The sequence below is a fragment of the Mercenaria mercenaria genome, chromosome 15 (genome assembly GCF_021730395.1).
Source record: "Mercenaria mercenaria strain notata chromosome 15, MADL_Memer_1, whole genome shotgun sequence".
Taxonomy (NCBI): domain Eukaryota; kingdom Metazoa; phylum Mollusca; class Bivalvia; order Venerida; family Veneridae; genus Mercenaria; species Mercenaria mercenaria.
The window spans coordinates 42,294,314-42,355,261 of NC_069375.1; the positions used below are offsets into that span (position 1 = coordinate 42,294,314).

General features: G+C 35.1%; 4 protein-coding genes and 1 long non-coding RNA gene across 5 annotated transcripts; 4 read left to right on the top strand and 1 right to left on the bottom strand.

Moving 5' to 3' along the window:
• The first annotated feature begins 13,362 nt into the window (after nt 1-13,362).
• Nucleotides 13,363-23,293, top strand: LOC123552138 (uncharacterized). The gene is made up of 2 exons (XM_045341559.2): nt 13,363-14,687; nt 16,799-23,293. Exons 1-2 carry the CDS (start codon nt 13,428-13,430, stop codon nt 18,467-18,469), a joined length of 2,931 nt encoding a protein of 976 aa, XP_045197494.2. The 5' UTR covers nt 13,363-13,427; the 3' UTR covers nt 18,470-23,293.
• Nucleotides 23,294-34,084: 10,791 nt separating this feature from the next.
• On the top strand, nt 34,085-35,648 carry LOC123561300 (uncharacterized). Its single transcript, XM_045353573.2, has 3 exons — nt 34,085-34,240; nt 34,772-34,941; nt 35,219-35,648. The coding sequence occupies exons 1-3, from the start codon at nt 34,190-34,192 to the stop codon at nt 35,526-35,528; spliced, it is 531 nt and encodes a 176-aa protein (XP_045209508.2). The 5' UTR covers nt 34,085-34,189; the 3' UTR covers nt 35,529-35,648.
• A 1,567-nt stretch (nt 35,649-37,215) lies between these two features.
• LOC128549050 (uncharacterized) lies at nt 37,216-46,776 on the bottom strand. The gene is made up of 3 exons (XR_008367447.1): nt 46,662-46,776; nt 46,072-46,432; nt 37,216-37,561 (listed from the first exon to the last, which is right to left on the bottom strand). It is a non-coding gene; the product is annotated as an uncharacterized LOC128549050 (long non-coding RNA).
• On the top strand, nt 43,455-46,500 carry LOC128549049 (uncharacterized). The gene is made up of 2 exons (XM_053525098.1): nt 43,455-43,640; nt 46,078-46,500. The coding sequence occupies exons 1-2, from the start codon at nt 43,459-43,461 to the stop codon at nt 46,361-46,363; spliced, it is 468 nt and encodes a 155-aa protein (XP_053381073.1). The 5' UTR covers nt 43,455-43,458; the 3' UTR covers nt 46,364-46,500.
• Nucleotides 46,777-55,704: 8,928 nt separating the features above from the next.
• Nucleotides 55,705-59,901, top strand: LOC123553333 (uncharacterized). The gene is made up of 2 exons (XM_053525099.1): nt 55,705-56,457; nt 57,889-59,901. Exons 1-2 carry the CDS (start codon nt 56,099-56,101, stop codon nt 59,255-59,257), a joined length of 1,728 nt encoding a protein of 575 aa, XP_053381074.1. The 5' UTR covers nt 55,705-56,098; the 3' UTR covers nt 59,258-59,901.
• The last annotated feature ends 1,047 nt before the right edge of the window (nt 59,902-60,948 follow it).

Here is a 60,948-nt window from a genome sequence, read left to right on the forward strand (position 1 = left end):
GTACTGGAGGGGTACTCCCCCCATTTAAAGGGGTCAATGGTTCTTCCCCCTGGGGAATTTTGAAATATAAGTATAAATTGTTCGCCTCTGGGGCGTTTTGGGTCTACATTTTGAGAAAATATTATTTCCAAAATAGTTTGGTGCAACTTTGATGAGTATAAGTCACTAGTAAGCCAACAAAGGTGGGGTGAGGGGTGGAGGAATCGGCTCGGGCAACAATCCAGGCCTGTTACACAACAGGATGTTCAACTACGCGACACGAAGACTGTGTTTTGTACCAGCTGTAGAAAACGAAGGTTTTCTATTAATCAGCCATGGGTTCTATTTCTTTGTTTGGAGTGACTATCAAGCTTCAATGGCGGAGAAAGATCCTATGTGGCCCTCTGTACATTCTTTCAGGTAAAGCGGGAATTTTGATATTATTTTACTTTTAGTCTCTTAAAATTGTTTGGTTTAGTCTCATTCCACTCATTATCCTTTTTTTCCGCCTACCCACACATAACCCCTCCCCCCCCCCCCCCCCCCCACACACACACACTTCAAATATTTATATTTTCTATTAATTGTCTTGGTGCTGTGTGCTTGCGTCTTAGATTTCTGTGTCGTTATTCACCCCGTTCCCCACCTATACCAAACCCCCACAAACATACAACACTATTACCAAATCGTATTTAGTTAGAAGAAACCTCAGAATATTTCTGTCCTAAAATACTGGCCCTATTACAAAATAATTTCACAAAAATTTTTCTTGCGTGACTGTTCAAGAAAGGTGTGGAACTCAGGTGAGGGATCTAGGGCCAACAAGGCCCGCTTGTTGCTATAGGTAACAGCACTTATCATTAAGATAATTATTTGTATTACATAAACCTACTAATTTTTCTTCCCTCAAAAAAGTAAATATACACAAGGAATTGATAGTCATAGTGTCAAATAGGAATTGCGACATTTAGCGTTCGTGTTGCGACATATAACGGTGGGCAAATTTTTGCGACATTTAACGTTAAAGGTGCGACATTTAGCGGCAGACGATTTTGCGACATTTAGCAGTGGTTGCGACATTTAACATCAACCTTGCGACATTTAACGGTGGTTGCGACATTTAGCGGCGTTGCGACATTTAACGTTGCCACAAAGCCGTCTTTTTGGCATAAAAACAAGAACAAAAATCCAACAGGAAAAGACACATCAAAGAACGTAGACGTAAAGCTAACATTCTTTATAATGCATTATGGTTGTGATACTGTCACAATACGTTTGCAAGACATGAAAACTGGAAGGATATGTTGTTCTATCATGCAAAGAAATACCAAAATGAGGTCAGAGAATATATTTTCTTAAGCAATAAAACGTATTAAATGCAACCCTGTAAGAGATGTTCACGTATGTTTCAAATAACATTGTATCAAACAGGTTGTAAACAGGCATTTATAGCATACACTGACATTGCTAATCCTGTCAACTGGAAATGGTCAGAAAACTGGTACTTGGCTTTGATTATGTAATACACTTCATAATTAAACTGCTATAAATTGGAGGAAACTCATCAATGTAACTACAAGAATACATACAAAGGCAGATATAAATGTATCAAGCCGATCCTGTATACTTAGACATTTTGAAGACATGTGCTGGGGAATGAAATACTGGCAAACCTTTTAAAGTTTTAGTTAAATATTTAAAGGATTGTTACGTCTTAAACTAAAAGTTGTTTGTTTAGGGTAACCTGATCGTAACTTTTCTTTCAACTTCTGTAAGTTCACGAAAAATGCTTGGGGAATTACTCTAAACAAGCAATTATTCTAGGACTTATAACTGCGCTACTGAGAGGTATTCCTAACACTGTGCTGGAAAAAGACGGCCTGCAATAGTCATTTTACTCATGCTGAATGAGCTCCATCGGCTATACCGGGATGCAAAGTATACTCAACTCCGGCCCACATGTACAATGTTCTGAATGATCATTTCTTTATCAGATACGATATCATTATTTAGGCCGATTTGAAACCTAAGACAGAAAATACACTATTACATTATTTGTCAAAAGGCTCAACATGCAAGATAACTGTAGCTCAGTATATTTTAAGGTGACAGTGTTTATAAACTAATCGATTATTCTTTACCTTAACAAAGTTTATATCCAACTCTATTTGGCATCACTTTCTTTATTTCTGTATCATAATTTCATCTTGAACAAGTTTTTATACGTAACTGTTTGCGTTCTTGGGGCGTCTGCAGTGAATTACTGCAAATGTTTATAGTTATAACTTATAAGCTCTGTGGAGGGGTTCAGTGAAACAGACCGTCTAGTGGTAAAGGTGTTGTCTGATCAATAGGAAGGTCGTTGGTTCAAGCCGTAAAAAGGTTAATCTATCATACAATACAAGTGCTCTTTTCAAGAAAGCGGAATTTAGACTGATTCTAAAACTTGAAATCTTAATCAAATTCAACTAAATTAGTATCATTGAATATAGAATAAATTAGCAATAATAAATACGACAATGTATTTAGTTCACATTCCATTTTCTTTTGTTGTAAGGAAAGCATTAGGATGATCGTATGCTTTAGCTTGACGTCAATAATTGTCTTGAAAAAACATATAAATAAATTATATTTTGCATAATAGGTTATACATGACTGCATTTAAATTAGATATTGAAAAACAAGAAAACACACAAAATAGCCCCTTCTTTAGCTGCTCTTTTGAATGCTTAATAATATTATTCATAGAAAAATCGAACTATCGGTACCCCATGTACAGTATAAGTACTGTCAAATCGATTATTTGAATTACTAATTGAGTATGCACGTACAAATGTATCTTGTTTTATTAAGTACCCTTAATGAACCTCAATATGTAAAGAATGTTTAGATAATATTTTGATATAATTAAATAATAAAATTAGTTATGTTAAACCTAACCTTTACCCCCACCCCCACCCACCCCCTTCCCCCTCCCTCATCTAAGGCCTCATCAATGTCATTTGTCAGTGTCCTTTATATCAGATGTGTATAAAATGTAACTAAATAAATATTATGTTAATAATAGTTACTTATTTAGGTTATTAATTAATCTTTTGGGCATTGCTTTCAAAAATATATGAATAAAACAATAAGATATAGGTCCCTTTTTGGGGCCTCATTTTAAGCTAATTGGGATTAGCGAACTGCGTGTCCCCTCTTTTTTTTTGGTTCAGCATACTTTAAAATAGTTGCATACAAAGTTTGGAGTTTTCTTCACAAAAGGAAACATCTTTTTCTTATAACCTACTCACTGCTCTCATTTTTTGATCATATGAAAAAGTATAATTGTTAATATCAACACATTTGATGTAGCTTTATTAATTAACTGTTACGGAGCTCTAAAAGTTTCGCATAATTTGCTCAACATTACGATATAATAAAACACGCAAACTCACCCTCTGTTTATCCGTTGATAGATACACTTGCGCAAAATTAACTTAAGTATGTAATTTATAAATACTATGTAAACTGATCCTATAAAAACATTGCAACGTAATATCGTTGTAATGATATGTTTTGGTTGCCGGTGTAATGAAGTATTTCGACCCCCATAGAATAATGACCCCCCGGTCATTATTCTATAGAAAAAGTGAGTACTATGACTCCCCCACGTGAAGTAAACTGAACCTCACGAAGAATATTGACTCCCATAAAAAAACGACCCCCGGTCATTTGGTCAAATCTAGTGATAACTCATGTATCTAAGACCTAATTGCTGCATTTTATGCCCCCACTCGGGGGAGAGGGACATATAGATTTGCCCTTGTCAGTCCGTCCTTCCGTTTGACCATTAGCCCCAGATACCATCAGAAATCAGAGCATTCCGCAACGGGAAAAGGGATTCTATTTTTAGACGCTGTATCTTGGTGTATACATTTTTTTAGGAAAATAACAATTCACAATACGTTCACAAAACACACCAGTGTCAATAATCCCTGCAAACTTCGGTATGAAGTAATTCTTCAGAAGAAAACTGCACAAAAAATTGCTAGCATAGAACTTAGTATTAATAGAAGTTGCAATATTTAGCAGTGGCAGTAAAGTACGGTAGCGGCAACAATAGAAAGTAGTAGTAGTAGTAGTAGTAGTAGTAGAAGTGGCAGTGGCAGTGGCAGTTGCAGTAGCAGCAGCAGCAGCAGCAGAGGAATAAGTGACAGCAACAACAGCAGCAGGAGAAGAAGAGGTAGATGTACAAGACGTATTAGTGGAAGCAGGTATAGTAGTATTAGTAGTAGCAGTTGTAGTGGTAGTAGTAGAAGTAGTAGTAGTAGTAGTAGAAGAAGAAGAAGTACATGTAGTAATAGCAATAGAAGTACCGGCACCAGTAGTAGTAGTACAATCAAAATGTTAACTATTGGCAATGGAGGGTATTAGAGTTGTAGATCTAGTAAAATTGTCCGTTAGGTTTGGTGGGGATCACTTTTTAATAAATATTATCGTCGAAAGTCTTTTTTAGGAGCCGGTGTTTTACACGGAAAGAGTAACTTTTTTAAATAGAATATTGTCCGGGAATCGATATTGTATGAGAGTTCGAATGTAGTAATTTCGGCAGTGAGTATTTTACATGGAAGGAGTCACTTTTTCTATAGAATAATAACCGGGGTCGTTCTTCTATGAGATTCGAAGGGAGTCATCTTTAGGGAGTCAGTATTTTACTTGGAGGGGTCAGTTTTTCTATAGAATAATGACCGGGGGTCGTTATTCTATAGAGTTTTCAAAGGGAGTCAGTTTTTTATAAGGGGAGTCAATATTTTACAGGAAAGGAGTCACATTTTCTATAGAATAATGACCGGGGGTCGTTATTCTATAGAGTTTTCAAAGGGAGTCAGTTTTTTATAAGGGGAGTCAATATTTTACAGGAAAGGAGTCACATTTTCTATAGAATAATGACCGGGGGGTCGTTATTCTATGGGGGTCGAAATACTTCATTACACCGGCATTGAATTACTTATTAGTAACGTGTGTATACTTTACAGTGTTATCCAAGACGATACACGGCCGCATTTGTGAATGCACACTAGTCTTTAAGCTACGAAACGTGCATGCACTCTGCACATACGATCGTTTATTTATAGAGAAATGTAGTTTTTAAAGTTTTACTTAGTACATATTTTACAGAACACATAATTTATACCATAATTATATTAATCATAATCTAGGAAACTTAGACAAAAATAAGACTAAAATGGAGGGGCCAAAAAGTGTGTGCCGTTTTACGGGAGATCACTCCGTATCAGAGTGACAGGATCAAACTCATACGCAGGGGATTTAGGTTTATGGCGTTTTACATGGTATTTCCACAGGGACTTTATACTGTCTAACAATATAGCTCAGAGCACCTGCACACCCCTTAAGAAAAAAGGGATAAGAAAATACTATATATTCCATTATGTATTCATTCGGATTCCTGTGGAATTTTCCATCCACCAATCAAAATTAACAGTTTTAATCAGCATTTAATTGACCTTCACCCAAGATATAAACAGGAAAGAAAGATGAAATTAATACCGGTAAAATGAATAAAATCTGTTCGAAGCCGAGTCCGCACACCGAGTACAACATGTCCTCAATGAAAAAGTACAAGTAACCCGTGATGACCCGTGATGGCAATTGGCACTTTCCGTTCGATGAAGTATTTTCGTATGCTATTTCGTCATCCTTCGGGCATAATAAAACACCGAGTTTCATCATAACCGGAGACTAAAGATATCGCCAAGGTAATTGAAGAAAATGCCGGTTGTCATAACGAGTCCATTATTTTGATATAACGTTATTATTAACACGACCAGCTAATACCCTACATATTTGTAGAGTAAAATCTATCTTGGGTTATTCTACGTTTCATTTGAATACGCCTCTGATTCTCGTCTAACGTTTTTTTGCAGTAAATCGTAATAAGTATCTAAATAAGGTTTATCGTAAGATAACCCTAGTTTGTCGTTCTTATGCGTAAAAATAAATCACTCAGGCCTTTGTCCTACGTGATATACTAGTATTTATACGCATATGAACTCCAAACTGGGGTTATTCTACGATAAGACTAATTTTGATACTTATTATTTTTTAACTAACCTGAAGCCAAGTTCCACGATAGATCGCTATGGTAAAAGTACATTTTCGAGCTCGAGTTCCCGTGGATAAAGGTTGGCATTTAAAATCTGTGAAGAGCTGCCGAGGCTCAATCTGTTTATCTTTTGAGATACAGACGATCATCAACAGACTGTACACAAAGTTTACAGCGTCAATAATGGTAAGGCGAGCGTAGCGAGCCGAAGAACAAAGAATGGACATTCAAGGGTATTTTGATGTTATGAAAAATGCAACCTTTGTTGAGAAAGGGAGGGAGTGGGGTGCGATCGCACCCGTCGCACCCCACACACATGACTTCGCTCTTGACTTAAGCTATGATGCTTTATATAAAAGTTTGTATAAATTAATTATAACAGATCAGTGAACAGAAGGGTAGAACTTTTTTTTCTTTCACACAAACCAGGGTTTTTGCGCTGAAATCAATTAGGCATATGTTTCGATGTCCTCCACATCTGATATACGTGAAGAAGTTATCAGATACTTGTGGATGTAAAGTCAATAAAAGTATAGAATCCAGGAGACTCTGTTTTGTACAAATGAAAGACTGTCAGGTTAATGGCATAAGACCGACAAAACTTTGTGCAGTGCAAACTATATGGGGTGTTCCATGAGAAAAACTATAATTATTAGTGACAAAAAATTCAAAATTGAGATAACAAAATATTCTTAATCATGTTGAAGAACATTCTTTTATCTTTCAAATCTGAAAATTTGAAGAGATTATCTTTACTATTTCAAGAGCTACAATGCTTTTAAGTAAGTTACTGTAGTACTGTAGGCATTTTAAGACCTTACATTATGAACGCCATGAAAGCAGTATGACGTCTGTGTGCATGACGTGTATTTTTCAAGGCATTAATTGAACAAATTATGTATCACTTACTAAACATGATACATATGAATATTTAGGAATAGTGTAAAGTGATGTTACTGTCAAATAACAAAGCCGTATATTGTTGGTTCCATCATGGACCTACTTTGAAGATACAGCTATTGATTTCACAAGGTTACTGTCACGTAACGTCATGAGTTTCTGCTGTAATTATTCATTATTTTGTCACTATTTAACAATTAAGTATCAAATCAGAGACAGGTTTACGTAATTGGCCATAATTGTGTATAAACAAACACATTTAGTTGTTGTTAATGTTGTTAGAAACCATGTTCCGTTTCCTGATTAGATTCTTATTACATACTACACACTTACTCGATCGCATGATACCAGAAGATTTGTTATCTTCTTATAGGCATCGTCATCTAAAGTAATTTGAACGATGATATAAGAATGACGTTCATGATTATATTCAAATACGATAATAAAAAGGCATAACAAAATTATGAGGATAATATTCGCCAAACACGACGACTTTGAACAAAAAATAATGAAAGAAAAAGTTTTTATTAAAAGCTCCAATTGGAAGTTTTTCCAGTTGTTTTTTTAGATTGGAAAAATCCAATCGGATCTTTTTCCAATCGGAAATTCTTCCGGGCGGATTATTTTCCATTAAAAAATGTTGGAAAAAAATCCCACTGGATTGTTAAAAAATTCTCAGGGGACTGCTATTTGATACAAATTACGTTCTTACATACAAAATATACAATAACTAATTGGTCTTTGCACACTTTGAAAAAATTATGTTTTCCGCCCGGAAAAAATCCAACAGGCCTAAATATGGGGAAATAGTCCGATTGGACTGTCAAAAATTGCAAACGGACGCTATATATTCCGAAAATTTTTAATCATTCTTATTTGTACATAAGGAAATTAGAAACAATGCAAAACTATATCATGTATTGCTCCTTGGCCCCTGAACTACCATCCAAGCTAAAACAGAAGTTTCTAAGTCACTTAGAAATAGTAGTGAAGTTTGCCAAAATCCTGGTTTTGCAAAGATATCCTGGTGGCTGTTTATACATCTCTATATTTTCATGATGCACGGGTGCTTTGGAATTTCTGTTGCCATGACAACAATAATAACATTTATATGAAAGATATGGTAGAATTTGATTTGCCTTAGATATCTGAATTACAATATACTAGTTTATATTTTCTGCAACAACAATGAAAAGCGACGATTTTCTACTGTTTTAAACCAATAGAACATGAAATCTGGGTATAATATTATGCACTTATGGACTGGCATTCCAACCTTAGGCGATAGTTTTGATATTGACTGGCAAGCCATTCTAAACGTGTTTAAAAACATGACATCAGAAATCCATTTTATGCCCCCCACACATCCCTGGTCAAAGGTCAACATGGCCTTTTTCCTGTCCGGTCTGTCACTCAACCATCCATCAAGTGAATTTGATATTACTTAGCACATATGTTCCCCACAATTAGGCAATTTGTCATTTGCAACACCCAGAACCCTAGCTCAAAGGTAAATGTCACACTCAGAGGTCTAGCGTCATAAGTGTTTGATCCTGTCCGCTTCATAACTGTCGTTGCTGAAATGATTCTAATATTGCTTGGCACAAATGTATCCCATAACGAGACGACGCCACATGCATAACACCCGAACCCCAAGCCCAAAGGTCAGGGTCACACTCAGAGGACAAAGGAAATAGTGTTTTTTGTTTCCTGTCTGGTCCATAAACCTGTCATTGTTGCAGTGATTTTTAAATAACTTGGCACAAGTGTATCCAATAATAAGATGACTTGCCATACGCAACACCCAGATCCCTAGGTCAAAGATCAAGGTCACACGTAGTGAGTTTTGACACAAATGTTCACAATAATGAGACGATGTGCAACACCAAAACCTACAAGTCAAAGATCAAGGTTACACTTTGAGGCCAAAGTTCAATACTTCTTTCCTGTGAAGTCCGTAACTCTGCCATCCATCAAGTGATTTTAATATTTTTGATACAAATGTTTTCCAGAATAAGACAACTTGTCGTGCACAACCCTAAGGCCCCTAGTTCAGGGATTAAGGTCACACACTGGGGTCAAAGGTCAATAGAATTTTTGCCTATCAGGTCAATAACATAAAGATTATAAAAAAATAACGAAACATGAAGTGCAATATTACATATCAGCTACTACTCCCATTCCAATGAAGCAGTATGGGGGCATGAACATTTGTCAAAAGTTGTTTTTTGTTCTGATTTATCTTTTAGTTTTTTTCAAGTAGCACAAGCTGAACCTGTAATTTTGTTAAAAACCTTCGTAATAAACATTTCTGATTAGTTATCTTCCTAAGTTCAGAAATAAATAAATCTAAAAATCTAAAGAAACTAAAGTTAATTATTTAAGTATTTCAAATGGTATAATTATTTATAACAGTATTGTTTTTATGTTCGTATACAACAATATGTCTTGTAGTTATTTGTGTCACTCAACTAAACTGGGCTTGGTAACTTGAAATAAGTTATTTTAGAGTAAAACTTACCACAAAACTTTAGCCAGACTTTGCAATTATTATAATCATCGTTGTGAGTATATGATAGCCCGGAGGCGGTGTCGGGTTTTCCTTTATATGTGGCTATGTAGAAAACTTCTGATAGTCGAATCGGGTTAAAAGAAAAGTTATTGAAACTGTTATCTCGTGATTTCTAGAAAAGATCTCATTATTACTGTGGGGAAGGATCTCATGATAATTATCTCGTAGTAGCAAGAAAAGATCTCGAAATAAAGAGAAACATCTCATAAACACGAGAAAAGGTATAGTAATTTACAGATAAGCGTTTCATTACCTCCAGAAAAGATCTTTTTAATTACACAATTACACGAACCAGTCGACCTAGAACATGTAAACTTAATTGGTACACTGGGTTTGGTCAGTCAAAGACCCATGTCAACCTTGGGGTCAGAAATATGTCGAAAGGTTAATGCCAGGGGAGCTAGAATTTAGAAACGGTTTCCTATTAACAATTTGAGAACAATTTGGCCTAAAATCTGCATAAAAACCCGGGAGTCAATAGTCAAAGTTTACTATAGGAAGTTTGAAGGTTGCAGGTCAATAAGTTATTGATTAGAATTTGTTTTTCAAATTTAGGCCCGTAACCTTGACCATAGATCTATTGATTCCAGATTCATTACGGGTCGTCTACTGACCACAACCAATATGCCTTTATAGTTTACAGGTCCTTGGTTTTTAACATTCAGGCTTCTTTGACCTTGACTTTTTTACCTACAGGCTTTAACTCAATAGGGCTTTTCAACTTACCAAAAGAAGACCTATGTGTCTATGAAGTTCTGAGGATTCAGGTTCTCCAGCTCTTGATGAAAAATAATTTTCTAAGTTTATTTTTCTGTGACCTTTACCACTGACCTACTGGCCTCAATATCAACAAGAGTGACTCGCTTTACAAAGGACAATAAGCTTAAGACCTTTAAATATTTATTTATATATTAAAATTATTCTCCATTTATTGATGAATTTGATCGGAAATCGTTTCCAGTCCCAAGTCGATAATGATATTTCTACTGCCCAAGCCCATGCAATGTTTCAATAACGTTTGGTAGTTCTAGATCAAATAGTTCACAACAAAACGGTTAATAATCGGAACTGAACCGCTCTTTTCTCGTAATTTTTATAATCACGAGACCTTTCCTCTTAATAACGAGATGTTTTCTTGTAACTATAATATGTTTTATCGTAAACACGAAATGCTTTCTCGTAATAAGAGATATTTTCTCGTTATAATATCTAATGATGATCTGTTTATTATGAGATCTTTTCTCATTATTTCATAATCTTTTCTCGCTATTACGAAATAATATCTTAATAATAGCATATTTTTTAAAATTATTTCGTGATCTTTTCTCGTAATGCGTGAAACGCGTTTAAAACGTTTAAAAATCGACGTTTTCAAGAAAAAAAAAATTAACAAAATATCATACATTATATGCATGTATATATAATTGTATAATAATAATAATTATAAGTTTATGCATATGTAACACAGTGTAATACAGCTAAGATTATTAGATTTGCACTGAGAAATATTCATTCTTTCTTAAGCGGAATAATACAGCGATCCTGAAGTATGCAGAAGAACTCGTACGTATTTTTTATACAAATTTTACAACATGCTAGTATTGAGATCCCAATTTAACCTGCCGGATTTTACAAAGTAGTATGTAAAAATTAAAACATTTCACTATAGAATGCAGTTATATCTGAAAAGACAGTAGAATCACACTTTGTTTAAACCATTAAAAACATAACCGTAAAAGAAGTTTTGTTTGTTTTGCAAGAAAGAAAAAACCTCACTCGTGAACAGCAGATTTTCCATTTTACGTATGGCTATGTTACTCGCAGAAATATTTTATCTGGTATTCACTCGGCGGAAAATACCATGAAAGGTAAAAATATCATCTGTATTAGTTAAAGAACACAATTAACTGTTAATGATAAAATATGACCCGCAACATGAGAAAATCAACATAGTGCACTTGCGACTAGCATGGGTCAAGACCAGCCTGCGCATTTCACAAACAGTTTCTCTAATTGCAATAGGCTTTGAATGCGAACAGCATGTATCCTAACCAGACTGCGCGGATGCGCAGGCTTGTCTGGATCTATGCTGGTCGCAAATGCACTGTGTAGGTTTTCTCATGGTGTGGCGCAATTATTATCATTTAAATGATCAGCTTCAAACAAATATCACACGCACGGTGACTGAATCATTAAATTCCTTCGGCATTAGACATATAGGAACTGTATCAAAAGTCACAGACACACGAGATACATTCGACATTTCACTTTATTAATTGGCAGTTGCTATTAGCAAATTAAACGGTAGATCGACATTTACAGACATTTTGTTATATAAAAAAAACCTTCGTAGCGAATAAAACAGTGAGCTCCACATACACAGACATTTTGACATTATCAAAAATATCCACATTTCTAGCCTGGCTAGTATTTCGCCATAATTTCCTTAGCGTTATCAAAGATGCCACAGAAGAACAATCACTTTCCTGAACACACAGGAGTTTTCATTCCAACTGAAATATATCTTGACCTCTTTTTGTGGTTAATCAGATTTTGATCAATAAATGGATTTGTTACAAACTTTAAAAGCTAATCATTTACACTCATGTGTGTTTACTGAGTTATCAATAAATATTAGATTTTCACTGTAAGTATTAAAATTTGATTTTCCTAATCCTAGATAGCTTTATTTTAGCATAAGCATATATGCACTATTGTATCAAATTTGTCAAAGAGTTGCATTGATAAGTATATATTTTGCCAAAATTCATTAGAAATATAGTTTGTAGAATTACTATTACCTCCCTTTGCCTATCTCGGCTGCGCAAAAGTGATAAAAAATGCATTTCAAGTATCGATCTAACTCTCTACAATGGGTCTTTATGTGTCATAAAATGTTCCTCAAATGTGGGAAAAGCAACATAGTGCATTTGCGGCCAGCAAGGATCCAGGCCAGCCTGTGCATCCGCGCAGTCTGATCTGGATCCATGCTGTTAGCTTTCAAAGCCTATTGCAATTAGAGAAACCATTAGCGTACAGCATGGATCCTGACTAGACTGCGCGGTCGCGCTGGCCAGTCTGGATCCATGCTGGTCGCAGTTTTCTCATGGTGCTGCTTTATGCTTTATTGTCGATTCCTCCTGTTTGGTTAGAGAATGTTCCTTTGAAAAAATAAAAAAAAAATGTTGAGTCTTGAGCCATTGAATATTATTGTGACTTTCAGGATAAGAAAGTTACAGTGATCTCAGCTATCACTGCGGCCTATATTATACACCTATTGAAAGGTTTGCCGATAGCCAAATTAGAAATAAATCTGATAAAATTTCTTCAACTTTTTACATTTAGGGCAGCAAAATTTTGTGTAGAACTATACATCGGTCAATAGCACAAATTATGGACTTAAAGTAAAAATGACTTAGCGAATATCACAGAATATTGCGTATTGTATATGCTGAATCATTTGTTAGCCTAGAATATAATAAAAGCTGGTCTGCACTAATCATTTGTCGCCAGCAACATTTTGGACATTAGCACTGGGTATGATTCATATTTACACTAATCGTCATGAGGTTAATATGATATTATGGCAAAAATATCAAATGTTATATGAACTTTCTAAACAAATAATCTCCTTTAGTTTATTCAATTAGCGATATACAGAGAATTGCAAATTGGTAGAATGACATTTAGGCATGCAAAAGTAACCTTTGTCGGAATTATTTTTGCGCAGTATCTGTATATATAAATAATTTGTAATTTACTTGTTCTGCTTATATTTCGTCCGAAACATTGCCTATTCGTAAGATAATATAAAATTAGGAAATTACATGCGAGTATGTATCATAAATGACTATGTGAACTAAACGAAAAATGATCAGGATTAAAATTTTTATTTTAGGTATTTTCATCATTTTTCAAAGCTGTAACAATGCAAATGAAATTCATGGTAGTCAAACAGACCCTGCCATTACAGAAGAATACACTACAGAAGAATACACTATGTCTACGCCATTGGACTCAGATTTTGTCAATAACACTTACGTGGATTACAATTCTACAGAAGAATACACTGTTTCAACACCGATGGGTAATGACAATAACGACGATTACGAAACCTTGAATGCTTACCAAGATGATTTGGAAAACTTAACACCAGACGATGTTGAAGTGTATTTATATCGAAATGATACTTTGGAGTTTTTGTCCACATTCCAGCCTGGTCATCAGCGTGATGTGATCAGAAATCAGTTGAAGTACTGCCCTTTCAACAGATTATGTGGATTTTCATTTAACTTGCCGAATTCCTGGATGACTTGTTGCCAGGCTTGTAGCTGCACTTTTCCGACATGTGTCAAGGACAAAACTTGTTGCCCTGATATATTATTCCGTCATGCCAATGGATTCAGTGACACCTTCGTTACCGAAGAATTACCAAAACTTCTTGAAGGACAAAAAGTACAGAAGGACTGCATTTATCTTTATTTGACAAAGTCCTTTCTCACTTACAAAAAAAGCGCATACGGTTACGCCACCTGCCCCATTGGTACAGAGTCGGAACTTCACATAAACTGCACACGGTCATATAACGCCGATGTTGTATCAGAATTAGTAGAGGCGGTACCCGTCATAAGTAGAGAGACCAATGAATTGTACAGAAATATGTATTGCGCGTTTTGTAATGGTTTATCTATGTACGACTTTGAAAGATTAGATGCAAAACTAATGTGCAGGGTAGCAACTTACTTTACTACTGATACAGACATCTTAAACGCAGTTTTCGTTGAGGGGAAATGCGATATTGAGTTCTCGACGGAGCATAAACTAAATAGTTGTTTCACATCAGTGTCAGGCTGTAGTGTAACTGGCACATTTGAAGAAACTGTATGTTCTACGTACAGGTCAGCTATCTATATTGACGAGCAGCTTTTCCAAAACATTTTCTGCAGTATCTGTAATGGTGTTTTACCAAGATCCTTAACCTGTCCACTTGGAAGCATGCAAGGAGCACGCAATTTTGCATTTTCTGGATTGCTGAAGCTTGATAAAGTCGATGCTGTTCTTGATATTAGAAGTAGTAATAACAGAGATATGGATAAATGCTCAGAAGATCAGCTATATGACAAGATACTGGTAAGTCGCAAATATTTTTTTATTATTGCGTGTAGTATTTAGCTGTCATGTTCAGTCCACATATTTATTGAAAATTCCTTTATCTTCCGACAAAGTATATTAAAATTTGTGGGTTTAAATGCTTCTGAAAAATAATCAATTCGTTCTTTTGGATTTATCTGTATTAATCTCTTATTTGTATTGTGTTTTCAACGTCAGAAACTTTGAACAATGCGCTCATTCAGGCGGTATATAACGCTTTATGAAATATTAGTCGCTAAAACATTCTTGTATTGCGGCAATTCGCGACGCGTCGGTGTTTAATATTGGATTATCGTTTAGGCATACAGACACTAAATAGAAAAATGGCGCGAAAAAAATGGTAGCATAATGGCGGATTCAAATAGTCCTAGTAGAGCTATTTTCCTTTTTTACTTTATATTATTTTTGCTGAAATCACATGAGAAATCTATGCTTGACATGTAGGTAGTATTTTCATAATGAAATAATAATATTACAGAATTTGTCGTGGATACTTGGATTATGCACCACCACTTCAATGTGGGGTCTCATTTTTAACTGATTTTGCAGTTTGTGTGTTTGACTGAAAATATATTTCTTGCATCAAACATGACCCCCACTTTTCTTTTTTGAAAATGTAAGTTACATGCATTAAAATGGGTCCTGTTGTGTGCTGCAGCCGCCATTGGAAATGTGTCCATTTTATATAGAATAAAGAAGTACTGCTATTTAGTGTGTGCAAACAATGATAAAAACCAAAGCTTTCGAATAACAAGGAGGCTTTATCCCTTGCTTTCTGTATGAAAATAATGCAAGTGCAATGACAAGCTGAGAACCAGCTTTTGTAATATAAACCCAAAGAGACTTTTTCTAAATGAAAGTTGTTTCCATTTTGTGTTACTGCTCGATAGTTTACCTCCCTAATCCGAATCCCTATAATCTGAAACCCCCTCTAAACTGAACGAATTATTTGGTCCCGATTTTTTCTTAATCTTTCCCTATTACAAAAAAACCTTGTAATCAGAATCCTCTCTACTCAGAAAACCGAACAAACTTTTGAGATTTGTATTATCTAATTACATTAAAATCTACCCTTCTAATCCGAACCTTAGTCAATGTTGCTGATGTAAATCTTGCTTGCTTTTGACATTTTTGAGACTATTTACAATTTTAACTATTAATCGTTATAGAGGTGTCACAATAATCAGCCCTCAACATTGACAATCATACGTCATGTCAGATTTTTAGTTTGTAGATGTATGCAATTAGCATATGTCAGGTGTTCAAGTTGCATGTACATGCAGTTTGTTCGAACAGAAACTTGTAAGAATACATATATGTGCAACAGATCCATATTAATTTGTTTGTCCTGTATCACAGATTTTTAAACATTTTTATAATTTAAAATAGGAAAATGATTTACTGAAATTGAAACTAAATGGGATCGTTACTATAGCCGGATAAGTAAAATATTCTCCTTTTAGCTACCTTCTGGGAATGTAGGAGTGGTGAAAAAGAAGTTTATAGGTGATGTTGAGAAGTTAAATTTAACATGAATATCACACTAAACCAATATACATGTTGCTTAATAATAGTTTAATTATGTATTATTAGTCTATTCACAAATAGATGAATATTCACATCATGTGTAACAAACAGCATAATTTTCGCTCTAAAATAGAAACCTTTCTAATCCGAAAACCCCTCTGATCAGAACTTTTATTCTGGTTCGAGCATGTTCGGATTAGAGAGATTCCAATGTACCAGTATTATGTACATCACAGATCTTTCAGTCTCTATTATGTTTAGCATAAAACGTGCCATTGACTATCTTTTACAAAAGGTAATCTTGTTATATTTAGAATGTTTGTCATGTTTGGAAAGGTCTTGAAAAGGTAAAACAAAACTAAGGATAATGCTAATGACTACAAAAAGATATATGTGCAGCGACTGAGGACTATATCCTTCAATCAAGGAGGAAAATAATAAAAACGAAACAACCTTAGAGCTGATACTATTTGTTTTCGTTCATGCATTTGTATCGAAGTTTTTGTGTATAATTTCGTACATTTTTTTGGATTCTTTTGTATTCTTCCGTGTTTTTCTTTCAGGATTCATGCAAAGACTTGGTGTGTTCAGCAATTTCTGTACTTAACTCTGGAAAGTGTGTCGACTTGTTTACAAACCTGGAAAAGATCACTTACACTGTATTTCTTCGCTTAAAACCAGTCAACCCACTGTCCATCAAAAACGCGTATATCGTCGCTGGTCACGTTATTGCCCACATGGAAGAGTTTCTGGATGGAAGTGAATTGTGCGGCATGCAGATTATATACAAACCTAATGTGTCTTTAAGTAAAACTGATCTTTCTTTTGTTGAAAGTTCAAATTTACTTTATTTCGATGCAAGAGTGTGGTTTCATATATTCAAACGTCATGATCCAAATCAGATCGTAGCAAAACTAATGCGTCTTCATGACTCAAATCAAACATTCAGGATAAATAACAGCACTGGACCTGTCACATTTAAATTTCAAGTCAAGGACGACAGTCCTGAAAGATTTGATCAAATATCTTTTCTGTCGCAGTCAAATGATGAAAGCAACGATTCAGAGATTTCTTCGGAAGACTATGAATTCGTACTATTACCAAATCTTATTGCTTACAATTATGAAGGCATCTGTGCTATTCGAAAACAAGATTTTAATATTATTGAGATCACAACCTGTCCAAAAATAGAGTTATCTGCATCTGACCTACCTTGGAAGGAAGAAGAGAAAGGTATTACTTTTCCAATTGGACACTATGTACTTAAAAGTAATGAATATTATTTCATTGACGAGGACCACATAATGGTGTGTGCAGACACTTACAAACATTACTTGACCCAGATACCACAAGAAGAAAGCGATACGTCTCTCTCAGTAGAATCTATAATATCTATTGCATGTTCAACGGTATCTATTCTAGCTCTTTCTTTTACCTTTTTCGTATATTGCTTCTTTTCTAAACTTAGAGGGACAATACCGGGCAAAAACAACATGTCATTGGTATTTACATTATTACTCGCACAGACCTTATACTTAACTGGAAGCTTCAGTAATTTCAAACGGAATTCAACTGAATGTCTTCTCTTCGGTATATTGATTCATTGGTCCTGGTTAGTAGCATTGCTTTGGATGAATATTTGCACTTTTCATATGTTCCGCGTTCTTGCCAGAACAAAAGTTATGTCTCAATCATCGGGCACGAGAAGATTGGTAATCTATCAAGTTTACGCTCAGTCAATGGCCGCCATATTTGTTTCTATAAATATTGGCGTATCATACGTCATGAACGGTGATTTTGGTTATGGTACTGAGACTTGCTACATTTCTTCGCAGCGCATGATTATATATACGTTTGGTATTCCTGCAGCTTGTGTCGTAATTTCTAATCTCTCTATGTTTACGTTTGTTATCATTAAAATCAAGAGGACACCTTCGGTTCAAAAGAATGTTCAAAATGAGCGCAATGACCTAATTGTGTTCGCTAAACTATCGACCATCACCGGCGCGACCTGGGTTTTTGGGTTTCTTTACATGTGGACAAGTTCTACAGCGTTGTCCTACATGTTTATTGTTTTAAACGCTAGTCAAGGACTGTTCATCATGTTTGCGTTTGTAATAAACAAGCGAGTCTATGACCTGTTTAGAGGTCAGGTTTTAGGACTGACCGTTACGTCTTCAGAAAGTAGGCGTCCGACATCCAAAACTTCCATCAAAATGTCTGACAAATTGTAATGGGTATGCTTTCTACAGGATGAATTGTATTTTAACCGAAATAGTGCGAACAGATTATTATTAAGTATTTCTTTTTGGGTAGAGACTCTTTCTAAATCGTTTGATTATGTGAGGTGTTAAGTGACAATTTTACGTTATGTGCAATGACTTTTTTCCGGCTTACTGTATATTAAATGAGTAATTTTTGTCAATCAACTTTTGTGTTAGCCTGACAAGAGACAATTTGCGAAGGGGAATGTTTTGAAAATATTTAGCTATGGTTCTTGAGTAATAATGTTTGTAGTCCACGATTATTTAATAGCTTTAATGGAATGATCGGTTAAGGCAGAAGTATAGTCTTTAAATACAAAAGCTCCTAAGACATAGTGGTAAACATTTATTTGCTTAGCCTAGCTGTTCCAGATTTTTATGTAAAATATCCTTACCTCAAGAAAATTATCAAGCCGTCGGGTCGTTTCCGTTTTAAACTTTACTGTGGAAATATAAGTTTTAGTCATGCTTTTGTGTGAATTGCGTCAGATAGCGCGTGCAGTCCCACGGGTAGGACCATCCCTGAGATTACTACGCAAACATTGTTTATATACTGAGTGTCAATATTGTTATAAGCATTTTAGTATAGACATTTTAAAAGGTTTTATAAAATCAAATTATTAATGCACCCTATTGTATTGTACTGTTATTGTATTGTATTTAAGAAATAACATACATAAAACCATGTTTTAACATATCGAAAGAACACGAATACTTTATACGTCTGTAGAATTTCACGATGACGTAGCCCAAGCGAATTATATCCGCGGCGCATAACCGAATCGTATCGTTGAGATATATCAAAACATGGTTCTGGTTCATATATTATATCAATTCATGCATGTCTTTTATATAAATAAGTAATAGCGGAGTGCCAAATATAGCAGGTTACATGTCCCGCGGGAAAAATGTCTTCTGCCAAATGTAGAATTTGATTAAACCTTGGTTTTTCAAAACATCAGAATATAGATCTACGTCAAATAAGAAATATAGGGTCGTGTGCTTGACTTTTTTTTTTTTTTTTTTTTTTTGGCTAGCTCTAGACTGATTTAAAAAACTTGGACCTCATGCAATTTACTAAATGGTAGTCATCGTATGGGAAAAACACTATTTTCGTAGCAACATCTTTTTACAATGTAGATTTTAATGAAACTTTGCACAGTCGTAGCTAAACATATTGTCTTTATTGTGGTGAAATAAAATGTGTAGGTTTGTGTGCTTATTTTTTGAGATATTTAGATTTAACAATGATTAAAATAAACCGCACATTTCAAGCTAATTTCAAGACAATGTTTTGAATTAAATAGCGTGTCAGATGTTTTAATATCATATTTTAACTTTAGAAATATAGTTAGGGTCCCCTATAGTAACATTGTGAAAAAATACTCACGGGTTGCTATTAATTCATAAATGATTTTCATTCCGTACTCCGAATCCAGGCTTTATTCTACGTTTTCCAGATAAAGGACATTACGCTATCACTTCCGGTTTATCAAACGAGCATAACTACCTTAAGCTTCAATGGAAACTGAAGCGTCAATATTTTTCCATAATGACGTTCAAATATCATATCGGGTGTGTGACGTCATTTGTGACGTCAATTTCATGTATATCGTCGCGTTTAAAGATAATTCCTATAGTTTTTTGCCTTTCATAGAGTCTTTTTCAAATTCCCATATTAATTATATGATAAGACAATTTGTGCTGAAAACAATGAACAAATAAAAACAATGGGTCTCCAGGCTTGTTTTTGTGAAAATTTGTTTTGAAGACACCCACTGTTGCTGAAACTGCTAGCGATTTTTCAACATTTTCATAATTTTCTGGTTTTTAGCGTGTTAGATGTTTCAATATCATATTTCAACTTTAGAGATAACTTTCTAAAGTTTTTTAACTTTTTAACTTTAGACTTCGTGACAGGTGAGCTATTGTGACCGCTTGGTGTCCGTCGTCCGTTTGCGTCATCCGTCGTGCGTCGTCCGTCATTTTTTAAAAAAAAAACTTCTTTTTGAAAACCACTGGGCATAATTACACCAAACTTCATAGGAATGATCATTGGGTGCCCCCCTTTCAAAATTGTTCAAAGAATTGAATTCCATGCAGAACTCTGGTTGCCATGGCAACCTAAAGGAAATTTTTTTAAAAATATTCTTGTCCAAAACCACAGGGTCTAGGGCTTTGATATCTGGTGTGTAGTATCATCTAGTGGTCCTCTACCAAAATTGTTCAAATTATCTCCCTAGGGTGAAATATGACCCCGCCCCTGGGGTCACATTGTTTATAAAGACTTATATCGGGAAAACTTTGAAAATCTTCTTGTACAAAACCACATAGCCTAGGGCTTTGATATTTGGTATGTAGCATTATCTAGTGGTCCTTTACCAAGATTGTTCAAATTATCCCCTAGGGTCAAATATGGCCCCGTCCCGGGGGTCACATTGTTTATATAGACTTACATAGGGAAAACTTTGAAAATCTTCTTTTACAAAACCACATAGCCTAGGGCTTTGATATTTGGTATGTAGCATTATCTAGTGGTCCTTTACCAAGACTGTTCAAATTATCCCCTAGGGTCAAATATGGCCCCGTCCCGGGGGTCACATTGTTTATATAGACTTATATAGGGAAAACTTAGAAAATCTTCTTTTACAAAACCACATAGCCTAGGGCTTTGGTATTTGGTATGTAGCATCATCTAGTGGTCTTCTACCAAGATTGTTCAAATTATCCCCCTAGGGACAAATATGGCCCCGCCCCGGGGGTCCCAAATTTTACATAGACTTAATATAGGAAAAACGTTTAAGAATCTTCTTGTCTGAAACCACAACTCTTAGACATTTGATATTTGGTTTGTAGCATTGTCTTGTAGTCCTCAACCAAAATTATTTAAATTGTACCCCTTGGGTAAAAAGAGGCCCTGCCCTGGAGGTCCCAAGTTTTATATAGACTTTTATAGGAAAAAGCTTTAAAAATTTTTCTTGTCTGAAACCATACGACCTAGGCTTTTGATATTTGGTATGATGCACTGTCTAGTAGTCCTCTACCAAAATTATTCAAACTATGCCCCTTGGGTTAAAAGAGGCCCCGCCCTTGGGTCACTTAGTTACTATGTGAGTTTTATAGGAAAAATACTTAAAAAATCATCTGTTCCTATTTCCAAGACCGTTTAATTATAATTACCTGATGACCCTAAGTAATATGATGTCACTTGACTGTGACCTTGACCTACTAACCTTTTTTCTTGTTTTTGAAGATACAGCCTTGAAATTTTGATGACATACACAGTTTTGCACACAAATCGTAAAACTGAATTTCATTGACCATGAATGTGACCTACTGACATTCCTAATATTTTATCATCAGTTTGACATTTGAAACATGTAGCTCATATTACTCAGGTGAGCGATCCAGGGTCATCATGACCCTCTTGTTTATAAATACCAACAAAAATATGCATGAAAATAGCACAATAAGATTGATTCTTTTTACAGATTTTATTATATACTTATTTAATATCATAGTCATATTTGTAATACTATACCATTGCAATAATGGGTACAAATGAAAAAAGGAAATATTGTTTCATATTCACCTTTGTGAACATTTTTTCAATGAAAAATATTCATAGTAAAGAATTTTTTTTTTAATTTAGAAGAAACTGTTTCATAGATTTTTTTGTTTTCCTTTTATTTAGATAATTGTATTGTGAACATAAAAAATGCCAAAAATGTATGGGACACCAGCTTAAATTGTATGTTAAGACCGCTTGAATACAACACCTGTTTACGATAACGAAAACGCGACAACACGATGATGATAACGCGATACAACAATAACGAAAACGCGATAATACGATGATGATAATGCAACACACTTTCGCGTTTTCACCATCGTACTGTCGCGTTTTCACCATCGTACTATCGCGTTATCGCGTTTTCGTTATCGTAGTATCGTGATTTCGCAATTTCACCATCGTACTGTCGCATTATCATCATCGTACTGTCGCGTTATCACAATCGTACTGTCGCGTTATCGTCATCATACTGTCGCGTTATCACCATCGTACTGTCATGTTATCATCATCGTACTATCGCCTTCCTTTGCCCATGCCCATAGAAGAATTTCCCCTCCAGTGTTCTGGTTTCTATTTATCTTGTTATTTAAGCATTGAAATTCAAAATGATCTGTATAACGTTTTTCAGCTAAAACAAAATATGTACTTTGGCAAAAACTCTGCAGGTCAATCGCGTTTAGTTTTCTATATAGTATAAAATTAATAACAACAAAAAAGAATGTTATATTGTACCATGATCAGGGCGTTTTTGGTCTGACATGAATATTTTCACAAATATGATGATGACTATTTTCACAAATATTCTGGCTTTTAGTTCTACACTGAAAAGCAAATGCATGTCTTGTAAAGCTCAAGTTATCGATGTTGAATTCCGTAAGACGCATAACAACACTGAAATCGGAGCATCGCAAATATTCGAAGAATATTTTTTGCAGTTTTCATGGCACATATTTTCATTTTAATGCAATTTCTGCAAAAATAAAATAAAAAGTAAGGTGGTTTACAACCAAAAGTGACAGAGTTAACGCCCCTTTACTCAGACATTTAATTTATGATTTTACAGGAATGAGAAATGCAGTAAAATTATATCTGCACAGCATTCTGAACCTGTCCACGCTTTGTCTCCTTAAATTCATTTTCTGTAAATGTCTCTTAAATTGACGAAAGCTGAAAAAGCATGCAAAATGAATTGTTTTATTATGTTTTACTTTTGACTAACTAGCAGCTGTAGCTATAGGAGGATCATCAATAGAAATCATCATTTTCACACACGAGCACCCGCGTTCGAATCTGCTTATCGCCCTATCACTAGAGCAGGAGCTGTATTTCTAAAAGCATAACTTCTGATCTTCTACACTGACGAGATAAAGAAACGCCTCATTCAAACTCGGTATACAATTTTTCGTTAACCGTGGTTCAAAATTAGAAAAGAACAATTCCATTCGCAAATTAGATGCTTTACAAGAATTTATGGTCAATAAGAAATCATTTCATTGTCGCATTATGCTTAAATCTTGAATTTTAATAGCCCGGTCGGAGAAATTGCTTTAGAAAAATCAGTAGCTCGTGTGGCCACCTCTGCTAGCAACTACAGCAGCAAGGCGACGCCTCATAGAGCCGCACCAGTTGCGTAACAGATACCGTGGGATTCTGGCCCACTCCTGGTGCAGCGCTGCTACCAGTTCCCGGACGTTTGCTGGCTGGGGTTGACGTTGGCGTAACCGCCGTCCGAGATAATCCCACGCGTGTTCAATCGGATTGCAGTCCGGTGAACACGCCGGCCAAGGTAAAACATTAATGTTTCTAGCCTGTAGAAAGTCCCTGGTGACGCGTGCAACGTGAGGTCGCGCGTTGTCGTGCTGATAGACTAATCCTTGACGTTGACGGAATAAAGGGACAACTACATGACGTAATATCTGGTCGATGTAAAGCCTGGCTGTGAGATTACCTTGGCAAACGACGAGTTGGGACTTAAACCTATGGTTGATTGCTGCCCACACCATTACTCCACCTCCACCGTAACGATTGTGCTCCAAAACGCAATTGTTTGCGTAGCGTTCATGGCGTCGTCTATAGACACGGATACGTCCGTCGGCGTTCCACAAGTTGAAACGCGACTCGTCACTGAACACTACGTTCTGCCAACGCTGGCCGCGATGGTTGCGGGCCCAAAAAAGACGTTGTTGACGGTGGCGTAACGTTAGAATTAGACCGCGGTAGGGCCTACGACAGGTAATTCCGCGTTCTCTGAGTCGATTTCTCACTGTATGTCGACTAATTGGACGTCCACGGTTACCTACAACTATACGTGACGTAGATTGCGCCGTCACAAATCTGTCACGTAAATGACGTTGACGTATATAATTATCGTATTGACGTTACACGCGGTCTACCTGAACGTGGTCTATCGATAGACGTTCCCGTGTCTCTTACACGTCGAATTAGACGCACAATTGTCGAACGAGAGACGTTAAAACGTCTAGCAACTTGTTCCTGCGTTCGCCCACATTCAAGCATAGCCAAAACCTGAGCCCTCTCTTCAGAATTCAGCCTCGGCATTACGAAAACTAATGTATTTTTCAGAGAATAGCTGAAAATATGGTTGTGTGTCGTATTACACATGTACATGTGCAAAAATCGTTCAATCAAACCACATGGTTTACATGCACGGACTGCACGAGGAAATCATGACCAGGTACATGAAGTGAACAAATGGCTGAATGAAATCGCGCGAGTTTTTGTTCACTGTGTTTGTCGGTCAGAGTACATGTAGATTTACTACATTTCACAACAATTAAAAGCGTTAGGAAAAAAATAACGCCAAATTTCAATGAGGCGTTTCTTTATCTCGTCAGTATAATTTTTAGCATGCACATGCGCACCGGAAGGCGATAGTGCGATGATGATAACGCAACAGTACGATGACGATAAAGCGACAGTATGATGGTGATAACGCAACAGTACGATGACGATAACGCGACAGTATGATGGTGATAACGCGACAGTACGATGATGATAAAGCGACAGTACGATGGTGATAACGCGACAGTACGATGGTGATAACGAGATAGAACGATAATGAAATTACAAAATCACGATACTACGATAACGAAAACGCGATAGTACGATGGTGTAAACGCGACAGTACGATGGTAAAAACGCAATAGTGTATCGCATTATCATCATCGTACTGTCGTGTGATCGCGTTTTCGTTATCGTAGTATTGCGTTATCATTATCGTGCTGTCGTGTTTTCGTTATCGTAGTTTCGTGATTTCGCGTTTTCATCATTGTACTATCGAGTATCGCGTTTCAGATCAACACATTCAAAGGCGATGGCCGTAATGGAATTCGTACAAATGTGGGAGCACTCTTTCTCGGTGCCTGTATGACGCCAAATAATGTCAATATGACGTAAATATTGTCGTGTGTGTCATGGCATGGCATGGCATTGCTTTCCATTGCATTACATTGTATCGAATTGTATTGCATTGCATTGTTTTATATTGCATATTGTATATTGTATTGTATTGTATATTTTATACTATATCTATTTTATCTATCCAATCGTGAGCGTTCATTTGCAACACGTGACCATACAATATATTACCTTATTGGACGCAAGTGCCTAAAAAAACCTGTATTTTTTCTGTATTTGGACGGTTCAAAAAGTCCATGTTAAACAAACAATAAAGCCCGAAACGCGTGAAAATGTTCCGAATGTAAATCTGGCGAAGTAGGTGCTCTATGTACAGAGTTAGATTATTTTGAAACGAGGAAGGCAGATATACAATATTCAGTGAATCATTTTTAATTTTAACTAAAATAAAATAGATATAGAATAAAAATGTTATTTAACATTGTTCTGTACAATACGGAGATATATTTAGACTAGTACCCAGCTGGGAAAACTGTAGCGGCTCGTCCAATATCGTTTTCTCAGCTGAGTACTCGTCCAAATATATCTCCGTATTGTACAGAACAATGTAAAATAACCTAATAGTACTGTATTGCATTGTATTGTATTGTGTATTCCCGGGGCTAGAGGGCGTGGACGGTAGCATGCATTTCCACTACCGTCCATGAACAGGCTCAATCAAACCGAGCCTGCAACATTTTCGTTTTTGTCGTGTTGAGCGACCTGTGAAGTTTCCACTTTTTCTATTGTATTGTATTGTATTGTATTGTATTGTATTGTATTGTATCGTACTGTAATTCTTTCTGCGATATATCTTGACCAATATTCATACAAAGAAATAGAGAGCACTGTAATTTTGTTGTGGCTTTACAGTAAGCAAATGTGACAGGAGAAACCTCTCTAAGTAGATACTTAAACCCTACTGTTCCCTTAATTTTATGTCAGAATTAGCATAATTCTTTATAACAAGGTAAGCATTTGTTCTCTGAAAAGGATCTAATTATGTGTGGTATCTCTTTGGAAATGTTCAATTTTATAAAGAATATACAGGGAATACTATTAAGGCTTATGTGACCTCTTATTATGCAATTCTTGTTCTGAGTCTGACATTAGCGGCTGAATGATCATTCCAAAGAATGCATAATTGAAAAGAAAGTGTTATTAGTGGTGTGGATCTAATGTAACACCAACATTATGTGTGGTATATACGCTGAATGTTCTATGATTTATCCCGAAATACTTTAGAGATATAGCTTGACCTGCGTTTCGTCGCTTGATTCTTATAGTGAGCTATGTCCTTTTTTCCATTTCGAGAAAAATGGCTTCAATGTTTCAACATCCCTTATTTTTGTTATATTCAGTTGGTCTTTTTGAAAAATTAAAAAAGCAGGAAGAAGGTGTTTATTATTCTGTTTTGACACATTGAACATAAGAAAATCATTTCAAAAGATAAAATGGCAATTTGATTTTTTAATTTGGAGATATCTCAAATATGAAAAATGTCTATCGATATTTCTGCCTATTATAGTGCGCTAAGTGATCACAGCGCAATATGAAGTTAAACAATTGCTTCCAAGTGTTCTGTTTTTACAAAAAAATGATCAATCTCCAGTGGATGTTTACTAAATAATACTAAATAAATAAATACTAAAATAATAAACTTTTGAATGTACTTTAGATTTTAGCAATGAATTGTTTCAAATGGTGATTATGAATGTTGTTATTGTTGTTGCTGTGTTCATTTTAACGTCATTTTCAGCAATCTTACAGTTGAACAAGGCTGTTTTAGCTTAAATTTATTTACATCGATCATGAAACAAGATTTATATTCACGCTCGACGCTGCTTCCTTGGTTTCCAGCACTCGCGTCTATTTAGGATAGGAGAGGCAGTGGAAGAAACTCGTATCTGGCGGGATTCGAACCAACGACCTTTGGAGACGAAATCCGGCGCTCTACCCTGTCCCACGACGCTTCCCTCATTTAACCAACTCACAAGATTCTATCGCAGACTAAACCGACCTAAACCGTTTACCTGAACTAGGTATTTCCAGATGTTCAGATTCGGATATACTTTGTGCTTCCGGAAGACCATCCTGCCAGCATTTTGTTTATTGGTTTGTTTTTGGAGTTTAACACCCTGTTTCAACAAGCTTTCAGTCATATCAAGGCGGTTAGTTCAGCGCATACAGTTTTGGGCAGGTCACATAGTTTACCATTACTTGGTACACAATTTCCCACATAAACCTGGGGCTATGGGGCAATGTCAGCGTTGCTCTCACCATTACTGTTAATGAGCAATCTAAATTTAACTGAAACTGCTATAATCTTCGGATGTATTTTGTGCTTGCGGAAAATCATCTTACCAGAAAGTAATCCATTTCCGCAATCTTGAGATTCTTTAATGGGCCTTAAACATATAATCAAACACGCATGGTTTGAAAGTAAACTCTATCAAAACACTGAACGCGAAACACCATGACACCCATACCGATAATTAGCCGTCAAATAACACAAAACGTTTGATTTAAATGCTGCTTTAAAATATTCATAATCTATTATTACACACTACAAGGCTGGGCACTCGCCATTTTTTCAACAAATGGAAGTTGATTGATCTCGGCTTCTTAGTCCAAACGCCCAAGCGGTAGTAACGAGTAACGAGGATGGGGAGTGGTGTTTAGCCGACTTACACCTACCTATCCCCTTCCTTAAAACAGTTAGGCTAGCCCTATACCTTGATTTCATTTAGCACTTAATGACTCCAGAAACAATAGAGGTCATCTATTGATCACAAGCAAGCTTCCTGTGAAGTCTGATCTCTGTAGTTCAAAGTGTTCATTATTTATTTAAGGAAAACTATTTTCAGTATCAAGTGACCTTTGACCACCTGACCCCTAAAGTAAAGCTTTATCTACCTACCAGATGCACCCATCCTATCAAAAATTACCACTTTAGGCCAAACTGTTCTTTAGTAACTGAGTGGAAACAGTCTTCAGACACAAAGTCACTGTTACGCTTACCTTTGATCTACGGAACCCAAAACAATAGGGGCCATCAACCAGCTTATGAAGTTTGTCCATTGTCAGACCACGCATTCTCTAGTTATTGATTGGAAACAAAATAGATAGATAGACCAACAGACCATGAGCAAAACTAAATACCGTTCTTCTCCATATTAAATACACGATAAAACACTGCTCGCTCCAGGATCTGTAAATCAAGTACCCAAACTCACGTTTTTCTTACAATATATCTATATTTGAAAAATATACTGAAAGGAAAAAGGCGCAGTTATAAAATTTTATTTCATATACAGTTTCATGACAAATACTAAACATAATTACTTATTTTTAGATAAATTCCTCGTAAGGCTAGATCTAATACTCATACAAAGTCCAAAATAAGAACAAACACAACACACTAAAACAAATACAGTAATCCATTTATCATATCAGCAACTTACACATATTCACTAGTCTTCTCACACTGTCAGTAAATAAGACTATTGAGCTCGAGTTTCCTTGGATGAAGGTTGGCATTTAAAATCTGTAATGAGCTGCCGGGGTTCAATCCATAGATCTTTTGAATTACAGAAGATTATCATCATACTTTATACAAAGATTACAGCGTCCATAATAGTAAACATATGAAAGTTGGCGAGCATAGTGAGTCGAAAAAGAAACAAAGAATGGACATTCAAGGGTATTTTGAAGTAACGAAAAATGCAACCTTTGCCGAAAGGTTGGGATCGGGGTGTGGGGATGCGATCGCAAAAGTTTGTTTTAAATTAATTATAACAAATCAGACATCAGTGAACAGAAGGAGGGCCGAGGATTATTTTTCACACAACCAAGGCTTTTTGCGCTGAAATCAATTAGGCATATGTTGCGATAAAACAATGCTAAATAACTCGAACCAAAATCCTAGGATTTGTTATCAAGAAACAATACATCGAACACAGGCAGGCGGTATTTTCTTCCATCAATAAATAAATATGATTTGTGTGAACAACTGAACGCTGGAACCATCAGAAAGGGCATCACCGGTCATGAAACCGGTTGTTGTTTTAGAAGATGTAGTTCTCTCAAGAATATTAGGATCAGTAAAGTACACCAATGATATAAACTGAACTCTATATAATCATAAGATATCATTTATCTAATTACACCTTACTTAGGACCAGATATAAAACAAACACTGATTACAAGTACGGGTGATTTACGGCCCTGAAAAACTGCTGTTGTAATCGTTAAAAATATTACTTTAAGAGGTCAATTTACACATCTTCTTTTAAATATTAAAAGTATTTCACAAGTTTCTGAAACTCAGCCCACAAACAAGATATTCTGTGTTTCTGGGAAATCTATCCTGAACTATTTTTTCTGTTATATTAAATAGTAAGCTTTGACGAAAATGAGTCTTAGTGACGCAAATAAATATGTAATACCTTCCGCGAGTCTTTATTTTGATTCAACTATTTCTTCTGCCGCCTTATTCGTAGTATTTTGAAACGAGAAAATACGTACAGTCAGGGACCATCTGAGAATAAATACATTAACTGAAGAAACGATGTTAGTAAATACCATTATTTTCTCGTACCCGCTGATAAATTACGCGTACGCTAACCAGTGTTATGAGACCACCTGCAAACAAAGACCACTTTTTTATTTCCAGTTGTGGTCTTTATAGACGACTGAACATTGAAACTTAGACACAGTATGCAAAACTGTTAACATACATCAAGATCTGGTAGATAGATAGATAGATAGATTTATTCAGGTATAAGATCATATATACAATCTAAAATTACAAATATCGCATTAAGAAAGACAAGTTTTGTAAGATATTTAAAACTAAGCGAACAAATTCTAAAACTAACATGTGACTTACATTCACATAATATTGCTTTAACATAGATAAAGAATACAAATAGATAGTTTGATAAAAGTTATAAAAAGACAATGATTTAATACTAATAAAAGTCATAAAAAAAGTTATTTCAATCAAGTTTAGTCGTGCTTCATAAATTATTCTCCGCTGATCTTATACCAAGGATAACCCATGAAAGTAGCTTGAAGAGCACTTATTTCCAATGGGGTCCTCGACTCATTACGGCACCAGTTTAGTTATATGTTAAGTAAAAAGAAAAAAATCATCAGTGAAAAAACTAATACGCGAAAGAAGAATAAAAAAAAATAAAAAGGAAGTACTAAAGAGAATTATTTTAGTGAGTACCTAGTACCTATTTTAGGTAGTACAGTTAGATGTTTAATCTGCTAGTGAGAGTAACTCTTTCTTTATAACTGCAATATAATATTCCGGGTTAGTTCCCTTTATACATTGATGTGTCCCTGACAAGGAAGTAAATAAATTGCATTGAGAATTTTCAAATAGTTTGGTAGTAACAAGCGGTGATAATGAAAACCGAACCAATGAAAAAGGGAAGACTAAGTAATTTATCAATATTATCTGCATGAATGGTATATTGGCTGTCGAAAGTACTTAGGACCAGAAATAAAACGAACATTATCTGCATGAAGTCTTAACTGTTCCTTAGTAAGTGAGCCGAAAAAACACATTATGCACCCCTCACGAAATCGTTAGATACATTAAAGGAATATTTCAAGGAGAGACAGCATCCAGAAATGATCATTAAATCTGCTTTTGAGAAAATTTCAACTACTACACAGACGGAAGCTCTAGTATATTCAGAAACAAGAGATGAAAAATTTGTCCCATTCATGATACAGTACAACGTCTCCAGAGCGGCCCTCTCTTAAGCAAAAACATCTCTATAACAAGCTGAAATATACTATCAAATTTACCACTCCAGAACAACAACCTCTACATAACAGTCAATATTTGTATATCCCAAAGGGTGTTGCTCTACGGAGATGGCACTGTAGCTTTTAATAGTCTACTACTCTTCCAAATATTGAAAAACTGCATAAATAAATATTGGAACCTTATTACCTGAAATTATCCGAGAATGAAAGTATTAAAATGTTACATAATTACAGACCTGTGCTAGCCTACAAGAGACCCAAAAGTCTACAAGATGTTATTACCAATTATACATTGAATAGAAAAACAGAAAATGGAATTTCAACAAATGCAACAGGCGCAGATGTACAAACTATGACTCAATTATTCAGTCAGATTTGTTCACCAGCACCGACACGTGTGAAGCATTTCAACTGCAATCAAATGGGAACTGCTCAACTAACAAGTGCTTTCCGTAAGACAGCGCCTCGACTTTTCTCAGTGCTTGACTCTGAATTAGAGCTTCGCCAGTAAAAAAAAAATTATAAAACTTTAACCAAAAAAAATCTAAGTTAATAAGGGACACAACTCAAACTTCAAATCAGAGTAATGGGGATTGTTTCACATGGTGTAGTGTTTGAAATTAAATAATTATTTTAAGTTTCAAGTCAAAAGCTTTGAAAGAAACAGAAATATTTGACTTTATCAAAATCTTTAACTAACAAATTCTAAGTTAAAAAGGGGCCTCTGTCAAAATACAAATCAGAGTTAAGGGGATTGTTCTTCCTGGTGTAGACTTTGATATAGAATAACTCTTTTAAGTTTCAAGTGAAAAGCTTTAATAGTAACAGAGATATTTCGCTTTATCTAAAACTTTAGCCAAAAATTCTAAGTTAAAATGGGGCATAATTCTTTCAAAATTCAAATGAGTTATGGGGATTGTTTCTCCTGGTGTAAACTTTGATGGTAAATAAGCATTTTAAGTTTCAAGTCAATATCTTTGATAGTAACAGAGATATTTGACTCTATCACAAAATTTAACCAACGGTGACGCCGACGCCGACGCCGACACCGACACCGACGCCGACGCAGAGGCGAGTGCAGTAGCTCTACTTTTTCTTTGAAAAGTCGAGCTAAAATTGTTATTTATTTAATTTCTTGTAAAAAATGTTATATACAATATGTTGAACAGACTTCTCAGCCTCTGAGTAAGCGTATGAACAGTCATAGATTTACAATACGAAACATTACTGGTCCTAGTTTTTCATCAAACGTTGCTCTTCATTTTAATTTTGATAAACATTCGTTAGATGATTTTTCTTGCATGCCAACTGATTTTGTTTCTGATGATTTGCAGATACTTTTAAAAGAAACATATTGGATTCACAAGCTTGAGACATTGTATCCATGCAAAAGGTTTAAATGCCGTAGTGTTTTATAGATACTTTGAATAGAATCCACTGTGTTTACTTTTTTTATAGTATTTTTATTAACTGTTATTTTCCACTTTAATCTATACATGTACTAGATTAGTTTTACAGTGGAAAATATTTAATTGCAACTTTTTGATCCAGTTAATATCATTTTGTTGGGTTTAACGTCGCACCGACACAATTATAGGTCATATGACCACTTTCCAGCCGGATGGCTTCCTCACATGAAGAATTCAACACCAGGAGTGAGGCTCGGACCCACATTGGTGAGGGGAAAGTGATTTGAAGTCAGCGATCTTAACCACTCGGCCACGGAGTTTTTCGAGTGCGCTTCCTAAACAAAAATAGTACCGATGTTGCCGTGATATCAGTGAAGCTCCAGGCCACGACTTCCTTCACAATAACTGGCCAATGGCCAAACTACAAGGCCACTGCTTCCTGTGATATTTGATACAATTTTCATTTCGGCCTGTAAAGAAAACAACTGAATGACATATATATTTCGAACTCAGCCTCTTAACTTCCTTGATGCATAGATTGTATAATGGTTCATTTCAAAAACAACGTGCATAAACGTTCAAAACAAGTTGTTTATGTCCAGTATTCAGCACATGGACCAATATTGGTACAAGGCTTCGCAGGTGTTTAAAGACATAAGATAGTTCCATACCATATTTACTTATTAATTTATATATTACTGCTTTTAAACTAGTGGTAAAACTTGAATAAATAATTGTTAGACATGGCCTTTAGTACTTATGCTGTTTCAATTATTAGTTTATTAATAGGACAGAAAAATAATCGTAGAGAATGGCTGGCCGCTCGTTGCCCGCCCAATGCTTGTAAACATTACAAGGAGTAATTGTTATTAAGTCAGTGAAGTTGTCTTTGTTGAAATTTTGCTTTGAATTTAAGTTATAAACATTGATTTCACATTTAAGAAATAATGTATAGCAAAAGAGTGCTTTAGCACTATTTATGCACGATGGGCGGTTATACCTCAGGTGTAATGATTGCACGAGGGCGCAGCCCGAATGAAATTATTTGTACGAAGTATTACCGCCCGAGTGTATAAATAGTGTTAAAACACTCTTTTGCTATAAATTATTTCGATTTTAGTATGCCCTTAATCTAAAACAGTAGAAAAAAATATATAAGCGCTCTTTCTTGGTCGCAACAAAAACTTTGACGTCACCGCACGTTAACGTGACGTCATTCTAGCGTAGAGTGTTTTAACAGAGAAAAGCATATTATAATGTGTCTTTAAACACTGGACTGTTTGTTTTCTTTCTCCCCGACCGATATCTTCTGTGTTTATACATCTTTATCTTGAAAAATCTCATCTTTGTTTGGTACAGATGGTACAATGTAAGAACAAAAAATATAACCTTGGTAAGTGTAACTTTATAGAAATAAGACAATTGGTAGGCAACTATATAAGTACAATATTGAATGTTTTCCTTTCAATTAAGTAAGACGCAATCATCTCAAGAAGAGGAAAAATGAAGACAAATACAATTGAATTGATTTTACTTGGCTTATTTTGTTTCGGGGTAAGCATATTCCATATTTTAAGAAATACACATGAATATAATGAATATTAAGAAAGGAATTCGTTGATCAATGTTTTTTTAATGTCACGGTTTTATAACTGAACGTAAGTTAAACTTCGGAAAAACATGTTTGTGAAAACAATCTTTTGGGTAGAAGTTAGTGTCTATAACTTCGAGAACTAACGACTGATATCTTACTTTCAATGTACTTCTACATAGGTTAAAAAATCGATATATTAAGCATTCTGTAAAAAGAAAAAAAACGTTTGCAATTTAAACATGAGTAATATAAGTTACAGTTTATTATAAGTATTGTCGATTTGCCCATACTCTGGGTTTAATTGAACGGAAATGAATAATTATAATTGCGGTGACAGGACATTTATTTAATGTCAAGAAATTCGGTCGACTGTTTCCTCTAAACATCGGTATCAGTATCACTTGCAAGTAGATTAATTTCAAACCGTCACAGGTGGAATTTACATTGTTATTGTCCTTTTATATGATCTCAACTTTTTTTCTAAATTTCAGACTGTATTTGGCGGTGATATTGCAGAGTACGCCAAGAACCAGATAAGACGCTCAGACTGGGCCTATGGGAACACTTACATCACTAGTACATTTACAGTGCAGGCTAATACCTATAAATCCCATTTGTTTGTCTATGATGTATTGAATAACTGCAACGCAAACCCACCAATGTACGTCCATTTTAAGATCGATAATTTTCTTGTATATGTAACAAAAAATATGTGCAAATTACTGGCAATATACAGTTGCAAATTTGAACGCGTATATTGTAATTGAACGTGGATATCAATCTTTCTATTTTAAAAATATATCGATTAAGTATGCCACTCTGTCGACAACAAAATACATTACTATTATTTAACATACAAAAACGCATTCATATAGCTACGTGGATTTTAAAAGATTGTTGTATCTATTAACGTTTGAATATTTTGTTTTATATTTTAGGAGATACGGAATGCATGGTGGTTGTATGAGAGGTATGCACCACATGATGATGGGCTGTAACATGCCTATTGGGCCAAGTGAATGGGGTAATATGTATTGTTCATACATGAACAGCTGCTGGAATTTATGCACTTCCGTTCGCCAAATTGATGACATAATTAGTGATGGAACTCGTGTTGCCATAGTGACAGGGGATCAATTAACAACGAGTGCTATGACAGACGTGGTAGAGGAAACTGACTGGGGATTTAGGTCGGCAGGAGATGGTTCTGAACAGTCTATAACAGCATGTTGGCGACACACATGTTGAGATATGAATATGGACATGTTTTGTTTCAAACTATCTGAACAATTTTAATTTTATCTCCATTTTCTTTGCATCTTGACTAAGACAACGAATTATCAGCAATAAAGTGTTTTTTATACATTTCTCTTTTTTTCTTTTTTTTTTTTTTTCTTTTTTGGTTTTTGATTTTTAGAACTAAAATCATATGGCCTAACATTTTGTGAAGTCTGGTGAGATAAAATAGTTTCAACTGCTTAATACGATCAGGTATAAATCTACAATATGCCCCTGGCTGAACGTAGATCATAACCCTTGCTGCACATGTACAACAATTGTAAAATTTCTGGATTTTATCTCAACTGAACCATTGGATGCCAGAGCTACAAAAATAGAATTTTTTCATACCAATTCTACTCACGAACCCCTTGATGGATCATCACTAAATTGGGTTTGAATCATCTTTCTCAAGTTTGTACAAACTGTTCAACTTAGCCCCTTTTTAGGGCTACCACGGCTAAAAATAGGAAAATCTATTAACGACTTTGCCTCTTGAATCGCCTGATGCATCAGATCCAAACTTTATATGAAGCGTCCTTTTATGGTCGTCTTTCAAGTAAATTCAAATGATTATTCTTTGTCCCTTTAGGGGCCGACAAGGCTAAAAATAGATAAATCTTTAAATGACTTTCTTATGAATCACTGGATGGATCTTCACCAAACTTGACCTGTAGCATCCCTGTAAGATCCTCTCTCAAGTTCATTCGAATAGTTCAACTTGATCCCTTTTAGGGGTCACCAGAGCTAGATAAACAATTTACAACTTTTAGTGAACAATCTGCTGGATCTTCACACAAAACTTGGTCAGACCAAACTAGATATGCAATTGCTGTTAATTATAAATTTGCATTTCTAAATACGTAACTTAACTGTCATTGCATAATTTTGTCAAATGCAATAAATTTGTTCTTATATTCATATCATTCCTTAGGAAAATTATGTTTATCAAATTTATTCTCATGCTGAACAACTCTGTCTCAGTTGGAATTATACTAGAATGGGAAGATCAAATTTTGAAAATACCTATATAGACCGAGTGAAAACCTAGTATATATTAAGCGCTCAGTGAACACAAAGAGCTGTAAACTAATCAAATGTTAGCATTTCGAACAAGAACATTACATGACGAAATAGCAGAATGCATTTGAATTATGGCATTCAGTATTATCAACACACCATTTGGCAAATAGCACCTTTCCATACATTTGAATTATGTCCTTCAGTGTCATATCAAAACATGCATCAGCCCGCTATCTGGCAGATAGCACCTTTTCGTTCGTTTGAATTATGCCTTTCAGTGTCATATTAAAACAATCGTCAATGCGTTATTTGGCAAACAGCACCTTTTCTTGCATTTGAATTATGGCCTGCAGTGTTATATTTAAACAGGCCTAGCACGCTATTTGGCAAATACACATTTTGATGTATTTGAATTATGTCCTTCTGAGTGATATTGAAACATGGGTCAACAGGCTATTTGGCAAATAGCACCTTTTCACGCATCTGAATTATGTCCTTAAGTGTCAAATGAAAACGAGCCCAATTTTAGTATACATAGAGTCAAACATCATCTGAGAAGAAGTTTCTTTGTAAATATTTTATTCTAAAATTAACATAAATTTACAACATCCATTCAGAAAACTTATTCTGCACATTTTGTTGTACCCACTGCTACAAAACAGCCTGAAAAAAGAGTTTCCTGTTTTCTCAACGTCATCATTTTTACCCTGACCACTTCAATTTTCACCTGTACCAACACAATGTATTTGCACGCCTAAATCTTGTACTCTCAGTTCCGTTAAACACTCGTGAACACTCTCAACAATCTGTTGAATTAACGTCAACTTGCCGGCATATAGTTTGGATCCAAGTAATTATACCCAGTACATGCACCTCCCTGCATAAACCCTAGATAGTCTAAGTCCATATACGTGGAACTGTCAGTAATTCTCTTAGGTTTCAATCTGTGACTAGAGTTGTGTGTCTTTGTTTCATATCCACTGGAAAAATAAAGCAACAAAGAATATTTATCAATGACTAGATTATGAAATTATTCAATTTCTTTGTTTAGGGAAAGAAAAATATTTCATTGTAAGCAAAACCAAAATCTAAGAAAAGTAGTCCATCACCTGTCATAAAGTACGTTTCACAGTACTGCTACATCTATATATGTATAAATCATTGCTATATTTATAAATGTATAACCTGTGCCTGCACATTAAACTCAAGGGAGAGCACAGATCTACAGACCGCAGGGTCCTGAGTTCAATCCCCAGGTACGCATATATGACAATTTGAAACAAGAGTTTGTAACAGAGTTACCAGGATATTTTTCACAAAACTTATTGCATGCAAATACAACATATTTTAAGTAATAGGGCAATATACTAACAATGTACGTAAGTCATAACTATATATCATATAATTCATAAAGACATTATGAAGTTTGAAAATATCTTGGGAATGTTTATGCCAAGCTATTTAAGAATCCCTTCATGGATGGCAGAGTTATGGACCAGACACTAAGTGTGACGGACGGACGGAAGGACGGAAGGACGGGCGGAAGGACGCAGTCTATTTCTATGTCCCACTTTTTTCTTCGAAAAAGGCGGGGGACAAAAAGACATTGTTTCAGAAGTCATATCGTCCTCCATCTCTGATTCATGTGGAGAAGTTGCCAGTTATTTGCAGAGAACAGGTTAGCAATAGTGCAAAATCCAAAAATACTGGTCAGGTTAACTGGTTGTCAACACAAAATTCAAATAGTTAAAAAACAGTGCTAACTCAAAGAGAACATACATGTATAAACTATTGCTACATTTATACATGTATAAACTACTATTTTTATGTATAAACTACTAGTATCGCTGCACTTATACATGTTAATACTCTTGCAACATTTATACACTTATATACTGTCAGTATAAGCTTTTGCTACATTTAAAGATATATAAACTAGAATATAAACTAGAAGATGCTTTTATAGAAAAGCGCATGTCGCCCCCCCCCCCCCCCCCCCCACCTCCACCCCCTCCCCAATATCACAGAGACACAGGTGGTTGGCTGCAATAGGCCCTATTGCAGCCAACTATCAGTGTCTCTTTGACTTTATTAGGGATCATCTACTCGGCATGTCCAATCATCCCACGAAGTTTCAACATTCTGGGCCTTATGGTTCTCAAGTTATGGTCTGGAAATAACTTTCCGTGTTCTGGCCCCTGTAACCTTGACCTTTTATCGAGTGACCCCAAAATCAATAGGGTTCATCTGCTCCGCATGTCCAATCATCCTATGAAGTTTCAACATTCTGTGTCAAGTGGTTCTCAAGTTATTGATCGTAAAGTGTTTTTCATGTTCAGGCCCCTGTGATCTTGACCTTTGCTCAAGTGACCCCAAAACAGTAAGGGTCATCTACTCTGTAAGTCCGATCACCCTATGAAGTTTGAAGGTTCATGGTCAAATGGTTTTCAAGTTATTGATCGGAAACGGTTTTCCATGTTCTGGCTCCTGTGTCCTTGACCTCTGATCACGTGACTCAAAAATCAATACGGGTAATATACTCTACACGTCCAATCATCCTATGAAGTTTCAACATCTTGGTCAAGTGGTTCTCAAGTAATTGATCAGAAACGGTTTTCCATGTTCATCCCACTGTGACCTTGACCTTTGATCGAGTAATCCCAAAAATAATAGGGATCATTAACTTTGTAAGCCCTATCATCCTATAAAGTTTGAAGGTTCTAGATCAAATGGTTCTCCTCTCCAGTTATTGATCGGAAATGAAGTGTCTGTCACGTAAAAGAAAAATAGCCATATAAAAGATTACAGAATGAATGGCATCAAAGAAAAAGTACCGTTACCTATTGTTCCTATAGCCACCTAAGTATGCAAATGTAGGCATTTACAGAACACTCACAATCGTCCAATGGCCTTTGACAGTTCTAGGTTAAAGAATTCACTAATTACTGATTGAAACCTGTATGAAGTACCAAGGTCACAGTGGCTTTCACCTTTGACCTCCTCAACCCAAGACAAGAAGGGACATATACATACCATAGTGAATCATATTATGAAGTTTGACGCCTGTAGGCCTAGACAGAAACCAATTTAAGTATCAAGGTCACTGTGACCTTGACCTTTGACCTACTGACCCCAGAACATTTGTAGTCACCAAGTAACCAAAATCAATCATCCTAAGACTTATGAATGTTGTAAGAAAAAACGTTTTTCAATTTACGTGGCTGACATGAGTAATTCAAGGGCCATAATCCAAGAGTGCCTGGGGCGATTTGGGTGGTTATCGAGCTTGGCCGATATATTATGCCAACAGACATTGTCAGCAAATAATATATTTGTCATGTTTTCATGTCAGCAGGCCGAAAACACGACATCACGACAAATAAAGGGCGCCAACACGACATATTCATACCCGCCAACACGAAAACTCGACAAATAAATATGTCGTGTCGGCGCCCTCTAAACGTCGTGTTTTCGTGTAAAATGTGTCGTGTTTTCTTACTGTCGTGTTTTCACCCCGCCAACACGAAATGGCAGAAATCAGCCACCATTTAAATGAGATTAAGTTGAAAACAAATACAGTGAAAGAAAATGGTACATCTATACCATTAATCATACATGTTCAGTAGGCGTGGCTTTATATCCAAGCTTTTCTTTGCGTAGTCGCTTTAACTTAATCAGTTCGTGGTGTTCCGGTGTACTTCTAAGCTCTATAGGAATACTTTCATCATCCTGCTATATAACAAAGTTTAATTTTATCACAGTATTCAACTTTTCAAATAACCACAATTTAAGTATTCCTCCTCTATAGGGCCTGTCAAAGGCATGACGGTTTGTAATTTTGTTTGTAGTGACAATGACCTTTGACCAATGGCTGCAGAAAAAATAGGGGTCATCTACTTAACAGAGCAAGCATCCTGTGAAGTCTGAAGATTGTAGCTCAAAGAATTCATTAATTATTGAATGAAAACTATTTTCAGTATCAAGGTCACTGTGCCCTGGCCTTTGAACTACCGACTCCTAAAATATTGTGTCATCTACTGACCAGATGTAATCATGCTATCAAAAATAAGGCCAAACTGCTCTTCTACATACCGATACATTTTCCTCCTAACTGTATTGGATACGACTCTACCCTGACGCTCGTAACTTTGAGAGATATCATCATCAGCGCTAAACGTATTTTTTTTTCGCTTTACACCCCTTTCTTATATACACGAAAGCCATTTCAAATATTAATGAAAGATCGGAACTAATAACAAACAATTACAAGACAGACTTAATATTACTACTGTAAAATTATCAATATTGATGTCGGACTAATCTTCGCGGTTGTTTTAATCAACGGAAATAAATTCCAACGGGTCGACAAATTATCCGTTTTATTTTATATCTTAGACTAATATTTGAAATCCACTATTTCAAAAACTATTGCTTCTATGATAAAAACGAGTAAAACGCAGGTTTCAGGACACTAGATTTTGAGGCAAAAATGGCCCAAAATGAACACCTTGCGCGACCTGTTCCGTATCATCTGCAAGTGACTGACCTAAAACACATGTATATTTTTAAAGCATGTGACCAGACGAAAATAATGGTGGGGAAAAAAGTGTCTCATAACCGTTTACTTTTACCGCAAATTTGGGATGACCGTTTCCATTTCGTCTGAGTTCCTTTACCTCAGGTAAGATTTTAGACCCGGCCGTCTACACGAAAATCGATTCAATCACATATTTTACACAATAATTACTCGTACGCAGGAATCTTTAGTTCTATAAACATCATAAATAACCAGTTGAATATATATGCCTTTAAAGTACATCTATCTATTTTATTTAAAAAACGTACCCGGGCCAAATACGTAACTGGCCCCTGCCACTAAATTAAACACATTTGAAGTTTCTACACGAATATTAATGTTATTAATGCAAGTAAGTCTGATCAGTATTTTATGACTTTTTTATTTTTTAATGTCTTCATTTTCCTACTAGTAAAATGTAGGTACGGGTAAGGCTTAGAAGGATGGCAACTTGATACGAAGGAGTAAACCGGAATAGCCAAAAGTAGGTCATGTTGCGAAACGTGTTCTAATAAACAAGAAAATGTATGGTAAAATCTTTTTTTGTTTATGTAAAATAAAATCTTTAAAGTGTTGGAATTGTATTTTAGGTACTACGAGTTTATATTGTATCTCAATTATTTCCCTTATTATTTGACTTCATAAACATTCAGAAACTGTAAGTCAGGTAATGTTTTGAACATATCCAGGAAGCCCAGTATTTGCAGCATTATATTGTATTGTAATTTTACGCGAAAATGAATTCGGTGACCCCATAATTTTATTCCTTCTATCGACAGAAAATAAAGTTTTTTTATTATCATATCAGTTTTTTGTCAAATTCTATCGTTCTTCAACTTCAACATTAAAATGATCTCGAAATGTTATACACCATTTTAAAGACATTTTAAAATGAAAATATAATGAGTAACAAGCAAATCGATACTTGATGACTGAACAGAATAACGAAAACAGTCTGACGGACGTGAAATTATGGTTCATCAAAAATGGACGTCAATGGTCGTGTTTTAAGGTTTGTAGAGAAAAAAAAGTTACAGAAATATCAAAAATGTAAAATACACATTATATGAGGAATATGCTGAATTTTATATTATAAACAAAATGTCGAAACGGAACCCAAGAACTTCAAATTAGGCGCATTCCGCCTTAATTTATCGAAACAATTAAAACGAAGTAACAATTGTATTTGAACATTCGAATGAAGGCCAATTATTTTACCTGTACTGATATCGATCTGACTTTCCAACCTCGTTCATACCCTATACCTATTCAGAAGTGTATTTTATGTATTTTGGTATTTAGATGGGTTGTTTTTCGTAATTGACAGGTTAAAATATTAACAAGGGAATCATTTCCATGCACTTATTGCAAGCAACTCCACTTCTGTAACCATTAACGTGTAAAATACCGAGAGGAATTTACTCTTTCATAATCATTTCCAGAAAATGGCATTTCTTGACCATTGTATCTTCCCATAAGGACTACCTTGTGAATAAACGAAATACTGTGTTTTAGCTTACAGTATGCAATATTAAAATAAAAAAAAATGAATTTATTTCACACATTGATTTAATGTCTTGCCAAAGTATAGTTCATATTATTTTAAACACGTAAATATTCATTGTTGAGTTTGCATGTTCAGAATGAATCAAATGTAAATCAACAATAACTTCCTAATTTGATATTTATCTTCATCTAAGTGAGCATTCCTTTTCTACTAATAAGAACTGAAAGAGTATCCATTTAATGTATTAAAACATATACTTTTTGCAGTCTGAGATAAATTTCATTACACCCCAAGCACTTTTTTATAATTACAAAGTTTATGACCCCTTAGTGCGTATCTGCGATAAAACGTGAAGTTTTCTGTTCGTTTTCTGTGTTCGGTTATCCGTACAAACTTTACATTTTTATTCCATCTTAACAGGAATTTTGAGTTAAGATTGCACATTAAATTGTGAGTGTACTAAAACAGAGAATGAAAAAGTAAACTTAAATAAAATTGTGTGGCGAAATATGTTATCAATAAACGGAATCATTTATTGACAATTCTTTTTTTTTACTAAATAATGTGCTCAAATATTGTAGAAATTAGAAATAAATGCAAATTTTCTAAGCACTGGATTAGCATTCTAACCTCGAGATATTTTATATTCTGATACTTGGTCCTATATATGTAAACTGTAGTGATTAAATCAATTTTAAAGGGTTATGTAACATCAGTAAAATTACTGCATCTAGCTGTATTCGCGGGAATCTGTCAATATAAGCTGTGCTAATGAAATTTCATAAAAAAATGAAATGTTTCAGGCTGCGCTTTGCCTTACAGCATCTGATATTGTAGAGGAGGCAAATAAACACATAGGCAGTACAACATGGGCACAATCCAGTTTCTATAGCTTCAGATTCTATCCTGGTACAAACAAATGCAACCTTTTTGTCTATGATGTTCTAGAGGCTGTCGGTGCAGATCCACCTTCAAGGTAAGTACTTATTAAAATACATCAGTTTTCTACGCTGACACCAGTTTGTGTATAAAAAGACGTAGAAAATATGGCCTGATTGTAACATAATCCAGATCTGTACGTTAGATTAGAATGTATACGTACATGTAGATAGCAAAATGTCATTCATTGTTCTTCCACAAAGAACTTTATAATGCGGGTCAAGGTCAGATGCTACATATGGTACGATACCTACATTCCGGAAATCTGCATTCAGATTTATATACATAGTAGCCTAACATTTAATTTTGCGTGTTTGAGCGACAAATCTACTTTCATAATAGAGCGTCATGGCAGATGCATGTGAAAACAAATTATTAGTCCCCTACTGGTTGAGAACAAGTTTCGGGGTCTATAGGAATGCACTTTTCCGTCCGTCCGTCATTCCGTCCGTCCGGCCGTCCACAATTTCGTGTCAGGTCCATAACTCTGTCATCCATGAAGGGATTTTAATATTACTTGGCACAAATGTTCCCCATAATGAGACAACGTGTCATGCGCAAAACCCGGAACCCTAGCTTAAAGGTCAAGATCACATTTGGAGGTCAAAGGTCAACAGTGCTTTGTTCCTGTCCGGTCCATAACTATGCCATCCATGAAGGGATTTTAATATTACTTGGCACAAATGTACCTCATAATAAGACGATGCGTCTTGCACAACCTTCAGACCCCTAGCTCAAAGGTCAAGGTCACAATTGGCAGTCAAATGTTTACATAGCATGAATAGGGTCTGTTTCGTGACCGGTCCATAACTCCGTCATTCATTAAGGGATTTTAATATCACTTGGCACAAATGTTCCTCATGATGAGGCGATGTGTCATGCGCAAATTTCCGACCCCTGACTCAAAAGTCAAAGTCACAATTGGAGGTCAAATGTCAACAGAGCTTTTGTCCTGTCGTGTCCAAAACTCTGCCATCAATGAAGGGATTTTAATATTACTTGGCACAAATGTTCCCTATGATAAGGCAACGTGTCATGCGCAAAATTCGGACCCCTAGCTCAAAGGTCAAGGTCACAATTGGAGGTCAAATGTTAATAGTTTTTTTTCCTGTTCGGTCCAGAACTCTGTCATCCATCAAAGGATTTTAATATTACTTGGCACAAATGTTCCCCATGATGAGACAACGTGTCATGCGCAAAACCCGGAACCCTAGCTTAAAGGTCAAGGTCACAATTGGAGGTCAAAGGTTAATAGGTGTTTTCCTGTTCGGTCCAGAACTCTGTCATCCATCAAGGGATTTTAATATTACTTAACATAAATTTTCCCCATGATGAGACGATGTGTCATGCGCAACACTCAGAACCCTAGCTTAAAGGTAAATGTCACACTTCTAGATCAAAGGTCAATATGACTTTTTCCTGTCCGGTCTGTAAGTTTGTCATGCAAAACAGGATTTAAATATCAGTTTGCACAAATATTCCCTAGGACGAGACAATATGTCGTCTGCAAAACCCGAGCCCTTAGCTGCAAAGTCAAGGTCACATTTAGAAGTCAAAGTCCAAAAGGGCTTTTTTCCTGTCCAGTCTGTAACTCAACAATCCTTAAAGGGATTTTAATATTACTTGGCACAAATGTTCACCACCATGAGACGGAGTGTCATGCGCATGAACTTAGTCCCTAGGTCTAAGGTCAAGGTCCCACATAGAGGCCAAAGGTCTGATAAAAGAATGACTTTGTTCGGAGCATTTCTTCTTCATCCATGGAAGGATTTAGATGTAACTTGGCACAAATGTTAACTACCGTGATGCACCCTTGTTTTTAGAATTACGTCCGTTTGTTTTTACTATAAATAGATTACATTGTAGCTTATTTATTACTGGCCGTAGGGAAAAATCGAGACCAGTTTTCTGTGGTACAACATGCATGTTACATCCAATGTTTAGGCGCATTTTGACCTATCTCTACCTGGTAAAGAGTTTCTTGTGGACTTATATTATATACATTTTTTTTTTATTTTTTATAGAATAATTTCCCTTTGTTGTTACTATAAATAACTTATGACACCTTTTTTGATAATCGGCAAAAACAAAATGCCATATGAAAACAACTGTAGGTTTTTATATATATAAATTTTAATCCAAGTGTTTTGTTATAACATATTGTATATATAGTATAATATTGTTTATACATCATTGACAGATATCAGTTCATTCTGTTATACTGCAGTAGAGAAAATTAGGTGCCTTCCAGTAGGGGACTTTGTATTGCATGGCAATACTTCATTCTTCATTCACTTGTTTCATATGTAAGATGAGCGATATTAAATAATCATTCAACTTAACATCTTTATTTCATCGTTAATCGATGAATTCAAACAATCTTAAAATAAATATAACTATAAATGCTACGCATATCTGTATGTAATAAAGATACAATAAAGCGATGAAATGAACATTCATACTTTTACCTGCAGACATTGGTATATGTACAGTCCAATCAGTGCGGCAGAATGGGGAAACACTGGTTCTTCCGTACTCAGAAATGAACGCTGCTGGAATTTATGCACGGGAGGCAAACAGAATGGTGACGTAATCAGCGGTCAAGGACATGTTGGCATCGTAACTGGCTATCATTTGACCACAAGTGCAGGAACAAACAAAGTTGTGCAGAACAACTGGGGATATCGATCCAGCGGATTCGGTTCTTCATACAAAATTACAGCTTGCTGGCGCTATGACTACTACAGCAACGGTTGCTAGCTACTACAGCGAGATCTGTGTCATGTATCAATTTCAAAGTTCTGTTGCGTATTTTCCTACATAAGGACACTGTAAATTTTATTATTTTTTTGTTAGTTTTATAATTCAATTTGTCAAATGCCGGTCTTACTCTCACCCGAGAGAGAAGAGGAATATATTCTTTTTAAGAAAATATAATAAAAATAAAATTAAGAGTAGATTTTATTAAGCATTGAACACAACAAAAAAGCCAAAAAACACTTATTCAGCATGTTTTATTTATCCTTAGTCATTCAGACGATTGTTAATAGATACTTACCCACTGCAATTTAACTGTTGTTAATACGTTACATTTGTGGCATAGTGAATATTAAGCACTGAAGGGTATCAGATGGGGGTTATCCTCTCAATTGTGCCAAAAAAAGTATTTCGCATAAACATGAAGATAATTTGTTATTGTGTATTTACAGTGGTATTCATTTTGTTAAAGATACACTTATTGAAATTCCTGACGCCACATCGATAGTTTGGCAGTTATCTTTATATCCTTTCCGCACCTGAAACGTAATAAAACGTATTAGCATCTTATGGCCCTTTCACGCTTCCGTAGAATCACGATTTACTTCATGAAATTCAATTTGAAACTATTTCTGAATTGTCTAGGTCTGCAGCTTTCAAATACGGAAATATCTTACATCCGAGGTATATACTGATACTTTCAGACAACATCAAAAAAGACCTTTTGAACGATTTGCCGGGGAAAAAAATCTCCATATACCCCTGTGTGATTTATGTTTATTCCAAGTTCAAAAATTTTCTCGACCATGAAAAACTGACATGTCGTGCCAAAGCCAAGGTATTTTCAAATCGTTAGAAAGTGCTGAAAATTGACTTCCCATTAGCAAAAGAAAAACGAAAGAAAAAGAAGTTCACGCGTATATATTTAGACGGGGTGACCCCTGTGCGTGACCCCTGAATATCGACCAATGCAAATGCGAGTTTCGTTTTCAAGTTTAACCTGTCTGAGACATATACTGACACTTTCCGACATAATCAAAAAGGACCTTTTGAACAATTTGCCGAAATTCCAAAAATTTCCATATACCCTTGCTCCGTTTTGGACCCCTAGGGGTTTGTGTTTATTCCAAAGTCAAATATTTTTTCGTACATGAAAAGCTGGCATGTTATGCTTAAGACCATGTATTTTCAAATTGTTAGAAAATGCTGAAAATTGACCGCCTATTAGCCAAAATAAAAAAAAGTCCATGCGCATACAATTCAGACAGAGTTACCCATGCGCGTGACCCCTGACTATCGACCACTGCAAATGCGACTTTCGTTTTCAAGTTTAACCTGTCTATTTTCATTCTCTTGATTTCCGGAAATAGCTGAAGGTCGAGTCATGTCATTTTCTGTGTTGTCAAAAACATACCAATGCCTGGCGAGATTGCATCAAAATGTGTCCGGTGTCCTAAAAATATAGCACATTTGTAATATTTAGTTTTTAAGTATTTAGAACAAAAATTATTCTTATTCTTTCTTTTTTAGTTTTTGTAGGCATAGGAAATAGAGATCAATATAATTGCACCTTTACTAATCCTACCAGGTGTTCTGTATTACAAAAGTGGATCTATTGTGACATTTTGATACAAGCAAAACTGTATTATCTGCACTATTATTTACCTACTGGTACTTCGTTTTATTATTGGCTTGTTAAAAGTTAATTTTTTACCATATGTAAGTTGACAGAGTCATAGGAACCATGTCTTGAGGGGTAAATCAAACACAAATGAATAAATCCTTAATGATTTTGTTGTGCAAAAAAGTATGATATTGTGTCTTAAACAGTTTTCATTTTCCACTCAATTGTGTAATTGCAAGGGAAGTAAACTAATAGATCTCTACTTATAAGTACTAGCCCAAGGCAAGAGTTGTCATTCTTTGTGGATCACAACTTTAAATTAAAAAATAAAACTTCTGTTATTGATATTAACAAAACTATCATAAACTTCACATTTGTGAAATCATTTTTGGTTATTTCAAGGACTTGGAAATTAATTTCTAGACTTTATTTAATGTAATTCTATCACTGAAAATTTTAAGGCCTTTCTCTAGTTTTTGGATATGTTTCTTTTTTAAATTTTATTTTCTCAAACACACAACATGTACATATAAGACTTCAATTTTATAATCCTTAAATAACAAGGGTCCATGCTATAATCTTACCCCTTGTATAAAGTAGTAATAAAAATGTTGTATAGATAGAACATATTAACATGATTAAGTTAATATATACTTTGTTTCGATATTTATCTTTATTCATGTGTTGGCATGTATACAATTCGAAATAAACCATGTAACCCAAAATTGATTGATTAATGTTATGATATTGATTATAATTTTCATTTTAAGATGGCATATTATTTCATTTAATTTTTTAAAAGTCACATAAATACACGTTACGGTTTACCCTTTAGTGATGCACCTAGTACATGTTGATCTGTTTCATTTTGTGATGCTCAGAAAGTATATGGCCTAAAATAATGAATTCTTTATATAAAATGTTCGTAGAGGCTATACTCCCCATAAGACAGGGAACGCTTGAATTACTATTGTCCATATTTGTGTACCAATGGCGTACACCCTGTGTCCTACTCTCACTGCTTTCCATTCGACAACGAATGTAACCGTGTACGCGAGCTTAATTTATATATTAAAAGAAGTTAAATACGTTTTGATGAAGATTTTATACATCTTGAGATAAAATATTGAAGTGAAATTATATCGTTGTCTAGAGTTTACAAACGGCCATATTTTCAGAGATTTTCTGACAATTAATCAGTTTCTATTAATGCCGAGGCTAAATTTCGTGTGTTTTTTTTTTGCCATGCTCGAATGTTAGCGAATGCAAGAACAAGTCGCTGAACGTTTTAACGTCTCTCGTTCAACAATACTGCATCTCGTTCGACGTGTCAGAGACCCGGGAACGCCTGTTGATGGGCCTAATTCGGGTAGACCACCTGTAACGTCAGTACGGTAGGACAGTTACATGCGACAACGCCATTGAAGTGAGAGACTTATGACGGGTTAAATCCACGCCACGCTTAGCGGTAGGTAACCGTGGACGGCCTTTAAATCAACATACTGTGTGAAATTGGCTTACAGAACGGAAAATTATCTGCCGCAGGCCCTACCGTGGTCTAGTTCTTACGCTACGTCACCATCACCAACGTCTAAGTTGGGTATACAACCATTGCTCTTAGTATTGGCAGAACGGAACGTAGTGTTTTGTGGTGAGTAACATTTTAACTTGTAAAACGTCCACGGACTTATCCGTGTCTGCATTCAACGTCGTCATGTAAACCAGAGACTCGGCAAGTGTAAAAGCTTGTCTCGGAAAGAGATGCACTTTGTTTCTATTGCAGAAAATTGTAGACTGAAAATATGAGCAACCCTTTTCACAGGAACTTATACAAGAATGGCCCTGGTTTAGGTATATGTCAGATCAAAGGCAAACATATACCAAGGATATCTTTTTTCGGAGATATTCCTGTATTTTCTTGTTAACTCATCCTAGCACTTAGGGCACAAGGTGAGCAATGCAATTGATACCGTTGAATGTCAGTCTCTCATCCGTTCGCCTCTTTGTCCATCGTTCGTTAGTTGGTTCGTCCGTTTGTCTGTCATCCACAATTAACTTTTCTACACATTGCCATCAAATATTCATTTACCAAATCCTGGACACGGTGTAATTAGCATTAAGATCTCGGTCATATTGGATATCGACAAAACAAGACTTCAAGCTCAAATATTCAAACTTTGACTGCCTTTTCTAACAAGGTTTAAACCAATATAACCATTGATAATTTGCCAATACTAAGTATGATATGACTTTTAGATATCGGTCACGTTTGTTTACAAAGTTTACTGTATAAACTTAAAAAACAATTAATGAGATGATTCAAAAATGAAATTGAAAGCCTTTTAATATCAAGTAAAGCAAAACGGTTTCTCTTAAAACTCATTTCTGCACTTTACATGTAAGATAGAAAATGGTGTATGTTATTACAGTAAAAATGAGACAGAAAATACAGAGTATCTTTTTACTCGTGCCTAGTTATTCACAAACTCTTTCTTTCAAAAATAAAGGGATGACTATGTAACAGTATATAAATATCAAAATTAATACGCAGAAAAAAAAACAATTTCTGTTTTCATTCGAGAAATATCATCATAAAGGAAATCTTATATCTTTGTTAATGAAATACTACAATCATGATTTAGAATCTTTTCCACGTATAGAAAATAGTAATTCAAAGTAAAAAATATACAATTACATGAACTAAAAAATATGGTTCAAACTATGTGAAAAAAATAACTTAGATATCCCTGACCAAGAAGAAGTGACCTATTAAAATATTTTGAGAAATAACACGGTCACTGTTTGAAAAGACGTCAGAATACCAGTCTGAGAGTAGTATCAGTCTTTTTCTTCATTCTTTCACAGCTTTAACATTAAATTTCCTCATCCATTTATATTCAACAAATACTAGTTTATTGTTGCTTTTTTTTCTAATAGAGAGTAAATCGATTAAAAACTCAAGTTCATGTACTACGTACATTTATAATAATGAAATCTTCATTTGTTTTATGAATTTCATTGTGGAGGATAAAGGGCAGTGGTTCCTCGACCCATATGTAACCAGTCACGGGTAACTTATGGGTCTTCAACTTAAAAAAAAACTAGAAAAACTAAAACAGTTACTGCTGTTTTAACGTGGTCTTACTTGTTTCGTATCTGTAGGAATTTCTGTTGTCATTGTTTACTTATTATCAGAACGCTATAACTCGTGCTTTTACGCAGTTGTTCAAATTGTTTATTCTTTATCTGATTTTGCTAATTGTAACTATCTGTGTGATAATAATAAAGTGGTTGTGAAAACTGTTTATCTATCCCAGTTTGTCCAATTGACAGCAAAAACTTCCCTAACAGGTATCCTTGTTTTGTTTGAGTATAACAATTACGTTAGGTTGTTCATTGCTATCTGTTTACCATCTGAAACATTTTAGCTAGTTGTAAAAAGTATGTCGTGTTTTTAAATCGTTGTTGACTGACAACATTTTTGCTATTATGGGGACATGCAATACCATTGTACAGTTAAGTTAACTAATAAGAAAAATATGATGTTATTTCAATTTTCTCACGTAAACAAGATGTTTGTTATTTTGAAGCTAAAAAGTATTCAAATGATGATTACTGTGTTTCCTAAATGTACCACCATACATTTGCACTGATTTCGTATATAAAAAAACACATATTTGATCATATGTTCAACTTAAAGGGTTATAATGCCTCTAATGAAAATGTGGCTGCTACATTTGTTTTGTTATGAACATAGAATATACTATTTTCTTGCTAAATCCAATGTTTGTTAATTTTTACTCGTGTATTTGTCATAAGTCTTACTATTTGATTAACATAATAGAAAGAACTAAAAAATGCACTGTTTTGATTATCTCCCTTTTTGACCTTGATTTAATAAAATTATGTGTAATATTGAAAGTAGCTTTTTCTAACTATTCAAGTATGTGTTGTCACTATTTGGACAGCAGCATTATCTCTTTTTAACATAAAATTGAGAGCTTGATGGAACTTTAACAATACATATGTGTAACACAACAATATACATGGTAATTAAATGAACAAAAGGTATTTATGCTGTAACTGCTCTCGACTTTTGATTTAATGTCTCTGATTGTAGCGTTTAGTCTAAAGTATAGAAAAATACCAAATTGGAAGAAAGTAGACACTTCCTATACGGTATTTGTGGTGTAAGTGCAATGGACGAACATTTTGATATATTTTCGCCTATACAATCATCATCCTCTCTATTTGACCACGCTGCTAGAAGACAGCCTAATGCGAACTTTAACGACACATTAGTATAAAAATGTCATTTTGAAAAGCGATTGATTACGGACTAGCTCAAAGACGTGCGTAAGAAGTGACCTGGCAATCATTCACTTGCACTACCAGCAAGTGCCTTGAACTCACTAGTACATCTAACGTTCTTAAATCTAGTAGATACTGTCTTGCCAACACAGTGGCTCAAACAACTGTGGTAGCATTGTAACAAATTACTACACGTTTTCTTATTATATTTTAATCAGCAGTCCACGGTTTGTACTATATGACTAGTCTGTATTCAACATATGTTTGCTTAGCTAATAAGTCCAATAATTTAAAACAAAAGTTGATAATATTGGTAAAACCGATGGATGCTCCCCGAAATATAAAGCAAAAAAGTAGAATTAACTGAATTGGCACATACTTCGTCTAATTAGTGAAGCTTCCAAAAAAGTTTCTCACAACTGCAGCTGGCAGTTGCTGAGAAAAACGTGCACAAGATATGCGCATTATGATCACGTCTTGCTAGTAAAGCTTCCAGTGAAGTTTCATTTAAATATCAGCCAAGGTTTGCTGAGGAATGGCAGAGTTGTTTAATAAATAAAATGATAAACAATTTCTAAAAGCAATTACTAAGTCAAATATCATCTGAGGTGGAGGATGAATATTTTCAGAATATTTTCAGAAACAATGTCTTTTATCAGATTGGACTTAGGACCTCGAGATCCACAGATCTGCGCGCTATCTATTGAGGGGGAAATGAAATATCCGATAAAGTTTCACACAGTTTCAGCGAGTGGTTACGGAGGAATACCCTGGACAAGAAATGTTGCTATAATGAACTAATGTTGAATAATCAAAGGGCTCTTACTCAGTGAAAATATCATCGACCTAAACATGAAGTATTTTATAAACATGTATATATAGTATCTGCTTGGCACACCTAATACATGTACAGAGTTAACCTCCATCGGTGTTTATTTTGTAGTACATTATATTGTTTATTCTACCTAACAGTTTATGGTGCTATTTATTTTGCTAGTACATGGCACTGTTCATTTTGACAGAATCTTATGCTGTTAAATCTATCGGAAAGCAGATATTCATACACTTTTTATTTCGACATGTGTTTTCATTTTATCAATGCTAATCAAGTATTTGCTTAAATAAACAGATACATATTATCCTCACATGTAAGGAAGGACTAAGACAAAACATGTCAGTTTAAAAAGGGGAAAATATTACTGGGAAGGTTGCTAACAATGCAGAAGAAAACACAATCCGAATACCTGCTGTAGATGACAATTTTGAAGTTGATAAGAGAATGGGAATGCTAAACATACAGGCACTGGTGTGGTCCAACAGGAAAAAGCTTCAATTCAAGTAAAAAGCAGCAAGAAAATATTGTGTTAAAATTCAGATGAAGAAGAATGTGATATTGTCAGTGCATGTACACTGTAGGATGGAACGATGCTACTATTGATCGCAACAACAACCACCTGAAACGTTTAGTTAATTTCACATATACAGTCTTTGACTACTGTGATCCGCCTGGAAAACCCTGGCAAGTTTGTTCTATCAATAGTCACCAAGCTGCTGTATATTTGCTAGACCAGCAAGAAGTTCACTTATTTCACTATCAAACAGAATAAAATTAATTAACAGGATAACAACTGATTTTGTTATGGTCTAGCCGATGGCACTCTGTACATTTCCGACTATACACCAGTTTATATGTACAGTGTATCAGGAAGAAAGATGCAGCAATTCATTAAATACCAATCAGGAAAGAAATTATTCTTTAACATCAAAAGTCTAGCTGTCAATGAGGATGGTTCACAGATATATATTGTTGACTAAGAAAATGGACTGATAGTACTGAACAATAAAGGAAGAGTTATCGCAAGATTTGATGGGCCATAGTTAAGAGGTGCCTATGACAGTTATCTAACAGGAAGAGGAAGTCTGCTTGTATGTTGTTGTGACTCCAACAATGTGTTGCAGTCTAGACTTGATAGCGATCTGATATGTGAGTCTGTACAATTTGTTGATGAAGACACGAATAATCAGGCCATTTGTTGCAGCCAATGATGAAATTGATGAAATTGAAATATATGACTTATAATAACTATGAGACATCATTCTGCTGAAAATGACCACATTATAATAAATTTACTGGCATTAGTCAATTATGAGTACAAATATTTACATAGTTACCAGAAATTGCTGAATACTACTTTCGAGATGAGAAATGTATATATTTAAGTTGTTAGTTTATATTAGGATTGTCATATACATGTATTTGTATTAACATGCCTATCATTAAATCAACTCACTTGACTTACATAAAATGAGTTTGTGTTAATTTCTGGATTTTAACTTTTTACGTTTTGCAGAACTGAAACTTAAAAGGAAGTTAACTAAATGCCATAAATGTATCTATGCATACATTTTAACACAACCAATAGGCTAATACACAGTCAAAGAATGATAGTCAAATTCTATTCTATATTTAAGAATAGGTATATTACAACCCTTTCATTAAATTTGTATTTGTTAACATGTATTTAATATTATTTTCTCATGTTTGATTATACAAGTTTCTGAAAGTTTTGAATTTTTCTTGAATATTACTTGGCTCATTTTTGGAATTCTTTACGTAGCTACAATCCCTGGCAAAAACCAGAATACATGTTATATTCTATTCCAGTGTTTATGTATACTATGGCAGCAGATGGGGAAAATATACTAGCCCATTTCAATCCTAATATTGAAGTATTGGCGTCAAGTCATCTATCTGGATAATGTAGAATAAAGCCTGGATTCGGTTTACGTAAATGAATATCGTTTTATAGATAAATGACAATACTACGGTAAATTTATTAAAACGGCAACTTTACTATCTTTCTAAAGATAAGATATGATATCAAAACATTTAATACGTTGAATAATTTTCAAATTATGTCTTAAAATCAGCGTGTGGTGTGCGAATGCATTTAATGAGCAACTATCTAAAATTAAGCACATGGATCTATATATTTTATTTCACCGTCTGATACGGTTTATTTAAGACTGTGAGAAGTTTCGTTAAATTTACCCTCCCTAAAATGAGGTGGTACCCCTCTTGTAACTCAACATTCCGACCAAAAATGCGCCAGAGGCCACCATTTCATACCTGCACTTCAAGACTTCTGGCCCCCATAACACGACCTGAGGGACCCCTCCCGTATGTTCCCCCTCCGGTGCTTTGTGCCTCCCCTGTGACGCCTTTGTTTTGTACTAGTGTCCCCAAGCAAATATTTCTGAATTCGTGCCTGTAATATGACAGTGCATTATCTAAAATAAAGAATATAACTTGTACAAACGGTATGCAGTTTCGTTTGAATATAACTGGTTTAAGATTACTGTTACGTCCGATAACCCTGGGCTTGAACCCCAGTAGTAATAAGTCACACTACATTAGCTTATCCCTTACTTCGTCGCCAACCTTTTGGATGAAACCAAGTATTGAGTGTACAATGAACTGACTTAAGGTTATGATTAGCTTCAAAATAGGTTTAATCATGAGTGCACATACAATGCGTGCGTATTTTCAATGTGGGAAAATTCGTTTGTAATCTTTGTATTGTGTGTCATAAAAACCGAGGTGATCACATTAATTGTTTACAACAGACAAGGAAGTTTTTCATCTGTTGAAAATATTGTTTGAGAATTACAAGCAATCAAGGAGAGTAAATGTAATAAGATGAAAGGTATGTGTATATTCTTTAGACATCATTAAAGAAAATTTACAAAATAACTGTAAACTTGAAACGGAAGTACGATACCATTTGTTCAGCCGCAACAAAATGGCAACTAGAGGGAGTATAAACGAAGACATTCTAACTGATAAAACTTTTGATCTACTATGTAGAGTTTGTAAACGTAAAGGAAAATATCAAGAAGCAGAAAAATACTGTGTAGAATGCCAAGATTATTATTGTTTAAGTTGTGTAAAAGTTCACGAGGACATTCCATCTCTTACCGGGCACAAGATTATTGGCGGAGGTCAGTTTCAATCAGGATCTGTCCAGATGTCTGGATCCAGTAAGATTCTATCACAGGCACCAGCCGAGAGATGTGACAGACACACATATCACTATATAGATATGTACTGCCAAAACCATGACGTGGTTGGATGTGGCACGTGTATGGCTGTAGCTCATAGGTGAGCTACATTATATATCATAATGACACAAAGAGTTTCAAAAGTGTACCGTGTTATTAATAACCGAAGCAATTCTCTGAAAATTAAAACAGAACAAATTATTTAACACGTACAATGTCTTTTTTTATAGTATATTCATCAATAGGTCTTGAAATTACAATACTTAACGTTTTCCCAACCCTTATGAACGTAGTTTTTCGAGTCATTGCCTGGTATTCTGAATCACCATATAACCTCTTCGTTAGAAAATGTATTTCAGATATAGACCGAAAAAATGATGAATAAACAAAATAACTGCCATTATTTTCACTGGCAAATACATATGCATCTGATATATCCTCAAAGGTGATAAATAAACGATTATGTATGCTGTCATTTTGCGCAACAGAGGCAAAATCAAGCTGCCACAATGCCTATTTACCGCATCCTCAGGTAGGTTACAAACGGTTTAACGTGTGTTATCTAAATTTCAATCAATAATCTCCATTTAATGTGTAACGGGTGATATTGTTATCGTGATCTTCAGACAATTATACATGAATAAAATCTTGTCGGGTCTTTTTTGCTTTGCAAAACGATATCCCAATTTTATTGAATTTAGCGAAATAGGATCGGCTATTGGTTCGCTAAAGTAAAAATATCTCAGTCACTACAAAAGAGATAAACGTACGGCGCTTAAACCTAGTATCACTCGACCTAAAATTCAGGGTAGAATTGTGGGAGTGTCTCTTTGACCCTAACCTTTACACTTCTGATTCCAAAATGAATGGAAATATTCCTCAAGTATTATTTTGTCATTGTTTAAATTTTGAAAACTTCAGGAGTTATTATTTTTGACAAAGAGCCCGAAAATGAAAAAAAAAATACAAGAAATAATATCAGGACCCTAACAACTTGACCTCTGAGCAACTGACCTTGTTTCGAAATACTTGGGAAGATTGTACTTCTGAAGTTTTGATATCTAAACTTACTTGATATATCAAATGGTCAGGTTTCAAATCTTACACGAAACGGTGAAATAAATCAGTGAATCATTAAATTGTATATTTTGTCCGTACACGATACTGTTAATATTGTCAGTGCATTGTACATGACAGTATATAGTACATTTTAACAGTATATTTTACTATCTATTTTGAAAGTACATAATGCTGTTTACCTTGACAGTACACGATACTGTCTTTTTGTTGTTGTTGTTTTTGTCGTTTTGTTTTGACAGAAAATGATACCGATTATTTTAGCAGAAAAAGTTATCTAAGATAGAGCCATTCTCGACGAATGCTTTACTTTATCAAAGTCAAAACCACATTTGCCAAAATATGTAAATTCCTTTAATTATTTCAGGTAAGTAAAAACAAAGAAGATACATATGTCAGTTTTTCATAAACACGATGAATAATTAATTGAAACAAATTATATAATATTTTCAAGGCTATGCAAGGACGTTTTCTACATACCAGAGTTTCTCCAGACCAACACAAGCATTACGTCTACAAGTGAACTTAAGCAGACACTAGAATCCGTTTCAAAGATCCTAACAGAGTGCTGCGAAAACTTCAGTCGAGAAAAACAAAAGCTGTTGAAAAGGAAAATAACAATTATTGAAAATGTCAAACAATGCAGAAAAGAAATCAATGAAAGACTAGATGAATTAGAGAAAAACACTACAGCCGATATAGAAGATGAGTACAATTCCCTAATAGATGAGATAGACAAAGAAATGAAATTACTTAAAACAAACAGGGTCAGTGTGAATGCATTTCAAGATAAGCTAGCATCTTCTGGCAACACTCAATCACAAATCTTTGTTTATATGAAAAAAGGGGAACATGCTGCTAAAATTGTTGAAGAAAACAAACCCCAAATTCATGCAGCAGACGATGATTTTGAAGTTGATCAGAGAATTTCTACTGTATTAAAAGAAATAAATGTCTTAGGCAAGGTCACTCAGAGGAAGAGTGGGAATGCTGAAGATACAGGTACAGGAGATGACCAACAGGACGAAGCTTTGCCTCAGGTAAAAAGCAGCAAGAAATATTGTGTTCAAGTTCAATCAGATGAAGAAGAATGTTATATTGTCAGTGCCTGTACTCTGGATGATGGAACGATACTACTGTCTGATCGCAGCAACTTCAAGCTGAAGCGTTTTGACAGTTCCACATATACAGTCATAGACTACTGTGATCTGCCTGGAGAACAATGGCAAGTTTGTTCCATCAATAAACACCAAGCTGCTGTATGTTTGCCAGGCCAGCAAGAAGTTCACTTCATTTCACTATCAAACAGAATGACATTAACAAACAAGATAACAACTGACTTTGACTGTTATGGTTTAGCATATGCTGATGGCAATCTGTACATTTCAGGCGAAACATCAATTTATATATACAGTGTATCAGGAAGAAAGCTTAAGAAGCTCAGTATGAACCAATCAGGACAAGAACTGTTCTCTTTCATCAGGAGTCTAGCTGTCAGTGAGGATGGTTCAAAAGTTTATGTTACTGACTGTTACAATGGACTGGTTATACTGAACAATCATGAAAACATTGTTGAGAAATTTGATGGCGACCAGTTAGATGGTGCCTTTGACAGTTACCTTACAGGAAGAGGAAGTCTTCTTGTGTGTGGTAGTGGTTCTAACAATGTGCTGCAGTTTGGACGTGATGGTAAATTGATAGGTGAGATTGCCAAATCTGATGATGAAGATACCGATTATCAGGCCATTTGTTGCAATCAGCAAATGTCAAAGATGATTATAGGCAGGGACGATGATGAAATTGAAGTTTATAACATAATGTAGTAACTATGAGACATCATTCTGAAGAAGTGAATGACGACATTATAAAGACTTTACTGACATAAGCCAATTATGAGTACAAATACAGGGACCTGACACTGTTGAATACTAGTTATAAAGATAAAAATGTATTTCATATTGGGATTGCCATGTACATGTATTGCATGTGCATTAACATGTATACCGTTATATCAGTTCACTGTACAAAAATGAAAATAAACTTGTATTTTTGTTATTTTAAATTTTACGTTTTGCAGAACAGAACCTTAACAGTTAACAAAAAATGTATGTATTTGGCAAAACCAATGAGCTAAATACATAGTCAAATGAAAAGAGATAACTTTATAATTCAAGTTGTAGAGATAAAATAAAATGGATTTTTGATTTTTGGTTTGAGATTTATTTCCGTTGATTAAAGCAACCATGAAATTTAGTCTGCCACCAATATTGATGGTCTTACAATTACTTTCATTCTTGGGGCGGGCCGTTTGTTCTCCATGATGATTTGGTAAAAAACATTATTCTGAAATCATTCGTCCTCCACCTCTGAATCATGCCGGGAAGTTGGCATTACTTGCGGAAAACATGTTTGTACTTGTGAAGAATCCAGGAACACTGATTAGGCTAACTGCCCGCCATTACATAAGTGAACAAGAGTGCCAGAATGTCACAATATGCGCCCGTCACAGCAAATTTCTTTACTCTAGCACCTGTATTTGCAAATGGAATTTTAATTTTGTGGTTGTTTAGTAATCATTGTAAGTCTTTTGTTTTTCTAAGTCCACAAAAAAACCCAACTCCTTACCAGGTAGAGATACCTTAAAATACACCTAAAATTTGAAAGTAACATCTATGTTGTACAACAGAAAAGTGGTCTTGTTTTTTCCCTACGGTCAATTATAAAAAGTTACAATATAAGTTATTTATAGTAACAACTAAGGGAAGTTAATCTTAATAAAAAAAGGCAAAAAATTGTTAGTCGAGATTGGTTGAAATACACCTCATAATTGGATGTAGCATGCATGTTGTAGTACAGAAAAGTGGTCTCGATTTTTCCCTACGACTAGTAATGAAAAAGTTACAATATAAGCTATTTATAGTAACAACAAAGGGAAGTAATTCTAAAAGAAGGGAACTGCGCATGACACTTCGTCTCATGATGGTGTATAATTGTGCCAAGTTACATTAAAATCCTTCAATGCATGAAGAAGAAATGCTTCGGACAAAGTCATTCTTGTATCTGACATTTGGCCTCTAAGTGTGACCTTGACCTTAGACCTAGGGACCTGGTTCTTGCGCACGACACTCCGTCTCGTGGTGGTGAACATTTGTGCCAAGTTACATCAAAATCCCTCTATGCATGAAGAAGAAATGCTCCGGACAAGGTTTTCATTCTTGTATCCTTTTACCTCTAAGTGTGACCTTGACCTTAGACCTAGGGACCTGGTTCTTGCTCATGACACTCAGCCTTGTGGTGATGAACAACTTTGCCAAGTTATATCAAAATCCCTCCATGCATGAAAAAGATATGCTCCGGACAAAGTTTTCTTTCTTGTATCTTTTGGCCTCTAAGTGTGACCTAGACCTTAGACCTAGGGACCTGGTTCTTGTGCATGACACTCCGTCTCATGATGATGAACAACTGTGCCAAGTTTCATCAAAATCCCTCCATGCATGAAGAAGATATGCTCCGG

Bases quoted from the DNA above. Each gene is read 5' to 3' on its own strand.
- LOC123552138 (XM_045341559.2), top strand. From the start codon at position 13,428: ATGATCAGGATTAAAATTTTTATTTTAGGTATTTTCATCATTTTTCAA. The intron at 14,688-16,798 runs GTAAGTCGCAAA...TTTTTCTTTCAG, and splicing joins AGCTATATGACAAGATACTG to GATTCATGCAAAGACTTGGT.
- LOC123561300 (XM_045353573.2), top strand. From the start codon at position 34,190: ATGAAGACAAATACAATTGAATTGATTTTACTTGGCTTATTTTGTTTC. The intron at 34,241-34,771 runs GTAAGCATATTC...TCTAAATTTCAG, and splicing joins TTGGCTTATTTTGTTTCGGG to ACTGTATTTGGCGGTGATAT. The intron at 34,942-35,218 runs GTACGTCCATTT...TTTATATTTTAG, and splicing joins TGCAACGCAAACCCACCAAT to GAGATACGGAATGCATGGTG.
- LOC128549049 (XM_053525098.1), top strand. From the start codon at position 43,459: ATGTTTCAGGCTGCGCTTTGCCTTACAGCATCTGATATTGTAGAGGAG. The intron at 43,641-46,077 runs GTAAGTACTTAT...TTTTACCTGCAG, and splicing joins GGTGCAGATCCACCTTCAAG to ACATTGGTATATGTACAGTC.
- LOC123553333 (XM_053525099.1), top strand. From the start codon at position 56,099: ATGGCAACTAGAGGGAGTATAAACGAAGACATTCTAACTGATAAAACT. The intron at 56,458-57,888 runs GTGAGCTACATT...AATATTTTCAAG, and splicing joins TGTATGGCTGTAGCTCATAG to GCTATGCAAGGACGTTTTCT.